The sequence below is a fragment of the Salvelinus namaycush genome, chromosome 2 (assembly GCF_016432855.1).
Source record: "Salvelinus namaycush isolate Seneca chromosome 2, SaNama_1.0, whole genome shotgun sequence".
In the NCBI taxonomy this organism is placed as follows: domain Eukaryota; kingdom Metazoa; phylum Chordata; class Actinopteri; order Salmoniformes; family Salmonidae; genus Salvelinus; species Salvelinus namaycush.
Window position 1 is genome coordinate 28,253,559 of NC_052308.1, and position 60,948 is coordinate 28,314,506.

At 43.8% G+C, this 60,948-nt stretch overlaps 1 protein-coding gene across 1 annotated transcript; it reads right to left on the bottom strand.

Moving 5' to 3' along the window:
- Positions 1–42,101: 42,101 nt before the first annotated feature.
- cldn19 (claudin 19) lies at positions 42,102–60,289 on the bottom strand. Its single transcript, XM_039010279.1, has 5 exons — positions 59,340–60,289; positions 47,489–47,653; positions 46,722–46,806; positions 46,451–46,597; positions 42,102–43,313 (listed from the first exon to the last, which is right to left on the bottom strand). The coding sequence occupies exons 1-5, from the start codon at positions 59,560–59,562 to the stop codon at positions 43,265–43,267; spliced, it is 669 nt and encodes a 222-aa protein (XP_038866207.1). The 5' UTR covers positions 59,563–60,289; the 3' UTR covers positions 42,102–43,264.
- Positions 60,290–60,948: the final 659 nt, after the last annotated feature.

Below are 60,948 nucleotides of genomic sequence, written 5' to 3' on the forward strand. Positions count from 1 at the left end.
TCACAACAAAATCTGCAGAGCTTCGATGATTTTATGCCCCAAATATTCAACATTTTGTTGGTGGCAAGAATTCTATATAATAATTTTAGCTGAAAAGCACGAAGTCTTGAATCTTGAGTTGTTTTATATATCATCTCATACACCCTGTACCATGGAATCGGTACATCAAAAATCTCTTCCCAACTATTTTGCAATCTGTATGGCACAGTTGTCACATCCTGGTCCTCAAATGAAACTGGTATACTTTCCTATTTATGCTATTTTTATTCCTCTGCCAGTTTTGATCCTTTATATTGGGCAGACAGACCAGTTCCCTACCTCCTCCCGCTGCCATCCTCCTCCTCCATTTTTGGGGCAATACTGTAATCAATTGGTTGTACTCTTAGATTGAGCAGACCTTCCCGTACAATTTTGATAACTCCATGATAACTCCATGAAGGACATAACTCTACCATTACAATTTACAATATCATTTAAGAACAAAATACCCTTTTCAAACATCTTTCCCATAAATACAGGTATTTTATCAACCAGCACATTTGAGTTCAGCCATAATATTTGTTGTAATATTTGTTCTATCTTTTCAGGGGGATGAAATTGAAATTGTAGCCAGCTCTGCAATGCTTGATTACAGTGTTGTGATAATTGCATTGTTTCCTCTATTACCTGTTAGTTCATCTGTCTTGCGACCGTGATATATAGGTCTAAAGGCCAAGACAATAAGAAGAGACACTGGCAGATTAAATTCATCAAAAAACCCGGAGCGCCACATCTGTCTGGTGGAGTCCACAAAGCATATTGCATGTAACAAACAGTGACATGACCTACAGCATGGTCAAGCAAGTTAATGTTTCTGACATTTTCGGACAACTAAACAACTATTGATTTAGAACCACGGAGATTCCGCAAGTCGCAAAGAAAACAGGCACTGCCTCCACTATTCCAGCACCATTTCAACTTCAACATCTAATCACCTATGCTTAGCCAAATACAGTGAAACTAAAAGATACCAAAAACTATTTAGACCAGTCAATGTAAGTTAAATATGATGTGGCTGTCCATGGTACGGATTTCTGTGTGTGTGTGTGGACATGTTTAACTATTGTTGCGAATAGTAAACAAACCAACATTTGGCCAACTAGGGACATTTTGTTAGTCCACACAAGGTCAGATGCTATTTCTAGGGGATTTAGGGTTAAGGTTAGAATTAGTGTTAAGGTTAGAATTAGTGTAAGGTTAGAGTTAAAGGTTAGGGTTAGGAGCCAGGGTAAGTTTTAGGTTTAGGTCCTAGGGGTTAGGGTTAAGGTTATGTTTTCATGTTCAGGGTTAAGGTTAGGGTATGGGTTAGGGGTTAGGGAAAATAGGATTTTGAATGGGACTGAATTGTGTGTCCCCACAAGGTTAGTTGCACAAGACTATGTGTGTGCGTGTGTGTGCGCATGCGCAAGTAGAAAAAAAACATTTTAACACCCTACTTTTAGAGAAACGCCAATGCCATCCGCCTCTTTCATGTTGCCTAAATGGTCTATGACTCTGTCACATAGTACACACTTTTAGTTTTTGTTGTCCTAGGCTACCTGGCTAAAATGCTTGCTTGCCTAACTTCCTTTCATGGGCAACAATGCGGCAGGCTAGCTAGTTAACATTAGCCTACTACATCTACTGTAGCTACATGTTGAACTTCCATCATCCCAGGCAAGGGGCACAATGTATGAATTTATGGTTGGATCAGAATTGCTGTTATAATACTTGGCCAGTACGGACAGTTAAGTAAAACCACAAGCCCAAATTTTGGACTCCTGAGTGGCGCAGCGGTCTAAGGCACAGCATCTCAGCACTAGAGGCGTCACTACAGACCCTGGCTCAATTCCAGGCTGAATTACAACCGGCCATGATTGGGAGTCCCATAGGGTGGTGCACAATTGGCCCAGTGTTGTCCAGGTTTGGCCGGGGTAGGCCGTCATTGTAAATAAGAGTTTGTTCTTAACTGACTTGCCTAGTTAAATAAAAGGTTAAAAATCCCTATCTCCATCCATGGTGAATTTAGGAAAGTGGTGATTTTAGGTAGCTAGCTAGCCACCGGAGGCCAACAACACAATGAGATGCAACAATTAAAGTTTTTTTCTGTCCATGACGTTTGGCTTCTGTTGTGATGTGATTGGTGTAAAGCCAAATGTTATGAATTTTATGAATAATGACTAAATGATGTATACATTTAACGTAGAATTATAACTAACTGAATTCTACCCTGTTTTTCTGCAATGATAAATAATGTTAGTTCATAAGAAAGAGGTTATGTAGCATGTACCTGGGAAGAGAGGAATGTATGTGTGTGCCTAAAGAAAACAAAGTGGATCATTAAGTTAAACTATGTTTGAACCGACCCGGCTGTAACTCTGGGGAGATAAGATAGGACAGGGAGAGCCCCTCCAGGTTTCCCGTATCTGGGGGGGACTGGAACTGTCAGTAGAGTGGTAATAAACTATGGTGAGACTTCAGGAGAAAATCCTAATGCTAGTGTGGATGTATGGGCGTAGGTTTAGAGAATATTATAAAAGGAACGTCTTTGTATATGCACAGGAGAGCTCTCGTAAATAAACATTCTGACTATTGTAGACTGGCCTCTGTCTGTTTCATTTCAATAAGAACCTTACAAATTCTTAGTAACAGACCGAGTAGTTTAATTGAAGTTCAGTTTATGAACATTGAGAACATAATTATCTTAACACCAAATCCATCAGGCTTCCCTTGGCACTTTTTTTTGGTGCGCCAGGACCATTCACAGCTGAGCTCACTCAGTTCAGCTCACTGCTGATTGGCTATTATGTTATATTTTTTTATCAAGGGAGACCATGCTCACTGGCTTCCCTTGCATTCTATGCTGCGGGCGACAACAGTGTCATCACTTTTTGACCAGACAGAATCAGATAGATGGGCTACACATACTGAGACAGAGGGGGCACTGTTTCGTTCACTCGGATGAGATACTTCCTGGAGTCGCCTCTTCACTGTTGACGTTGAGACTGGTGTTTTGCGGGTACTATTTAATGAAGCTGCCAGTTGAGGACCTGTGAGGTGTCTGTTTCTCAAACTAGACACTCTAATGTACTTGTCCTCTTGCTCAGTTGTGCACCGGGGCCTCCCACTCCTCGTTCTATTCTGGTTAGAGCCGGTTTGCGCTGTTCTGTGAAGGGAGTAGTACACAGCGTTGTACGAGATCCTCAGTTTCTTGGCAATTTCTTGCATGGAATAGCCTTCATTTCTCAGAACAAGAACAGACTGACGAGTTTCAGAAGAAAGTTCTTTGTTTCTGGCCATTTTGAGCCTGTAATCGAACCCACAAATGCTGATGCTCCAGATATTCAACTAGTTTAAAGAAGGACAGTTTTATTGCTTCTTTAATCAGTACAACAGTTTTCAGCTGTGCTAACATAATTGAAAAATGGTTATCTAATGATCAATTAGCCTTTTAAAATGCTAAACTTGGATTAGCTAACACAACGTGCCATTGGAACACAGGAGTGATGGTTGCTGATAATGGGCCTCTGTACGCCTATGTAGATATTCCATAAAAAATCTGCCGTTTCCAGCTACAATAGTAATTTACAACATAATATTAACATGTCTACACTGTATTTCTGTTCAATTTGATGTTATTTTAATGGACAAAAAATTTGAACAGTAGTGTATCTTGGAATTAATTGTGAATTTAAATGCAATGGTAAACGGTTTCTGCATATCATTCATATATTAAACAGAATACCACACAAATCTTGCAGTGATGTCGTTTTCTCACAGCTCAGAGCACAAGTATCCCCTCACACTAAATGCATATGTATGAAGAGCACAAGTATCCTCTCACACTAAATGCATATGTATGAAGAGCACAGAGCCCAGTAGACCAGTAGATCTGTCTGTTTTTCAAATGTTTTTTTCAGAGAAGATATGTAAATGAGGGACTAATCGTTCCAAAAATAAAATGACCAACATCAGCAGGATTCTCCTCTTCACTAAAAATGTTTTAAAAAAGGAAGAAAAAAAAGGATAAAAGAGACTTGGATGGCTCTGCCTCACACAGAAATAGATGAGAGGGAGAGAGCGACAGTAAGAGAGAGAGAAACGCAGAGAGAGAGAGACACAGAGAGAGAGTGAAAGAGAGAGAGAGACAGAAAGAAAGAGAGAGAGAGACAGAGAGACACAGAGACTCAGAGAGAGACACGCACAAAGATACAGAGAAAAAGAGAGATGGAGACAGAGATAGCGAGAGAGACAGAGAGAGACATAGACAGAGAGAGAGAGAGAATGCCCCACACCTCTAACTAGAGTGCCCTTTGGCTCCCCAAGGTCCTGGGTCTCATCTTAGTCTCTTCCTCTATGAGTGAGTCTGTCTGTCAGGTGGACTAGTACTATTGTGTGTGAGTATGTCTGAAAGCCAGGTGGGTTTGTTGGTCTGACAGACTCTCTGTCGAGCTGCTCAACTCTGGGAGTACTGAATGTCTGAGTTGGTGTACTTGATGAGTAGGTGTGTGTGTAGAATATGTGGGTCTGTCTGGAAGATACAGGCATACTTGCTGTCCCGTTATCCCTTTTCCTCTATCCCCTGTCGGTGTGCATCACGCTCCAGATGAAGGCACGGCCAATCTTGTTAAGTGAGACTAAGTGGCTCTAAATATGCTGAATGCTAAACAGAAACTTTTCAGGGGCTGAGAGGCTGTCGAAGGCTCAGTAGTATCAAACTACTATACAACTAAACTGACTATGTTGTGCTTCAGCCTTACAGAGTCACGAAACCACCATCCCAGCCACCACATTCAGCAATGTGGGTGTCTGAGTGTGTGTATGTGAATGCTTGCATGCGTGTGTGTGTGTGTAGCCTCACACGTCATGTTGGCCTGGGGAGTCTCTAGAGTTTTGGGTTAGAAAGAGCTGCACGCATACCCAGACCGAGCCTCACTGAACACTTTACCTGGCTGATACTACCACACAGACACAAAGAGCCAGCATCACACTCTTTTGGAACCCTACAAATCCTGTGACTCCTCCCCCTTCACTTCCCCCCTCCCTCTCCTCCTCCCTTTTTTCCTCTTCTAATTCCTCTTCCATCCTCCACTCTCTCATGTTGAAAATGTGACTATCTCGTTGATTAAAAAAATTAATGGATCCTTGTGCAGGTGGCAGTGTGTGTATGTGTTTGTGTGCATGTGAGCATGTGTGTGTGCACCGCGTGCGTGTGTGTTTGGGTTCTGGTCATGTCTGGCATGAGTGGCTGGTGTCTCCTTCCGTGACTGGGCCCTGCATCAGACCAGCAGAGAGCTAGGGGAGAGAGGGAGAGAGGGAAGAGAACAGGCGAGGAAGGGGGAGAGCACTCATGAATGAAACATATACGGTAACACCCAGACTCACACACACTATTAGTCTCACCCCAAACACACACACACACATATACACAGACAGAATTCTCACAGTAGAATCTAATGGACGATGTTACAATACTAGACATTTCAACAAAGCACACTGTTTTGTACGTATGATTCACTTGGATTGTCACCCCTCCTCCATTGGAATATAAAGTGCATAATGTCTGCCAATGACAACCATTAAAGAGTCAAGGAATGCATACTTTTGTAGGTCACAGTGCCATGGGCTGTGGTTGCAGAGGTGACATAGAAGTTCATAAGAGGTCATAGTAGGCTATGCTAATTGATTCAACTGTGAGTTGTGCAAGTAAGCAAACACTAATTGGCTGTCAGGGACACATTTCAAGGACATCTCAAACACTGGCATCCTCTCTTTCTCTCTCTCTCTCCACAATCAGTCACACACACACTGTGGACACCTGTGCTTCTCAGTGGTAGTCTTGGGATGAGCAGCATGCCTGTGTCTTTTCTCCAGGATGTCTCACATTGTTTCAAGGTAAGGATTCTGCTGTTACCTTGATGTTGGATTTCTAACAGAAATGAAGTGTCCACATTACTGGGAGTGTTATCATGATTTTAACACAACCGCATTTAGGTAAATGTCCCACCTGCCCTGCTGTATTGACATTACAAAGACAGTTATGTGTGTGCGCATGTGTGTGCACGCATGTGGCATGTTTGTCTATAAAGTTTAAAAAGATCAGTGTCACTCCTGCCATCCTCCCTACAACTGACTAGACGCTGACAGGGAGGGAAACTTGCACACAGACGTGTGAAGGGCAAACTCACCAAGCCCAGAGAAGCCCAGCAGGATAAAAGACACAATAGTCTTCGCTTTTCTCCCGGCTGCTAAGAGCAGGATTAGGCCTTCTTACTAGAGAACAATGGGCAGACTGTTGTGCTGATAACGAGGTGTTAATCAGTAATGCTTTTCTTCCTCTCTCCTTCTCCTTCCGGCACTGGAAGCTCAAATCTGCTCCGTGCTCCTCTTAAATAGGAGAATGGACAGTGGATTTTGTCCCCTTATTGAACGTCTTAACTGTTAAAACAAGCTGTAATATCGGTAGTCAGTTATTCAGCACCATTGAAGTGGACAGCAACATAATTCGGAAGTTCAGCACCTGGAAAGAGTGGACAGCAACTGTTTTACAAGAGCAGTAACGTCACTACTCAACACAGTGTAAATTGCAACTAAAATAGAACTCTCCATCGTTTCTTTGCATCTACAGCCAAACATGTTTGTATCATTATATAGATGACATGCATGTCAGTGTAATGTTTGTTTTGACCAGTATGTAGTGCATATCTGAATGTGTGTTTAACAGTAAGACTGGTTGCATGTGCACGTCTGTATTATGTCTGTTTTATGGCACCTAAGTAATGTCCGGTGTAACAGCAGACCAAGCTGCTCTCATCTCCTCCCTCTGTCTGCACGCCTCACTGGGCTAACACGATCTGGAGCTCCTCCAGTGTGTGGTTGTGTCTGTCTCTGTGTATGCGTGTGCGTGTGAAGGAACCTACCAGCCCCTGGGAGGTAGGATGGTGTGATAACACTCAGAAATGATAGTTTAGCCCTGGAGAGTACTTGACACGCAATATCTCTCCCCTCAGATCGACAGGCACACACACAGCTGCCATGATGAAGGGTAAACAACCACCGCCAAGGGCTTTGAGAGAGACGCTAGAGAGGGAGACAACTTCATCTGTATGTATAGTGTGTGCATGTGTGTGTGTGTGTGTGTGTGTGTGTGTGTGTGTGTGTGTGTGTGTGTGTGTGTGTGTGTGTGTGTGTGTGTGTGTGTGTGTGTGTGTGTGTGTGTGTGTGTGTGTGTGTGTGTGTGTGTGTGTGTGTGTGTGTGTGTGTGTGCATACGTGAAACACAGCTGTCTTACCAGAGCTTGGATAGAGTATAGGAGAATATAAAGAAGACAAACTCCAAATAGTTAATGAGGTGCAGACTAACTGCTCATAACTTTTTATAACACAAACACAGCGGGGGACAGTAGGATGTAAACTCAGCAATAGAGACAAGAACCAGATGAATGTACTTTACTGAAGACAATATGCTTTTACTTTGCCAGACCAGGTACACTCACTCTCTGGGAAATCAGTAACATCAATGACGACCAGGTACACTCACTCTCTGGGAAATCAGTAACATCAATGACGACCAGGTACACTCACTCTCTGGGAAATCAGTAACATCAATGACGACCAGGTACACTCACTCTCTGGGAAATCAGTAACATCAATGACGACCAGGTACACTCACTCTCTGGGAAATCAGTAACATCAATGACGTGACAGACAGAAACAGAAACCAGCAGGACTGCAGCTGTCCTGGGGTTGGGGTTGGTCTTTGGGACTTTTTCATTTTTTTGTTGTTGATATCTTAGGACTTAAAAGATGAAAACTCACTCTGTATGACCCTCATCCCCATGCCCAGTCGTTTGAGCATAGACGACAATGACTCATTTTAGAAGTCTATACCATAGAGACTCATTTTAAAAGGTCCCACCACTTCAGTGGAAAGACTTCTAAAATGAGTCTCCTCCCTCACAAGTAAGCCATTATTTTGAGAGGGGCCGACCCCAGCTGCCTTGGAGACGTCTCCAGGCAGCTTGTTAGCACTTAGTCAGGCTTTGAGTGTGTTTGAGTAACATTACAGATGATGAGAATTCTCTCCCTATCTCTGCTGCTCCTCTCCCTCCGGCTGAGTCGGAGGGTCAATTTCCACAACACTAAAATATGGAGCTCGACGATAAAATAGCAGAATCTATATTTCTTAGGACATGTAGGCCTACTTCAAACCTCTTATTCTGTGGTGTCAGGATATTGATCATTTATGCAGGTTTAGAATGTACAGTAACAGGGCCGGCTGTAGCCTTTTGGGGGCCCTAAGCAGGATTTTAATGGCCCCTCCTCTCGATGGCGGAGAGAAAAATTTACGTTTTAATGTACATTCCTGAGATTCTACCCATTTTGCCATGGAGTGGAGAGAAATGTTTGCAATTTTATAACTAATTTCCTGCAATTCTACACATTTTGCCATGACTTGTGCCATGTCAGTGATATCGGAGTGAAAGTGAATAACAAAATCAATGGGCCCTGCATGACCGGTCAGTATTCGGCCATGATTACTACAAGTTTAGATAGCTGGCTAGACTAATTAACCAATCAAAAAATTGTTAGCAGACAAGGCTAATTGAGTGACTGTCAATGACAGACATAACAGTAAAAGAAATTGCTGATGCACAACCAAATTTTTGAACTTGCACATTGTGTATTCTACTATTATAACTCTCAGGGCCTAGGGCCCTAGGCGACCTCTTATGTCGCGTATGCCTGGTGCCGGTTCTGTACAGTAACAGCATGTATATAAGGTAGAGTCACATAATGTTGCATCTTCCTATGTTACTTTAAGAAAATAGATGTAGCAGCAACTACACAGGACAGCGAGACAGAGACACACACATCCCCCCAGACCTCAGGGCTGCCTACAAATGATCCTGTCTGCCACCAAGCAGAGAATAATCCATTTCACTACATAAAGCATTTTGGCTGTGAAGGACTGGAGGGACTTAGTCCATCACTGGAGAGGCTCTGTATGGTGCAGCCTAGTGTGAGTGAATACTAGTCCTGTGACTGTATGTTATGAATGGGGAACATTATAAACTCATCATTAGCCATAAGATGAAAGGCCAATCTGCTGAGTCTACATCACAGAGAGGCACAGAAACGTCTTTGCTGTTGACACACACATAGAGCAGCCCCAGCAAGTGTCACCCAACGGTAAAACAAGGGAACCTTTTACTTTTTTACTGTGTCTGTTTTCTGTCAGACCACATCCTGAGGCACACACACACACACACACACACACACACACACACACACACACACACACACACACACACACACACACACACACACACACACACACACACACACACACACACACACACACACACACACACAATGGATACATATACAAGTACACACACACTGGTATTATCATTCAACCCCTAAAACTTTTGTAACGGGTGATCAGAATGAATATGCATACATATACTTTTTTAATGTAAGCACTAAACTTTTATAATTATAGGAAGCCTTGAGTGTGTGCATGTCTGTGTCTGTGTTAGTGTGCGTCTGTTTTAGTGTGTGTGAGAGGATGTTTTTAACGCTAGCTGAAGGGAAAGCGCCCTTGCCGAACGCAGCCCGTAGGCAGCTGTCTAACACAGATGTGGCAGTTTACACACACACACACACACACACACACACACACACACACACACACACACATACACACACACACACACACACACACACACACACACACACACACACACACACAGACACAAACACACACACATACACACACACACACACACACACACACACACACACACACACAGACACAAACACACACACACACACACACACACACACACACACACACACACACACACACACACACACACACACACAGACACACACACACACACACACACACACACACATACACACACACACACACACACACACACACACACACACACACACACACACACACACACACACACACACACACACACACACAGACACACAGCTACTACAGACCCATTGGGACAGTACCTTCCTTTTGGTATTTCCAGAACACAGGCAATCATAATTAAACAAATTTAATGTCTCCTCGTTAGCGTAAGGCAGACGCCCTAAGCCTCTGAAACAGGTTGCCACTCCATGGGTTTACAGGGAGTTCATCACATCCTCAGATACCGTCAGTGACAGAGGCTTCCTGGTGGTAGTCAATAGTTGATCATGCTGTTATGGTGTTAGGGTTTAGGTACGGGTTTGTGGATTGTGGATTGTGGTTGAAATCATGTGGTTACAAGGTGCTTCACTTCTCTTCTTTATAACATAGCCATATAATGAGGAGCAGGTGGCCTCAGATGAGAGGTGAGGTTTCAGAGAGGAGAGGACAGAAGGAGAGCTGCATGGTCACCTTGGGCCGAGCCTGCGATTAAAGGCACCACTAGTAATAATATATATCAATCTGTTCCATAACCCATCCTGCCCAGGCTCACAGCTGCCAAAGGCATGGATTACCACAGAAACCAATTTGGAGGGAACAGGTCGCGCAACGGCAATTTGAGACTGGAGGGAAATGAGACCGCAGGTCTTTGTTCTGCCTGACATTTATCTGGACTCGCTCAAACAGGAAGTGTGGATGGGAGATGCGGTGTCGCCCTATAAGAGGTCCCCAGGTTACTCCTGTGGTATTAAACTGATATACATAGGTATACATCTCAGGGAAATATCAGAGCATCACAGGCCTAGATTTAGCAACAAAGTCCAATCTAAATACAAAATTTGCCAAAATATGGTGCCCAGACAGTCCTGGATGACTGAAGGACAGTGCAGGCCTACCTCTTCGCAAACCAAAGAAGATTTATTTGTCACTTTGAGACATTTCAGGTCAAATGCGCTGGTAGTTCTTCTCTGTTTTGCAACACAGAACCAATGGGTTACCACTTTAACAATACTATGGCTTTTAACTAAAGCGTAAACATTAGTGATTGGCCCACAGCATTGTCACCGGACCCAAAAACATGAAACAAGGCTGTAGATCTGCATATCATCCCCAATCACCTGGTGAGTCTGTATGGAAATATGGGTTTGATCCTAAAGGCAGCCGCATCGATTTCCCTTAAAACACAACTTCAAAGAGACGCTTTTGTTTGCTAGTTTAAAGTATGTTGTACAGCAGCTTTAGCAAACCCTCTGATGTAGTGGTCACGCCTTCCCTGGCCCAGTAAGGAGGACCAACCTGCACCAAGGTGAAAAAGTAATAATTACATAAAAAGAGAATGCCTTATCAACCCTCCAATCCGCTCTCCACTGTTCTCTCGTTCTCTCCGTTCTCCTCTGGGTTAAAGCACAGAGATCAATCCTACGCTATGAAGTGGAGACCTTGAAAAAACGCTATTTATTTGTTTGAAACGTTGCCTCTCTTTCTTGTCCTCTCGCCGGCCACGGGGGATCCGGACATTGATTTTCACTTCAATGCTTTGGCCTTTGACCCCTGGGAGACGTGGCATCCCTCTCACGGCCGCTCCCAGCCAGGTGCAACTGGGGAAACCGCCAGCACTGTCACCAACACTCACACTCATTTACATATTTTAAAAGAGAAATATATATATATATTATCCAACTTGCGGGAAAAGCATGTTGGGCTGGATAGACTACAACACTCCAAGACCAGAATTGGTTGAACTCTTAAAATTGTATGTGTGCAAAAGTTCAGCGGTATTTTAACTTTAAGGGGGAGGTAGAGAAACTATCTGACTCTCAAATAAAATATCATGTTCTCTCCATTTCGTGTACAGGAATGTGTAGTGTGAGAGAGATAGACAGCACTGTACTGTTTGCGGATGGACTGCTTTGCTGTAATGAAGCTAGGGCCTCATGTGGTGACGCTGTCAACCAATGCAGTGTGTCAGCAGAACACCAGTCTCTCTGCATTAAAACGTGCCTCAGGACACATAACTCCAGATTACTGAGATACTGCCTCACATCAACCAATATTGACATTATATCCTATCGAAAAGGCATTAAGAAAAAACAATATATATATATATATACACAGCGCGTTCGGAAAGTATTCAGACCCATTGACTTTTTCCACATTTTTTTAGGTTACAGCCTTATTCTAAAATGTATTAAAATGTTTTTTTCCCCTCATCAATCTACACACAATACCCCATAATGACAAAGCAAAAACATGTTTTTAGAAATGTTTGCTAATTTATAACAAATACAAAACTGAAATATTACATTTACATAAGTATTCAGACCCTTTACTCAGTACTTTGTTGAAGCACCTTTGGCAGCAATTACAGCCTAGAGTCTTCTTGGGTATGACACTAGAAGCTTGGCACACCTATATTTGGGGAGTTTCTCCCATTCTTCTCTGCAGATCCTCTCAAGCTCTGTCAGGTTGGATGGGAGTGTTGCTGCACAGCTATTTTAAGGTCTCTCCAGAGACGTTCGATCGGGTTCAAGTTCGGAATCTGGCTGGGCCACTCAAGGACATTCAGAGACTTGTCCCGAAGCCACTCCTGCGTTGTCTTGGCTGTGTGGTTAGGGTCGTTGTCCTGTTGGAAGGTGAACCTTCGCCCCAGTCTGAGGTCCTGAGAGCTCTGGGGCAGATTTTCATCAAGGATCTCTCAAATCAAATCAAATTTTATTTGTCACATACACATGGTTAGCAGATGTTAATGTGAGTGTAGCGAAATGCTTGTGCTTCTAGTTCCGACAATGCAGTAATAACCAACGAGTAATCTAACATAACAATTTCACAACAACTACCTTATACACACAAGTGTAAAGGGATGAAGAATATGTACATAAAAATATATGAATGAGTGATGGTACAGAACGGCATAGGCAAGATGCAGTAGATGGTATCGAGTACAGTATATACATATGAGATGAGTAATGTAGGGTATGTAAACATTATATTAAGTGGCATTGTTTAAAGTGGCTAGTGATACATTTTTTACATCAATTTTTCCATTATTAAAGTGGCTGGAGTTGAGTCAGTATGTTGGCAGCAGCCATTCAATGTTAGTGGTGGCTGTTTAACAGTCTGATGACCTTGAGATAGAAGCTGTTTTTCAGTCTCTCGGTCCCTGCTTTGATGCACCTGTACTGACCTCGCCTTCTGGATGATAGCGGGGTGAACAGGCAGTGGCTCGGGTGGTTGTTGTCCTTGATGATCTTTTTGGCCTTCCTGTGACATCGGGTGGTGTAGGTGTCCTGGAGGGCAGGTAGTTTGCCCCCGGTGATGCGTTGTGCAGACCTCACTACCCTCTGGAGAGCCTTACGGTTGTGGGCGGAGCAGTTGCCGTACCAGGCGGTGATACAGCCCGACAGGATGCTCTCGATTGTGCATCTGTAAAAGTTTGTGAGTGCTTTTGGTGACAAGCCGAATTTCTTCAGCCTCCTGAGGTTGAAGAGGCGCTGCTGCGCCTTCTTCACCACGCTGTCTGTGTGGGTGGACCAATTCAGTTTGTCCGTGATGTGTACGCCGAGAAACTTAAAACTTACTACCCTCTCCACTACTGTCCCGTCGATGTGGATAGGGGAGTGCTCCCTCTGCTGTTTCCTGTAGTCCACGATCATCTCCTTTGTTTTGTTGTGGTGTCAGGTTATTTTCCTTACAACACACTACGAGGGCCCTCACCTCCTCCCTGTAGGAGGCGTGCATGGCCACGCAGTCGTGGGTGAACAGGGAGTACTTTGTTCCGTTGATCTTTGCCTCGATCCCTGAAGCTGAAAAACATCCCCATAGCATGATGCTGCCACCATCATTCTACACCCTAGAGAGAGTGCCAGATTTTCCCCATACGTGATGCTTGGCATTCAGGCCAAAGAGTTCAATATTGGTATCATCAGACCAGAGAATCTTGTTTGTCATGGTCTCAGAGTCTTTAGGTGCCTTTTGGCAAACTCCAAGCGAGCTCTAGAGGAACTAAAGCTTTTCCCCCGATTGCTCAGTTTGACCTGGCGCCCAGCTCTAGGAAGAGTTTTGGTGATTCCAAACTTCTTCCATTTAAGAATGATGGAGGCCACTGTGTTCTTGGAGACCTTCAATGCTGCAGAAATGTTTTGGTACCCTTCCCCTCGACACAATCCTGTCTCAATGCTCTACAGACAATTCCTTCATTCTCATGGCTTGGTTTTTGCTCTGACATGCACTGTCAACTGTGGGACCTTACATAGACAGGTGTGCCTTTTCAAATCATGACCAATCAATTGAATTTAGAACAGGTGGACTCCAATCAATTTGTAGAAACATCTCAAAGATATATATACAGGGCCTTTGGAAAGTATTCAGACACCTTGCCTTTTTCTACATTTGGGGAGAATATATATACGTTTGGACACACCTAGTCATTCCAGGGTTTTTCTTTACTTTTACTCTTTTCTACATTGTAGAAGAATAGTGAAGACATCAAAACTATGAAACAACACATATGGAATCATGTAGTAACCAATTCAAACAATTCAAAATATATTTTATATTTGAGATTCTTCAAAGTAGCCACCCTTCGCCTTGATGACAGCCTTTGACACTCTTGGCATTCTCTCAACCAGCTTCACCTGGCATGCTTTTCTAACAGTCTTGAAGGAGTTCCCACATATGCTGATCACTTGTAGGCTGCTTTTCCTTCACTCTGCAGTCCAACTCATCCCAAACCATCTCAATTGGGTTGAGGTTGGGTGATTGTGGAGGCCAGGTCATCTGATGCAGCACTCCATCACTCTCCTTATTGGTCAAACAGCCCTTACACAGCCTGGAGGTGTGAGGTCATTGTCCTGTTGAAAAACAAATGATAGTCCCACTAAGCGCAAACCTACTCTGCACCTCACCAAGACACGGTGGTTGGTACCAAAAATCTCAAATTTGGACTCATCAGACAAAAGGACAGATTTCCACTGGTCTCTGAGACTGGCAAGTCTCTTCTTCTTATTGGTGTCCTTCAGTAGTGATTTCTTTGCAGTAATTCAACCATGAAGACCTGATTCACGCAGTCTCTTCTGAACAATTGATGGTGATTCTTAATTTATTTGGGCTGCAATTTCTGAGGCTGGTAACTCTCATGAACTTATCCTCTGCAGCAGAGGTAACCGTGTCTTCCTTTCCTGTGGCGGTCCTCATGAGAGCCAGTTTCATCATAGCGCTTGATGGTTTTTGTGACTGCACTTGAAGAAACTTTCAAAGTTCTTGAAATTCTCCGGATTGACTGACTTTGTCATGTCTTGATGGTAATGATGGACTGTCATTTCTCTTTGCTTATTTGAGCTGTTCTTCCCATAATATGGACTTGGTCTTTTACCAAATAGGGCTATCTTCTGTATACCACCCCTACCATATCACAACACTACTGATTGGCTAAAATGCATTAAGAAGGAAAGAAAATACACAAAAAAACTTTTAACAAGGCACACCTGTTAATTGAAATGCATTCCAGGTGACTACCTCATGAAGCTGGTTGAGAGAATGCCAAGAGAGTGCAAAGCTGTCATCAAGGCAAGGGTGGCTACTTTGAAGAATCTCAAATATAAAATATATAAAATACTACATGATTCCATGTGTGTTATTTCATAGTTTTGATGTCTTCACTATTATTCTACAATGAAGAAAATAGTAAAAATAAAGAAAAACCTAGACTAGTTGGTGTGTCCAAACTTTTGACTGGTACTTTATATACTTAATTGTATTGTCCCATACATACTGTACAGAATAAATTGCTGAATAAAGGCATTTTAAGCAAGCATCATGTTATAATCTGGATAGCTGGAGCTAAATAAACAGACATATAAAATCTCACAGTAATTTAAATTCCTCCTTCTCTCTCCTTCTCTGCTCCGTCCTCTCTTCCTGTGAATGATGTAGACTCAGGCCAGAATGTGGCAGATGGGTGAAACGCAGGTGTCGTAGAAACCATCAGTAACTAGGCTACCCCCTCCCCTGACAGTCCTTAGCAACATCAGAGAGTACAAGTGAACCAAAACTTTCCATCTGCAAACAGTGGCATCTTAACCAGAGCACTAGTCTGTTTGACATTCAAGATTTTAATAGGAGTCATGTCGGTATCAGAACTTCCAAAACGTTGACATTCTAGTGACAATGCAAATTAGAGTGTTATTGTTGTGGTGGTTTTGTGCCAAAATGGAGGAGTCAAACTAATAAGGTTTCTGGCCAAATGTTGTTTATAATCAGATGGGCATAGTTATTACTTACTGTGTAGTTACATGTAATTACAGTATTCTATGTAACTACATAGACTTTAAATGACAGCCTACTTGTTTTAACCATTGTGGTGACGTGAACACATTGGCCTGTTTGGAAATTGGGTGAAATATAACTATGTTAAATAATATGAGCAGAATTCAAATGTCCATCTTTAACAATGCCATGGCCAGTTGATGCATCTGTTACGGCTTGGCTGACACCCTCATTCCCTCCTCTCTCCTTTCTGATTGTCTCCAGACAAAAGCGACCCAGTGTAATGGTTAGACATGGGTGTGTGTTATTTCAGACACCTGCTAGTGTCCTTCTGGAGAACCCACTGGCCTGGCTCAATCATAACCTGGATCTGACCCATCTGGCTGCTTTAGACAACATTTACAGAGGAGCAAAACCACCCTGGGCTGAAGCTACGGCCTGCCTTTCCCTGTGGAAAGTCAAATGTCTTAATTACACACAGCACCAGTCCACAAAAATAATCTACGGGCCAGCATCAACTCTGGAAATGTGCTATTAAACAGCAGGCTAGGAACACAGGAACTTAAGTCGTTTTCTGTCAGATTTATATGTTAATTTACATATATCCTAATTGAATACAAATTAGATAAGATTGTAGCTGATTGGAATTTATTAAAGATTAGTAGAGGTGAGTGATCTGTCCAGACATGGCCACCTACTGAGCAGCAGGAGATCTCAGCTCAGGTGGAAGGAACTGAAACTGCAGGTAGTTTAATCCCCCAAACACTTCCATCACTAACATACGGCCATGAGTGGCCTAATGGACTGAGTGACTGACCTCTCTCCCCAACCCCCCTCCCTCCCTCCCTCCCACCCCCTGTCTCTCCACTCAAAATCCATCTGCCTGTTTGAGTGAGTCAGGACATGGGCAGCTGAACAGCCAATTTAAGCACTTTAAATCACAACTCACACACACACCCAGGCCATGGAAGCACTAATCATCACAGCAGGGTGGCTGCTCTGAACCAGGCAGAGAGTGCAGTGTTCATCTGCCAGAGGGGACGAGAGGTTAGACAGTGTCAGTCTGGACACGAGAGGAAGTGACACGGTCATAACACATCCCGCCCCTTCCCATCAAAGCCCATTAAACCCAATCAGGACTGAAGTGTCAGGCACCTCTCACCCAATCACCTCTCACCCCGTCTGTCCTGAGGGACACCACTTCTTTCTCATGTGTTTTAACATCAAAGGTTTTACTTCTGTAAGGTCCAGGCTGCTGTTGGTTCAGACACAGAAGGGGGTTGTCTGGGCTGGGAATGGGCCTATGGAGCTCTGTGTGTGTGTGTGTGTGTGTGTGTGTGTGTGTGTGTGTGTGTGTGTGTGTGTGTGTGTGTGTGTGTGTGTGTGTGTGTGTGTGTGTGTGTGTGTGTGTGTGTGTGTGTGTGTGTGTGAGAGAGAGAAAGAAAGAGAGAGAGAGAGAGAGAGAGAGAGAGAGAGAGAGAGAGAGAGAGAGAGAGAGAGAGAGAGAGAGAGAGAGAGAGAGAGAGAGAGAGAGAGAGAGAGAGAGAGAGAGAGAGAGAGAGAGAGAGAGAGAGAGAGAGAGAGAGAGAGAGAGAGAGAGAGAGAGAGAGAGAGAGAGAGAGAGAGAGAAAGAGTTTGACTAGAGGCCGTGCTGCCCCAAGGGCTCAGACCTGATCTGTCAGTCTGTAGGAACACAAACACAACACTGCATCCTGACAACCCAACGTACAGCAATACACTATGACAGAGAGAGAGGAAGAGGGAACACAGAGCTAGAGACAAGTGACAGAAACAGAGAGAGAGACCATCTTTGACCAAGAATAGGGGTTATTTGGAGGACATAGGCCCATGTGGAGCACTCCACTTCCCCCTTAGAACAAAAGGAGAGTTTCTAGTCTGCATTTCAGAGTGGAAGGGCCAGTTAAGCAAAGCAGGTCAGTGTAAACATGAGACTAAGTCAGAGTAATGACACTGACCCAATCCATTGTGTGACCTGTCCCTGTTCCATTAAAACACATGCCCCAGCATCATCATTCTGAGTTAGGTCCCTGTGTGGAGGTGACCTGGGTGAGCTAGTTTCTAAAGGGATACTTCAGGACTTTGGCAATGAGGCCCTTTATCTAGCAGATAACCATAGACTTCCAGTCATTGCACTAAAGCTAGTTAGCATTGGCTTTTTAAACTACCTCTAACTACCTTCAAACTGGACACATAGATATAAAAATGGTGTCCACAAGTTAATCTGACTCTGGGGAAGTATTGCCAAAATCCCAAAATATCCCTTTAACTAATACTAATCACAGTCCTTGCTGTGTGACCACTTCCATCACCTACATTTCCTTTAAAATAATATCTATTGTGTGACCTGCCCCTATTCCATTAAAACACATGCCCCAGCATCATCACTCCGAGTTAGGCCATTGTGTGGAGGTGACCTGGGTGAGTTAGTTTGAACTAATCACAGTCCTCGCTGTGTGACCACTTCCCTCCTCCCAACATTTCCCCAGCAATCTACACACAATACCGCATAACAACAAAGCAAGATCAGGTCTTTAGACATTTTTTCAATTTTTTTAATAATTAAAACAAAAATACATTATTTACATGTATTCAGACCAAGCCATGAGGATGAAGGAATTGTCCATAGAGCGCCGAGACAGGATTGTGTCAAGGCACAGATCTGGGGGAGGCTACCAAAACATGTCTGCAGCATTGACGGTCCCCAAGAACACAGTGCCTCCATCATTCTTAAATGGAAGAAGTTTGGAACCACCAAGATTCTTCCTAGAGCTGGCCACCAGGCAAAACTGAGCAATCGGGGGAGAAGGGCCTTGGTCAGGGAGGTGACCAAGAACCTGATAGTCGTTCTCTGTAGAGATGGGAGAACCTTCCAGAAGGACAACCATCTTTGCAGCACTCCACCAATCAGGCCTTTATGGTAAAGTGGCCAGACGGATGCCATTCCTCAGTAAAAGGTACATGACAGCCCGCTTGGAGTTTGCCAAAAGGCACCTACAGACTGTCAGACCATGAGAAACAAGTATCTCTGGTCTGATGAAACCAAGATTGAACTATTTGGCCTGAATGCCAAGCGTCATGTCTGGAGGAACCTGGCACCATCCTTACTGTGAAGCATGGTGGTGGCAGCATCATGCTGTGGGGATGTTTTTCAGCGGCAGGGACTGGGAGACTAGTCAGGATCGAGGCAAAGATGAACGGAGCAAAGTACAGAGAGATCCTTGAGGACAACCTGCTCCAGAGCGCTCAGGACCTCAGACTGGGGGAAAAGGTTCACCTTCCAATAGGACAACGACCCTAAACACACAGCCAAGAAAACGCAGGAGTGGCTTCGGGATAAGTCTCTGAATGTCCGTGAGTGGCCCAGCCAGAGCCCGAAATCGAACATCTCTGGAGAGACCTGATAATAGCTATGCAGCAACGCTCCCCATCCAACCTGACAGAGCTTGAAAGGATCTGCAGAGAAGAATGGGAGAAACTCCCCAAATACAAGTGTGCCAAGCTTGTAGCATCATACCCAAGAAGACTCGATGCTGTAATCGCTGCCAAAGGTGTTTCAACAAAGTACTGAGTAAAGGGTCTGAATACTTATGTAAATGTGATATTTGAGGTTTTTTTTAAATAAATTAGTAAACATTTCTAAACCTGTTTTTGCTTTGTCATTATGGGGTGTTGTGTATAGATTGAGGGGGGGAAACTATTTAATCCGTTTTAGAATAAGGCTGTAACGTAACAAAATGTGGAAAAGTTCAAAAGGTCTGAATACATTCCGAAGATACTGTATAGTAGTACTTTTGGAATGCCAGCTTGAAACTGGCTTAAATTGGGCCTGAACATAAAATGTCCGCCAAGGGTTTATCCTTTTAGAGCCTACCTGTTACATAGTTGTGTTCCTCGACATCCATGCAGGAACAGTATAAGCAAAAAGGCCATTCAAACATTTTTTTGACTATTTTGCTTCCTACCAATACTGGATACTCTTACCCAAGTTGGAGAAAAAAATCCTAATACATTCTCACATAAGTTTTACTGGCAGTCAACTTCATCAAAGATCTAAAAGACCTCACAAGCGTCTCATTTCAATGTAATTTTTTACATGGTATGTCTTGAATGTCAGATGAAAAGTGGTCAGATGAAGCAGATGCTAAACTACAGGACTGTTTTGCTATCACAGACTGGAACATGTTCCCTGGATTTTTCCGGTGGCATTGAGGAGTACACCACATCAGTCACTGGCTTTATCAATAAGTGCATCGAGGACGTCGTCCCCACAGTGGCTGTACATACATACCCCAACCAGAAGCCATGGATTACAGGCAACATTCGCACTGAGCTAAAGCGTAGAGCTGCCACTGTCAAGGTGCGGGACTCTAACCCAGAAGCTTACAAGACATCCTGCTATGCCCTGCGATGAACCATCAAACAGGCAAAGCGTCAATACAGGACTAAGATTGAATCATACTACACCGGCTCCGACGCTCGTCTTATGTGGCAGGACTTGCAAACTATTACAGACTACAAAGGGAAGCACAGCCGCGAGCTGCCCAGTGACACGAGCCTACCAGACGAGCTAAATCACTTCTATGCTCGCTTTGAGGCAAGCAACACTGAGGCATGCATGAGAGCATCAGCTGTTCCGGACGACTGTGTGATCGCTCTCCGTAGCCGACGTGAGTAAGACCTTTAAACAGGTCAACATACACAAGGCTGCGGGGCCAGACGGATTACCAGGACATGTGCCGACCAACTGGCAGGTGTCTTCACTGACATTTTCAACATGTCCCTGATTGAGTCTGTAATACCAACATGTTTCAAGCAGACCACCATAGTCCCTGTGCCCAAGAACACAAAGGCAACCTGCCTAAATGACTACAGATCCGTAGCACTCACGTCCGTAGCCATGAAGTGCTTTGAAAGGTTGGTAATGGCTCACATCAACACCATTATCCCAGAAACCCTAGACCCACTCCAATTTGCATACCGCCCAAACAGATCCACAGATGATGCAATCTCGTTGCACTCCACACTGCCCTTTCCCATCTGGACAAAAGGAACAACTATGTGAGAATGCTATACATTGACTACAGCTCAGCGTTCAACACCATAGTACCCTCAAACTTCATCACTAAGCAAAGGAACCTGGGACTAAACACCTCCCTCTGCAACTGGATCCTGGACTTCCTGACGGGCCGCCCCCAGTTGGTAAGGGTAGGTAGCAACACATCTGCCACACTGATCCTCAACACTGGAGCTCCCCAGGGGTGCATGCTCAGCCCCCTCCTGTACTCCCTGTTCACCCACGACTGCATGGCCAGGCACGACTCCAACACCATCATTAAGTTTGCAGATGACACAACAGTGGTAGGCCTGATCACCGACAACGACGAGACAGCCTACAGGGAGGAGGTCAGAGACCTGGCCGGGTGGTGCCAGAATAACAACCTATCCCTCAACGTAACCAAGACTAAGGAGATGATTGTGGACTACAGGAAAAGGAGGACCGACCACGCCCCCATTCTCATCGACGGGGCTGTAGTGGAGCAGGTTGAGAGCTTCAAGTTCCTTGGTGTCCACATCAACAACAAACTAGAATGGTCCAAACACACCAAGACAGTCGTGAAGAGGGCACGACAAAGCCTATTCCCCCTCAGAAAACTAAAAAGATTTGGTATAGTTCCTGAGATCCGCAAAAGGTTCTACAGCTGCAACATCGAGAGCATCCTGACTGGTTGCATCACTGCCTGGTACGGCAATTGCTCAGCCTCTGACCGCAAGGCACTGCAGAGGGTAGTGCGTACGGCCCAGTACATCACTGGGGTTAAGCTGCCTGCCATCCAGAACCTCTACACCAGGCGGTGTCAGAGGAAGGCCCTAAAAATGGTAAAATACCCCAGCCACCCCAGTCATAGACTGTTCTCTCTACTACCGCATGGCAAGCGGTACCGGAGTGCCAAGTCTAGGACAAAGGCTTCTCAACAGTTTTTACCCCCAAGCCATAAGACTCCTGAACAGGTAACCAAATGGCTACCCGGACTATTTGCATTGTCTGCCCCCCCCAACCCCTCTTTTTACGCTGCTGCTACTCTCTGTTTATCATATATGAATAGTCACTTTAACTATACATTCATGTACATACTACCTCAATTGGGGCGACCAACCAGTGCTCACGCACATTGGCTAACCGGGCTATCTGCATTGTGTCCCGCCACCCACCACCTGCCAACCCCTCTTTTACGCTACTGCTACTCTCTGTTCATGATATATGCATAGTCACTTTAACCATATTTACATGTACATACTACCTCAATCAGCCTGACTAACCGGTGTCTGTATATAGCCTCACTACTGTTATAGCCTCGCTACTGTACAGTATATAGCCTGTCTTTTTACTGTTGTTTTATTTCTTTACTTACTTATTGTTCACCTAACACCTTTTTTGCACTATTGGTTAGAGCCTGTAAGTAAGCATTTCACTGTAAGGTCTACACCTGTTGTATTCGGTGCACGTGACAAATAAACTCTTGATTTGATTATGTCATGTGCTGAGACGTCTATGCATTTCTACTCAGAGACATATCTATGTAACGTTTGGTTCAGTCAAAGGGTTGAAGGGTTGAGCAGATGAAACAACACATTACGTATTCCTGACGTTTTTAAAAAGGCTATGTCCCTCTAAAAGTTTAGGAGCCAGAGGGAGAAGCATAAGCCACATCAATTGACTGGGAAAATGAGAAAGTTTGTCGCGTCGCTCCTGTCGGAATAAACGATTAAGATATCTAATATGATATTTAATGCTGTAGGGCAGGCAGGCTGATAGCAGGCTGATAGCAGGCTGATAAGCTTCTCTCCCCTGCGCTCATCCTCACACGTTAATTAGTTTCTGGGCTCGTTTTGTTTTATCCATTTAAGGCTTTGAAGGAAAGAAAGACACCTGCATCTATCATAATTATTTTACTGATGCTAAAATGAGCAGGAGAGAGGAAGAACACGGTCTCATTCACACAGAGAGAGTGGAGAGAAAGGGGAAGACAGAGGGAAAGAGAGAAGGGGTGGAAGAGAAGGGGGAGAAAGGGAGAGAGAGAGAAGAGGGAGGTGGATCGATAAATACCACTCCAGCTGATTGGACCTAATTAGAGACATAGCGAAGCATTCTGGGAGAAGCTGGGTGGAATTGAGTTGGCCAGGTTGTCAAAGCCAATTAGACGGCTGTATTATTGTAATAGAAAAAAAGACACAGATTAGATTAAGTGTGCTGTGCTTGTGCTTGTACCATGCTTATTGAGCGTGTGTGTATGTGTGTTCGCCATCATGTTAGAACTCCAACTAGGAAGATGAGGACACTGGATGGGTGGCGGTATGGAGGACAGGTATCTGTTCAGAGGGTCATTGTCATTGCCACTGAAACCTTGATACTATGTATTTCTGTCTCTAAGACTCTTACATGGAGATTGGACCAGGCCATGTGACACACACACACACACACACACACACACACACACACACACACACACACACACACACACACACACACACACACACACACACACACACACACACACACACACGCACACACACACACACACACTCCAACACCAGCATTTGCGCCAGCTGTCAGCTGCTGGACTTGGCTGCAGCTGCAGAAAGCTCTTCAACACACTTTCAACTGGGTGGTGTGTGTGTTCTTGAGAGAGATAAAGAAAGAACAGAGAGAAAGAGAAAGAACAGGGAGAGAGAGGGAGAAACTCTGATTACTTTCTCCAGATGGTACACACCCTAAAGCTCCCATCAGTTCTGCTACAGGGTGTCAGTTCCCTCAGGTCTCAGGGAAGGTTACACCTCTGCATGATGATCAACTATGACTAGCTACATGTGTGCACTTGTGTGCATGCCTGTGAATTTATGCATGCATCTGTGTGCTGTGTTGAAAGTGCCTGTGGAGATTCGTTTGTTCTGCATGTAACTCCTATATCAAAAGGAATCGATTCCTCTGACCTTGTTCTGAGTCTGAGATCAGCAGTCCAGATATCTACACCACCTCAATCCCACACTCAAATCAGCGCCTCATATACAGTAGCCACTGTAATGATCAATACCTCATTATAAGGCCTTAGCCATAATGTAAGCAGATTAAATGTAATACAGGCAGACGTTGGTAATGAAAAGCCCACACACTGTAGTTGCCATTGATTTAGGCAGATATCCCGCTTACTATTGCTGTTGCTCACACACAGTTTGTAAATAGCATCTGCTGCGTTCTGGAATGAGTTTGTCTTTGCTTTGAAACCAACTTTGAAGTGCTTATGTAGTCAATGCTCACACACGCATACTGTACACACACACACACTCATAGACAAACACAAATACACACACACCCAAATACACAGAAACGTAGGATAGCTTCTTATGCTGGAAATGGCTGATTACCCAGGTTATGAAAAGATCAACAACATGCTCTACTCCGCCTTATATATATGTAAATCGCATGCTGGATCCTCGTATATAATCCAAAGAACAGAAATAGGACAGCACTCTGGTAAATAAACGTACAATTACATATTTTTATTGCCACAAACATTTCAGGTATGAAATGCAAAAGGAAATGGCAATCAAACAGTGCAGCCAGAATAACAGCGTTTGAATCACCCCCGAGGTTTTGCTATAAGAGACCCTCAAATTTATGGGATTTTTTAGTAAGGTCAGATTTGTCGATCATTCCTGATGGCTATTTCCCTTTTCACAACTGTATTCACTGTTATGCCATGATCAGAGGGAACAGGCTTATTCATCCCCATTCCAGTGAGAGGATAAAGGTTTGAGGTAGAACAACATGTAATACAAAATATGTTGTATATCTCCTTAAGTGTTCTTGTAACTTGTATTATGTGGGTAAGACCAAACGTGAACTTCAGACAAGGATGTGTGAGCATAAGATCACCTGTTGCCAGGCATTTCAATAGCAATAATAATTAACTAAGTGCCTTTTGTTCTATGGGTAATGAATTGGTGAAGGAACCACGCATGGGAGGAGACAGGGGTAAATTACCTCCAAAGAGAGGCACATTGGACAGACAGCTTGGCCACTCTAGCCCCAGTAGGCCTCAATGAGTAATGTTGTTTTTCTTGTTTTTTTGTAGTATGTTTTTTGTACTAGGTTATAAATAGGCCAAACATTTAGGTAATGACATCATAATGTATTTTCACTGCGTGTCTATATATCTTAATTTGATGTTCATGTTTCCCCTACAGCTCCCTCTGCTGGGTTCTCTTGACTGGGCCAATACTGACTAGTTCTGCCCACCTGTGTGTGGTATTGCTGTTGTGACATTGCCTTGCACGCTGAAAAAGGGCTTATGCTCAAAATATTTGTGCGGCCAAAAAAACCTGTACATCTAAGTGTATTTACCAGAGTTCTGTCCTATTTCTGTTCTTTGGTTACCCAGGTTAACCAATTCAGACAGTCCCTTCTCTCTGTCACACACACACACACACACACACACACACACACACACACACACACACACACACACACACACACACACACACACACACACACACACACACACACACACACACACACACACATGGCTGGTTGCCCAGGATAACCAGTACAGGCAGTTCTCTCTTACTGTGAGCCAACTCTGAGTATCTGTAGTGTCACTTCCCAGCCACACAACTGAAGCGAATCATACATTGCACTGACTTTCAGACAGAGAATTTGTACTGGGGAGTGTAGAGCTGGGTTTTCTGACCAGGAATATGTAGAGTATAGACAAACACTGCCCTCTACAGGGCATCAGAAGAACTCCGCGTGCCACGTAGTGACAGAGATGGCATTTTAATTCAGTGGTAATCAATCGAAACATCTCTACACGGTTTGCCTGCGTCTATCTCTCTGATGTCTTAAAATGTACTATTTCCTGTTTTATCTTATCATCGCTTCAGCATAAAGATTATCTCAGAACCTTTGAACATTCTTAAATAGAAGAGAATGTCTTGAAGTGAAACAAATGTTCCTTCAGCAGCATTTCTTTATTTGAGGATAAAAAGTTGTAAAGGTGAAGTCATCACTGTTAGCAGTGGGGGGTAGAGGGAAAGGGGCTGAAGAGAGAGAACAGAACAGAGCGGAACGGACAGGGTGGAAATACAGTGGAGGTCACAGTGTTGTGAAGGGAATGTGTGGTTAACGCCTTTAGAATCTCAACTTTAACCTTTACATAACAGTACACCCTGGGACAACCATAAGCCTTTACCATTTCATATTTTGGAAACAAGGCTAAGATGAAATGTCATATTTATAAATGTTTATGACATTATTTGCAAGCTTCCATGCTACATTTTGTTGTAGTTGCTTAAAGTCACTTATGATAAATTGATTCACTAATCAGCGGCTACTTTCTCTTACGTAAGTCAAAGTCAAGGACAATGTTTATGCAACTGGCCCAAGATCTTTTGCTGAACTCACATGATTGTGTTGATTAGGGCAATCTATACAGTGCTTCCATTACATCTGTGTGAGGTTGATCTATTGCATGTACCTTTGTCCTTGCAGCTGAGATTCTGATCATGAGAGCTGTGTTAGTGTCGACCTGTGTGATGGCTCTTCTGTCCATCCTGGCCACTGTAATTGGGCTGAGATGCATAAAGTTATGTGACTCTACAGGCCAGAAGGACAGGCTGGTGCCCTCTTTGTGTGTGGAAGTGAATTTTGCAGGCCAACACACATGTGCATGCACACACAGCACAGAACTCCCTGGAAAACAGTGAACATTTTTACTGAGTGGACTATCCTGACCAAACAAATCAAATGAAATGAAACAAAGCATGCACACTCACTCAGATGACCTACATCAAGGTGTTTACTCTGCTTGTGGTTGTAGTAATTCTCATTTGCTGGCTGTCATTATACAGTCAAATCATACTATGGTTGAAACACATAGTGCTGGTTTGTTTCTTGCTGTTTATATGTTTATTTTCTGTTGGCCTTTTCTATGTAGTCTCCCTGTCATGCAAGATCACGTTGTTCTGGGGATGCTAAGGGGTTCAACTAAGGTGGACAGAAGAGCAACAAATTATCTTTGAAACTGGGTTAGAAGGAAAGCCGTTGGGCGTGATCTCACCTGGCAGCTTGTCAGAACAGACTATAAATACTGTGGACCATAGTATAATAGTCGAACCAGTGGAAGGTGTTCTTTTATGAACAGATATATATCTGATCTGTTATACTGTAGATTATTGGTATAGCTGAGTAGAGTAAAGTAAAGTAGATCTGAAAGTTCTACATCGCCCATGTCATTGGGAACTGACTGAGCCATGGGAATGAGTGAGGCTGTGACTGAGGTACTTGGGCTGCTTTTGGGGATCTTTGGTGTCACGCTGCTGGTATCTGCTGGTGTTACTGATTGCTGGATGGTAAGAGAACGGATTAACACCATTCTTTATTGTTTGAGATAAACTCCAGGGGCCGCTTCCCTGGGCACAGATTAAAAGGGCAATTTTGGATTAGTACATAAATTGTTGTACTTTTTAATGAATGATATATAGCCATTGATTCTTGAAAAATATAACATGAAGAATATGCTTCATGAGTTTACTGCATCTGTTTTACCCCATTAGAACCCAAAATATAACCTTGTTTAAAACAAACACTGTATAGCTTCAAAACATGAAAACCTAAAAACTATCATTTTCATCTCATGGATGGTCAGGCCTTGCATCCACAGCTCTGTCTATGACTGTCTATGAATTTGAGAGTGGTTACATTTCCTCCAGTCAAATCCCTCAGCTAATTACCAAACAAGTGTCAGGGTGACCACGTTATTGTTTGAATCTTAGATTGAAATGATTGAGAATGCTTTTCAGTCAGACTAGGTTTAATCTGTATTTGAAAAACCGACCCTCAAATATTTGTTTACTGAGTGGACTATCCTGACCAAACAAATCAAATTAAATGAAACAAAGCATGCACACTGTCACACCCTGGCCTTAGTTATCTTTGTTTTCATTATTATTTTAGTTAGGTCAGGGTGTGACATGGGGAAGTATGTGTTTTGGTTTGTCTAGGGGTTTGTAGGTTTAATGGGGTAATGTCTTGTCTAGGTGTTTGTATGTCTATGGCTGCCTAGATTGGTTCTCAATTAGAGACAGCTGTGGTTTATTGTCTCTAATTGGGAGCCATATTTAAGGCAGTCATGGGCATCATGTGTTTGTGGGTAATTGTCTATGTTGAACGTTTGTTGCTTGTCTGTGCACTTATGTTATTTAGCTTCACGGTCGTTTGTTAGTTTGTGTATAGTGTTCGTTTTTTTCGTGTTTTTTCTCTCTTCCAAAATAAAGAGATGTATTTTGCACACGCTGCGCCTTGGTCCAATCTCTCACAAGAAGACGATCGTGACAGAATTACCCACCAATCTAGGACCAAGCGGCGTGTCAAGCGGCAACAGGACCCACCTACACAGGATTCATGGACATGGGAGGAGATACTGGATGGTAAGGGACCTTGGGCACAACCGGGAGAATATCGCCTCCCTCGTGAAGAGCTGGAGGCAGCTAAAGCCGAGAGGAGGCGATATGAGGAGGCAGCACGGAAGCAAGGCTGGAAGCCCGTGAGTACAACCCAAAAATTTCTTGGGGGGGGCCTTAAAGGGAGTGTGGCAAAGTCAGGTAGGAGACCTGCGCCTACTCCCTGTACTTACCGTGGAGAGCGAGAGTACGGGCAGACACCGTGTTACGCAGTAGAGCGCATGGTGTGCATGGTGTCTCCTGTACACGTGCATAGCCCGGTTCGGTACATTCCAGCTCCACGTATCGGCCGGGCTAGATTGAGCGTTGAGCCGGATGTCATGAAGCCGGCCCAACCCATCTGGCCACCAGTGCGTCTCCTCGGGCCGGCTTACATGGCACCAGCCTTACGCATGGTGTCCCCGGTTCGCCTACATAGCCCGGTGCGGGTTATTCCACCTCCCCGCACTGGTCGGGCGACGGGGAGCATACAACCAGGTAAGGTTGGACAGGCTCAGTGCTCAAGGGAGCCAGTACGCCTGCACGGTCCGGTATTTCCGGCGCCACCTCCCCGCTCCAGCCCAGTACCACCAGTGCCTACACCACGCACCAGGCTTCCTGTGCGTCTTCAGAGCCCTGTGCCTCCTCCACGCACTAGCTCTATGGTGCGTGTCTCCAGCCCTTTACCACCAGTGCCTACACCACGCACCAAGCCTCCTGTGTGTCCCCAGAGTCCTGTGCGTCCTGTTGCTGCTCCCCGCACTAGCCCTGAGATGCGTGTCCTCAGCCCGGTACCACCAGTTCCGGCACCACGCACTAGGCCTAATGTGCGTCCCCAGGGTCCAGCATGCCCTGTTGCTGCTCCCCGCACTAGCCCTGAGATGCGTGTCCTCAGCCCGGTACCACCAGTTCCGGCACCACGCACCAGGCCTACAGTGCGTCTCAGCCGGCCAGAGTCTGCCGTCTGCCCAACGGCGCCTGAACTGCCCGTCTGCCCAACGGCGCCTGAACTGCCCGTCTGCCCAACGGCGCCTGAACTGCCCGTCTGCCCAACGGCGCCTGAACTGCCCGTCTGCCCAACGCCGTCTGAACTGTCCGTCTGTACTGAGTATTCAAAGCCGCCCGTCTGTACTGAGCCTGCAAAGCCGCCCGTCTGCCATGAGCCTTCAGAGCCGTCCGCCAGACAGGAGCCGCTAGAGCCGTCCGCCAGACAGGAGCCGCTAGAGCCTTCCGCCAGACAGGAGCCGCTAGAGCCTTCCGCCAGACAGGAGCCGCTAGAGCCTTCCGCCAGACAGGAGCCGCTAGAGCCTTCCGCCAGACAGGATCAGCCAGAGCCTTCCGCCAGACAGGATCAGCCAGAGCCTTCCGCCAGACAGGATCAGCCAGAGCCTTCCGCCAGCCATGAGCAGCCAGAGCCTTCCGCCAGCCATGAGCAGCCAGAGCCTTCCGCCAGCCATGAGCAGCCAGAGCCTTCCGCCAGCCATGAGCAGCCAGATCCGTCAGCCAGCCATGAGCAGCCAGATCCGTCAGCCAGCCATGAGCAGCCAGATCCGTCAGCCAGCCATGAGCAGCCAGATCCGTCAGCCAGCCATGAGCAGCCAGATCCGTCAGCCAGCCATGAGCAGCCAGATCCGTCAGCCAGCCATGAGCAGCCAGATCCGTCAGCCAGCCATGAGCCGTCCAGCCAGGATCCGCCAGAGCCGTCATCCAGCCAGGATCCGCCAGAGCCGTCATCCAGCCAGGATCCGCCAGAGCCAGCCAGCCAGGATCCGCCAGCCAGCCAGGATCCGCCAGAGCCAGCCAGCCAGGATCCGCCATCCAGCCAGGATCCGTCCCTCAGTCCGGAGCTGCCCCTTATCCTGGTGCTGCCCCTTATCCTGGTGCTGCCCCTTATCCTGGTGCTGCCCCTTATCCTGGTGCTGCCCCTTATCCTGGTGCTGCCCCTTATCCTGGTGCTGCCCCTTAGTCCGGTGTTGCCCCTTAGTCCGGTGCTGCCCCTTAGTCCGGTGCTGCCCCTTAATCCAGTGGGGTTAATGTGGAGGGTGGCCATTTGGAGGAGGCTACGAAAGCGGGTAGTGACTATGGTGGGGTGGGGACCACGACCAGTGCCAGAGCCGCCACCGTGGACAGACGCCCACCCAGACCCTCCCCTAGACTTTATGCTGGTGCGCCCGGAGTTCGCACCTTAAGGGGGGGGTTATGTCACACCCTGGCCTTAGTTATCTTTGTTTTCATTATTATTTTAGTTAGGTCAGGGTGTGACATGGGGAAGTATGTGTTTTGGTTTGTCTAGGGGTTTGTAGGTTTAATGGGGTAATGTCTTGTCTAGGTGTTTGTATGTCTATGGCTGCCTAGATTGGTTCTCAATTAGAGACAGCTGTGGTTTATTGTCTCTAATTGGGAGCCATATTTAAGGCAGTCATGGGCATCATGTGTTTGTGGGTAATTGTCTATGTTGAACGTTTGTTGCTTGTCAGTGCACTTACGTTATTTAGCTTCACGGTCGTTTGTTGTTTTGTTAGTTTGTGTATAGTGTTCGTTTTTTTTCGTGTTTTTTCTCTCTTCCAAAATAAAGATGTATTTTGCACACGCTGCGCCTTGGTCCAATCTCTCACAAGAAGACGATCGTGACACACACTCACTCGGATTACCTACATCGAGAGCCCAGTTGTCCTTAATCTGTTATAGGCTTTATGACCGCCAGGGTGCGCTCTACTTCACAGAGTCTTACAGAGAAATCTCTGTGCCATTGGCAATATGTGTGAATATAATATTATTTGTGTGTGTTGTGATAGCGGGATGCCAAGGACCAGTTCTCCTCAGTGGGCCCGAGCTCGCGGTGCAGGGGGCTGTGGGGTGAGTGTCTCCATGACAGCATAGCGAGACTGTGGACCTGTGATGTCACCATAACCTACCTGGAAGAGCTGCCAGGTGAGATCACGCCCACCGGCTTTCCTTCTGACCCAGTTTCAAATTAAAACAGCAAAAACAGCAGTGGGACTACCTTCAGTTTCTGTAATTATATTTCTATGGTTTCAACCATTCATATTTGTTTTAACCTTATTTATGTAACATACCTTAATAATGACACAATATTCAACAAATGACATGCATGTGCTTAGTTTGTCCATTTGTAACATTGGCAGCTAGCTAGCCAGATAGTCCAGGACTATGTTTATGCATCTGGCCCAATATCCTTTGTTGAGCTCTTGTAATTGTATTGATTAAGGCAATCTATACAGTGCTTCCATTACATCTGTGTGAAGTTGATCTATTGTATGTACCTTTGTCCTTGCAGCTGAGATTCTGATCATGAGAGCTGTGTTAGTGTCGACCTGTGTGATGGCTCTTCTGTCCATCCTGGCCACTGTAATTGGGCTGAGATGCTTAAAGTTATGTGACTCTACAGGCCAGAAGGACAGGCTGGTGCCCTCTTTGTGTGTGGAAGTGAATTTTGCAGGCCAACACACATGTGCATGCACACACAGCACAGAACTCCCTGGAAAACAGTGAACATTTTTACTGAGTGGACTATCCTGACCAAACAAATCAAATGAAATGAAACAAAGCATGCACACTCACTCAGATGACCTACATCAAGGTGTTTACTCTGCTTGTGGTTGTAGTAATTCTCATTTGCTGGCTGCCATTATACAGTCAAATCATACTATGGTGGGAACACAATTCAACACAATGCATGCTTGTATCTTGCTGTTTATATCTTTATTTTCTGTAGACCGTTTCTATGCAGTCTCCCTGTCATGCCATAAAGCATGTGACCTGTTCAGCCTATTGGTCTTATCAGTGTATCAATGTGTGACTGTATCCCACAGGTCTGCTTGGAATAGGAGGTCTGCTGTGGTGTGGAGACCTTCGCCAGATACAGAGAACAGATGTGTAAACTATCATTGATTATTAAGATACTGTTATAACTGTTTTTTCACAGTATCATTGAGAGGAATCACTGACTGATCTCTCTTTCTCTGTCTACTACAGATGGCTTATGGGATACCAGGGATAACATATGAGCTGGGCAACTCTTATTGGCTGACTGCTGGGGGTGTGGCCTGCACTCTGACCTCAGCAGTCACCCTGTTGACCACCAGACGTCTGTCCAACAGGAGTGAGGTCATAAGACGGCGCCGGATTAACACCAATGGTCAACATGTCGAGCAGATAACAATCGATAGGAGCTACACCTAGATGTGTCCATATTAATCATACACCTCAAATTGCGAGTCTGGCCCCTCGTGAGTCATATAAATAGATATACACTGAGTGCACAAAACATTGAGTACACTTGTTTTTTCCATGGCACAGACTGACCAGGTGAATACAGGTGAAAGCTATGATCCCTTATTGATGACACTTGTTAAATCCACTTCAATCAGTTTAGATGAAGGGGAATAGACAGGTTAAAGAAGGATTTTTAAGCCTTGAGACAATTGAGACACGGATTGTGTATGTGTGACAAAAGATTTAAGTACCTTTGAACAGGGTATAGTAGTAGGCCAGGTGCACCGGTTTGTGTCTAGACACACACACAGTCCTCATTTACTGAGACGCTCTTTTACTAAATCTTATGTCAAGTGTTATTGAAGTGTTGTGGTTGCAGGTTCACCTGGCACGTCTAACACTTTTTCTTTTGTGGTGTTGCTATAGGCCAACAGTCAATATCTAAATAATATGTGTGAAATGCTTCATAGTGTATGTGATGTAAACAGAGAGGTCTACTTTCTTGGGGACCTGAATATTGACTGGTTTTCCTCAAGCTGTCTGCTCAAGAGGAAGCTTCTCACTGTAACCAGTGCCTGTAATCTGGTTCAGGATATCAATCAACCTACCAGCATATTTTCAAACACTACAGGAACAAGATCATGCACATGTTGTATCACATTTTTACTAATACTGTAGAACTGTCATGTATACTCCCTCCCCGGTCTCTAGGTCATCAGGCTGCTGATTATCCTGCACACCTGTCACCATCGTCAAGCACACCAGCGCCTCATGACACTCACCTGGACTCCATCACCTCCTTGATTACCTGCCCTATATACAGTTGAAGTCGGAAATTTACATGCACTTAGGTTGGAGTCATTATAACTCATTATAACTCGTTTTTCAACCACTCCACAAATTTCTTGTTAACAAACTATAGTTCTGGCAAGTCGGTTAGGACATCTACTTTGTGCATGACACAAGTAATTTTTCAAACAATTGTTTACAGACAGATTATTTCAAATCAAATCAAAGTTTATTTGTCACGTGCGCCGAATACAACAGGTGTAGACCTTACAGTGAAATGCTTACTCACAGGCTCTAACCAATAGTGTGAAAAAGGTATATATGTGTGTGTGTGTGTGTGTGTGTGTGTGTGTGTGTGTGTGTGTGTGTGTGTGTGTGTGTGTGTAGGTAAGTAAAGAAATAAAACAACAGTAAAAAGACATTTGAAAATAAGAGTAGCAAGACACCGGTTAGTCAGGCTTGTTGAGGTAGTATGTACATGTAGGTATGGTTAAAGTGACTATGCATATATGATGAACAGAGAGTAGCAGTAGCGTTAAAGAGGGGTTGGTGGGTGGCGGGACACAATGCAGATAGCCCGGTTAGCCAATGTGTGGGAGCACTGGTTGGTCGGGCCAATTGAGGTAGTATGTACATGAATGTATAGTTAAAGTGACTATGCACATAAGATAAACAGAGAGTAGCAGCAGCATAAAAGAGGGGTTGGGGGGAGCACACAATGCAAATAGTCCGGGTAACCATTTGGTTACCTGTTCAGGAGTCTTATGGCTTGTGGGTAAAAACTGTTGAGAAGCCTTTGTCCTAGACTTGGCACTCCGGTACCGCTTGCCATGTGGTAGTAGAGAGAACAGTCTATGACTGGGGTGGCTGGGGTCCTTAACAATTTTTAGGGCCTTCCTGGATGGCAGGCCCCAGTGATGTACTGCGCCGTACGCACTACCCTCGGAAGTGCCTTGCAGTCAGAGGCCGAGCAATTGCCGTACCAGGCAGTGATGCAACCAGTCAGGATGCTCTCGATGTTGCAGCTGTAGAACCTTTTGAGGATCTCAGGACCCATGCCAAATCTTTTTAGTTTCCTGAGGGGGAATAGGCTTTGTCGTGCCCTCTTCACAACTGTCTTGGTGTGTTTGGACCATTCTAGTTTGTTGTTGATGTAGACACCAAGGAATTTGAAGCTCTCAACCTGCTCCACTACAGCCCCGTAGATGAGAATGGGGACGTGCTCGGTGCTCCTTTTCCTGTAGTCCACAATCATCTCCTTAGTCTTGGTTACGTTGAGGGATAGATTGTTATTCTGGCACCACTCGGCCAGGTCTCTGACCTCCTCGCTATAGGCTGTCTCGTCGTTGTCGGTGATCAGGCCTACCACTGTTGTGTCGTCTGCAAACTTAATGATGGTGTTGGAGTCGTGCCTGGCCATGCAGTCGTGGGTGAACAGGGAGTACAGGAGGGGGCTGAGCACGTAGCCCTGGGGAGCTCCAGTGTTGAGGATCAGCGTGGCAGATGTGTTGCTACCTACCCTTACCAACTGGGGGCGGCCCGTCAGGAAGTCCAGGATCCAGTTGCAGAGGGAGGTGTTTAGTCCCAGGTTCCTTTGCTTAGTGATGAAGTTTGAGGGTACTATGGTGTTGAACGCTGAGCTGTAGTCAATGTATAGCATTCTCACATAGTTGTTCCTTTTGTCCAGATGGGAAAGGGCAGTGTGGAGTGCAACGAGATTGCATCATCTGTGGATCTGTTTGGGCGGTATGCAAATTGGAGTGGGTCTAGGGTTTCTGGGATAATGGTGTTGATGTGAGCCATTACCAGCCTTTCAAAGCACTTCATGGCTACGGACGTGAGTGCTACAGGTCTGTAGTCATTTAGGCAGGTTGCCTTGGTGTTCTTGGGCACATCATTTATAATTCACGGGTATCACAATTCCAGGGTCAGAAGTTTACATACACTAAGTTGACTGTGCCTTAAAACAGTTTGGAAAATTCCTAGAAAATGATGTCATGGCTTTAGAAGCTTCTGATAGGCTAATTGACATCATTTGAGTGAATTGGAGGTGTACCTGTGGATGTAGTTCAAGGCCTATCTTCAAACACAGTACCTCTTTGATTGACATCATGGGGAAATCAAAAGAAATCAGCCAAGACCTCAGAAAAAGGTCTTGGCTGGTTCATTCTTGGGAGCAATTTCCAAACTTCTGAAGGTACCACGTTCATCTGTACAAACAATGGTACGCAAGTACAAACACCATGGGACCATGCAGCCGTCATACCGCTCAGGAAGGAGACGCGTTCTGTCTCCTAGAGATGAACGCACTTTGGTGCGGAAAGTGCAAATCAATCACAGAAGAACAGCTAAGAACCTTTTGAAGATGCTGGAGAAAACAGGTACAAACGTATCTATATCCACAGTAAAATGAGTCCTATATCGACATACCTTGAATGGCCGCTCAGCAAGGGAGAAGACACTGCTCCAAACCCGCAATAAAAAAGCCAGACTACGGTTTGCAACTGCACATGGGGACAAAGATTGTACTTTTTGGAGAAATGTCCTCTGGTCTGATGAAATAAAAATAGAACTGTTTGGCCCTAATGACCATCGTTATGTTTGGAGGAAAAAGGGGGACGCTTGCAAGCCGAAGAACACCCTCGCAACTGTGAAGCACGGGGGTGGCATATAACTGTATATATGGCAGCATCATGTCACAAAATAGATGGCATCGTGAGGAAGGAAAATGATGTAGATATATTGAAGCAACATCGCAAGACATCAGTCAGGAAGTTAAAGCTTGGTCGCAAATGGGTCTTCCAAATGGACAATGACCCCAGCATACTTCCAAAGTTATGGCTTAAGGACAACAAATTTGAGGTATTGGAGTGGACATCACAAAGCCCTGACATCAATCCCGTAGACAATTTGTGGGCAGAACTGAAAAAGTGTGTGCGAGCAAGGAGGCCTACAAACCTGACTCAGTTACACCAGCTCTGTCAGGAGGAATGGGCCAAAATTCACCCAACTTATTGTGGGAAGCGTGTGGAAGGCTACCCGAAACGTTTGACCTAAGTTAAACATTTTAAAGGCAATGCTACCAAATACTAATTGAGTGTATGTAAACTGCTGACCCACTGGGAATGTGATGAAAGAAAATAAAGCTGAAATAAATCATTCTTCTTTACTATTATTCTGATATTTCACATTCTTAAAATAAAGTGGTGATCCTAACTGACCTAAGACAGGGATTTTTTTTATAGGATTAAATGTCAGGAATTGTGAAAAACTGAGTTTAAATGTATTTGGCTAAGGTGTATGTAAACTTCCGACTTCCGCTGTATGTCACTCCCTTTGGTTTCTTCCCCAGTCGTCATTGTTCCTGTATCTGTTTCATGTCGGTGCGCTGTTCGTGTTTCTTGTTTAGTTAATTTTTTTATTAAATGTATTCATTCCCTGGACTTGCTTCCCGACTCTCAGCGTACATCGTTATAAGAACTTTGTTCTAAAGCTGTATCCCTTTGATCACAATATAGTGGCCATATCCAGGAAAGCCAAAGTTCCGAAAGCTGGAACTAAATAGTATATAAAAGATCATATATAAAAGATTTTGCTGTGACTCTTATGTGGATATTTGTTGTTCTGATGTGATTAATATGGAGCATCCAGATGCTGCACTTGATGCATTTATGTAATTGCTTCTTCCAATTATTGATAAACATGCTCCTGTTAATTAAGAACCTGGTAAGGCTCCATGGACTGATGAGGAATTGAAAAACTGTATGGCTGAAAGAGACGGGGCAAAAAGAGTGGCTAATATGTCTAGCTGCATATCTGACTGTCTGACTTACTATAAATTGAGAAATTATGTGACTAAACTCATCAAAAAGAAGAAACTGTATTATGAAGCCAATATCAATGATATAAAGAATGATGGAAAAAAAACTTTTGAGTACTTTAAATGAAATTGTCGGCAGAAACACAAATTCAACTCCATCTTTCATCGCATCAGATGGCTTATTAATCACAAAACCATTTGATGTTGCCAATTATTTCAATGATTATTTAATTGGCAAAGTGGGAAGACTTAAGCAAGAAATGCCAACAACGAACAGTGAGCTATTGTACTCATGTAAAAAAAATCTATACTGAAAGAAAAGCATAGCAATTTTGAATTTTGTAAAGTTTTGTGTGAGAGGTTCAAAACGTATTGTTATCGATCAATAATGACAAATGCCTTCTGGCATTGACAACTACTGAGAATGGTAGCTGACTCTATAGCCACTCCTATATGTCATATCTTTAATCTGAGTCTAGAGTAAAGTATTTGTCCTCAGGCCTGGAGGGAAGCCAAGGTCATTCCGCTACTCAAGAGTGGTAAAGCAGTCTTTACTGGTTCTAACAGTAGACCTATCAGCTTGCTGCCAGCTCTTAGCAAACTGTTTGACAAAATATAATGCTACTTCTCAGTAAGCAAATTTACAACAGACTTTCAGCATGCTTATAGAGAAGGGCACTCAACATGTACTGCACTGACACAAATGATTGATGATTGGTTGAAAGAAATTGACAATAAGAAGATTGTGGAAGCTGAACTGTTAGATTTCAGTGCAGCCTTTGATGTCAACCTGTTGTTGAGAAAACGTATGTGTTATGTCTTTTTTAACCTCTGCCGTATCTTGGATTCAGAGCTATCTATCTGATAGAACTCAGATGAGTTTCTTTAATGGAAGCTTCTCTAATGTCAAACATGTAAAGAGTGGTGTACTGTGCCTTCGGAAAGTATTCAGACCCTTTGACTTTTTTTATGTTTTGTTACGTTACAGCCTTATTCTAAAATGGATATTGTTTTTTTCCCTCATCAATTTACACACGATGCCCCACAATGACAAAGTAAAAATAGTTTTATAGAAATTGTTGCTAATATACTAAAAATAAAAAACAGAAATATCACAATTACATAAGTATTCAGACCCTTTACTTTGTTGAAGCACCTTTGGCAGCAATTACAGCAAGTCTTCTTGGGTATGATGCTACAAGCTTGGCACACTTGTATTTGGGGAGTTTCTCCCATTCTTCTCTGCAGATCCTCTCAAACTCTGTCAGGTTGGATGGGGAGCGTTGCTGCACAGCTTTTTTCAGGTCTCTCCAGAGATGTTTGATTGGGGTTATGACCGGGCTCTGGCTGGGCCACTCAAGGACATTCAGAGACTTGTCCCGAAGCCACTCCTGCATTGTCTTGGCTGTGTGCTTAGGGTCGTTGTCCTATTGGAAAGGTGAACCTTCGCCCCAGCCTGAGGTCCTGAGCGCTCTGGAGCAGGTTGTCCTCAAGGATCTCTCTGTACTTTGCTCCGTTCATCTTTGCCTCGATCCTGACTAGTCTCCCAGTCCCTGCCGCTGAAAAAGATCTCCACAGCATGGTGCTGCCACCACCATGCTTCACCTTAGGGATGGTGCCAGGTTTCCTCCAGACATGACGCTTGGCATTCAGGCCAAATAGTTCAATCTTGGTTTCATCAGACCAGAGATACTTGTTTCTCATGGTCTGAAAGACTTTAAGTGCCGTTTGTCAAACTCCAAGCGGGCTGTCATGTGCCTTTTACTGAGCAGTGGCTTCCATCTGGCCACTCTACCATAAAGGCCTGATTGGTGGAGTGCTGCAGAGATGGTTGTCCTTCTGGAAGTCTCTTGTTTCTCCACACCTGGTTTAAAAAAACAAATATAGAAACACTTCACGGCACAACGCCTCTCCCCCATGTGACCTACTTGTTGCGTGTATGTACTGACATGTATGTATAACTGATAGATGCACACATACATGACATGTTAATGTTTTTAAATGTATATAAATTGTAAATATTTTGTCTGTAATGTATTTTTCGTTACATGTCAGACCCCAGTAAGACTAGATGTAGCTATTGGCGTCGGCTAATGAGGATCCTAATAAATCAAATCAAATTAAATAATAAGAAGCTCATGATGCAACCCGATCAGTCATTCTGACTGGTTATAACTGACAAAAGGGGAGGGGACATTTCACTGTGGCACCCAAGATGTAATAGTACTCAATGTTTTGGTTTTTGTAACTGCGTACTGCTGCAGTCCTGCTTACTAGGGGGTTTTGGTCCACCATTTAAGAGTTGAGTACAAACAAGGAAAAACAGAATACAATAAAGGTACAAATATTATGTTAAATATTAATATGTTCAATGTCAATACCTGCTTGATAATGTCAATACCTGTTTGATAATCAAATCAAATCAAAGTTTATTGGTCGCATACACATATTTAGCAGATGTTATTGCGGGTGTCGGGAAATGCTTGTGTTCTTAGCTCCAACAGTGCAGTAATATCTAACAATACACAACAATACACACAAATCTAAAAGTAAAATAATGGAATTAAGAAATATAGAAATATTATGATGAGCAATGTCGGAGTGGCATTAACATCAATACAGTAGAAAATAATACAGTATATACCTATGAAATGAGTATGTAAAGCAGTATGTAAACATTATTAAAGTGACTAATGTTCCATGTCTATGTATATAGGGCTGCAGCCTCCAAGGTGCAGGGTTGAGTAACCGGGTGGTTGCCGGCTAGTGATGGCTATTTAACAGTCTGATGGCCTTGAGATAGAAGCTGTTTTTCAGTCTCTCGGTCCCAGCTTTGATGCACCTGTACTGACCTCGCCTTCTGGATGATAGTTGAGTGAACAGGCAGTGTCTCGGGTGGTTGTTGTCATGATCTTGTTGGTCTTCCTGTGACATCGGGTGCTGTAGGTGTCTGGGAGGGCAGGTAGTTTGCCCTCGGTGATGAGTTGGGCAGACCGCACCACCCTCTGGAGAGCCCTGTGGTTGTGGGCGGTGCAGTTGCCGTACCAGGCGATGATACAGCCCGACAGGATGCTCTCAATTGTGCATCTGTAAAAGTTTGTGAGGGTCTTAGGGGCCAAGCCAAAGTTCTTCAGCCTCCTTCTTTGTCAGTCTGTATGAGTGGACCATTTCAGATCGTCATCGTCAGTGATGTGTACACCGAGGAACTTGAAGCTTTCCATCTTCTCCACTGCGGTCCCATCAATGTGGATAGGGGTGTGCTCCCTCTGCTTTTTAGGGGTGTGCTCCCTCTGCTTTTTAGGGGTGTGCTCCCTCTGCTTTTTAGGGGTGTGCTCCCTCTGCTTTTTAGGGGTGTGCTCCCTCTGCTTTTTAGGGGTGTGCTCCCTCTGCTTTTTCCTGAAGTCCACAATCAGCTCCTTTATTTTGTTGACGTTGAGGGAGAGATCATTTTCACATACATAAAAGAACAAAACAGCCACTCCTAGAATACAGTGGAAGTTGATATAGAAAATCATTTTTATCATTTAAAGAAAATCATGTTTCAGTAATACTTTCTTTATCAGGCTGTTTAAATAATCTACAACTCAAAGTCTCTTAAAGGAGAGCCAGTCTCCAGCACATCTCAGGTGTGTGTGAGATTTCACATTCATACTCTGCCCCCACTAACCCCCACTGATCTCTGTGCTTACATATCTGGATTCAGTCTAGTGCTGTGGGTTGGTACAGGCTGTAACTCTGTCACTATATTTGGATGGTCTCTTATAGATTGTTTGTTGATCCATAATCCATCCAGAAACTGTCTGTTAGATGTAGTGTACAATATGACTCTGTTTACTACCGTACCCTCATCCTTCTTCCCTAATCCCAGAAAAGTCAATCATGTCCTTGAATGTCTTGATAAAGGGCGACTTGACTGAAAGATTGTTACAGAAATTCATTGCAGAGATAAATGTGTGTGGGAGTCATTTTTATCATTGATGATAACCGAGAGATGAATATATGTGGTGGTCGTGCATGTTAACTGAGAATGACTCTCAGAGCTACTGAGGCAGAACTGGAATTCCACCGTCTGCAATTACTGAACGACGGGGAGCAGGAGAGGTATTTGGGGTGGGAGAGAGAAAGTGGGAGAGGTGAAAGAGAGGGAGGTTGAAAAGGAGGGGTAAGGAGGTTTGAAATCATATCTGAACCCCAGGAGGAGGCCTTCGTCTGCCCGTACACTCCTGACTCGTACTACTCTCTGTGTGTGTGTGTGTGTGTGTGTGTGTGCGTGCGTGCGTGCGTGCGTGCGTGCGTGCGTGCGTGCGTGCGTGCGTGCGTGCGTGCGTGCGTGCGTGCGTGTTTGATGGTGGTGATGGTGTATGTGTGCGTGCGTGCGTGTTTGATGGTGGTGATGGTGTATGTGTGTGCGTGCGTGTTTGATGGTGGTGATGGTGTATGTGTGTGTGTGTGTGTGTGTGTGTTTGATGGTGGTGATGGTGTATGTGTGCCAAACAAAGCATGAACACAAAGTTTTTATGCGCTTACTTTATTCTAAAAGAAACATACATGAGTATACTTCAAAAGAAATGATACATCAAATAATAATAGTGAATATTAGATGAAGAAAATGCATGGTAAATAAATGTAGGCAACAGAAAAGCACGTTTGACCTGATTACATTCAGCAAACTGTCCGTTACTAAGTACAGTACCTGTACAGGAGACGGTGCTTTCAGCACCCGGAGTACAGAACAATTTGCCGTAGTCAATAACAAAACACATCTTCCATCCACACTAAATCATATTGGCACGTAACTAAATCGAATGCATGTATAATAATATCCTCAATCTGGGCTACTGTACATGTACTTCTTCCAAACAGTCTCACAACTTTTACAAAGCGTGCCATCGCTCTCATCAGTTAGGGACATTTAGGAATCTCTCTGTCTGTTGTTTTCTAAGTGGTATACTAGCTACAGTACAGTACATATTCATGTTCAGAGATACAACTACATGCAACAGTTTGTCTGAATGGTACATTTCATGCAAGAGAAAAGACATGTCCACGGATACGTTTTACAATATGTCCATATAGGATGTGACACTGTGGGATCCGTGTATAACAGTCAAAAACATACACACAAACACACATGTTATAAGGCACTGCAGTAGAGAATATGTAGTAGAAAGGCTGGAGGTGGTGGTGTATACATCTGGGCACTTCTGTATTCTATGTTCTATAAACACCCCCTAATGACTTCCTCTCCCAGAAACTAAAGACAGACTACAGACAGAAAGAATTACAGATTCAGGTTCACCATCTTTCAATTATCCAAATAGCAGTTATTTGTCATGTGTGAGCACAAATAATACCTGTGCAGAATACCATTTAATATTGCTTGTGTACAAAACTGATTCTAAAATACATTGACAAACATTTAACACATGGGCATCTTTAAGAATGATACAGTACTAGCTACCCATTAGGGTTGGTCTGCAGATGTATTCAGTGTATTCTGGATTTATTTTGTTTGCTTTCTGAAAGTGTCTTTTCTATTGAAAGTGTCTTGTCTGCTTATGTTTTCTATTGAGAGTGTCTTGTCTGCTTCTGTTTTCTTTGAGAGAGTGTCTTGTCTGTTTGTGTTAGACAGTGTCTTGCCTGTTGCCAAAAATCTAACACATCGTGGGGCCAAAGGAGTCACCCAAACTACAAGTATTCCTCCTTTTTCTCTGGTGGGGAATGTTTAACATTTGGTCTGCAATTTAAAAGAAAAAACATGTTTCAGTAAATGTACACTTGTATACTCAGAGAACAAAACCAAAATGCACATTTCTAACAACCCAGAAATCACAGGATATTAGTGAAGCAGAAATCAACGTAAAATAATGACACGACAAGTCTCACGTGTTCAGTTAAAGTCCAGTCAATAAAAGATAAAAGGATATCATGGACTTTCTAGTAAAGGGTTCACAGGTTGAAATACAGTGAAATACCGCCCCTCTAGTTGTAAAGGGGGGGGGGGGGTCTAACCACCTAACCACACTTCTCCTTTAAGAGTCTATATTTACAAACAGGCTCAGGGAGTGGGAGAAGGGAAGAAGCAATCTCTTAAAGGGGTGGCGGACATTGTGTCGACCCTTAATATCAGACACTGATAAGGAGCAGACATTTAGGAATGGGGTATGGGGTTGGAGGGAGGGAGAGAGGAAGAGGCGGAGGGGGAGAGACAAATACTATAGCGGAGAGACAAAGGTCCAAATTTTGAATCTAGGAAGGAACAGGGAAAGGGGAGACAGTGAGTGGAACTCGGACAGTCCTGGGGGACAGGCAGGGTTTGGTCAGTCAGGGAAACTAGTCTCACTCAACAACTCTGCCCTGAATTAGGGAAGAGAAGAAGACAGGCAGAGAAGAACAGCATTAGAGGAGAGGAGACGAGAGGGGAGAGAGAGATACACATCAAGACCGCACCGTTTCACCGTTACAGGAAGCTCTCTGGTATTAGTGAGTGAATGAGTGCTTGATATTACATGCTAGGTAAGGAAAAATGAGAAGAGATGCTAGCTATCCAGGCTGCACTAGATGTGAAGAGGTGCATGGTAGTTAGGCTGCGCTAGCTCTGTGGTTAGTTACTGAGTGAAGATGGTTGAAGTGTTTTTGAAAGAGAAAGGTTGTTGATCCTAAATAAAGGGTTAAGGATGGAGAAATTGGTGGATGCTGATGAGTCACAGCACACAGATCATTTGTAATGTCATTTGTTCTATGGCATGGAATTGATCAGATATTATGTCCAAATGTGTTGGGTTTATGATGGTTGATTTTGTTTTGTTTTTATGTTTTATGTTTTTATTCTTAATAAAAGCCAATAAAGGGCCATGTTTTATAAACCAAAAAGCAGGGTGTTAGACACATAACCTTTCCAGGTTTCCAACTAGTTGCCGAACCCTTCTCTTACATTGAATAAAGACACTGGTCGTGTTGAAACCAGAAACGTGTTAATCTGACAGCTAGCAACTCTTGGTTTACTGTTGACATACACCTATTCATTTGAGGTTTGGGAGTTGAGGTCTTTAATAAGAAACGTTTCTGGAGAATATTGTTGATGGTGGTTCAGCATTTAATTGTTCATTTTGAAAACACTTAAACATATTTAAAAGCAATGAAAATAAGAAAAAAGTCATGGCTAGTAAGTAAACTAGCTGTTTCAGATCAGTAAGACCTACTTTAGGTGCACACAAAGTTACAAAAAAACATAACAAATATTTATTTATTTTCTTTTAGCTAGTTCAGTCACATTTGTAAATTGGTAATGACTCTTAGAGGACATCTGTTGTTGACAGGCTTGTAATGGTCAACCCCCCCCTCTTTCATTTAGCAGAAGTGTAGGAGGTCCTTCAGGCCTATGTACCCTCATTCTGAGTACAATGGATCACTCCATACACAAGGACTTTACTAAGGAGAGGGGCCAGATGACCAGAAAACGGGGGGCATGGAACAGTTCTTATAAAAGTTGGAGGTTCTGTTATCGGAGGCACGATTAACCAACCCTTTTACCCAAAGGAATTATGATCAAGAGCGATGAAGAGTCAGAGTTGTGGGTGGTGGATTCAAGCAGAGAAATGCGTGGGTTAAGTTGGAGTTCAGGAGGTCTAGATGGCCTGAGCAGAGGCTCAGTGAGTGACTGAAAGTGCAGTATTTTAGCATAGAATAGAGTAGTATAAAATAGAATTTCAATGTCCATTGAAAATGTATGTTTTCTTTGAGAGTATTTGCCTATAGAGCACACAAGGAATAAAACCATGAGTTTAACTGAATCTGACGGGTTTTATAACAGTCGGTTTATATAAGAGGTCAGCCAGTAGTCCTTAGCTTATGCAGTCTCTGAGGTATAGAACATGTGGATGATGGATATTGGGTAGACTTGCACGGATGTGTTAACAAATGAAACGTGATGTTAAGGCATGCAATGACCGGTGTCTCTCTCTCGTTAAAACAACATTTATTTTAAATCACATATTTGACTCTTTTCTGTATATCTGATTCGAACTGATGACATCGTAAAATGCTGTTTATCCAAACCGTATCAAAATAGCTCAGAGAAGATTTTCTGTTCAATTCGGAATGTCAGCCCTGTATGATGTCATCAACTATATTCGATTGTAATGTTAAAATTTGTTAGAAGACACAAAGCAACACACACATAGACACAGCTCCAACCAGGAAGTATAGGACATGCTAACCAAAACCACAAAATTGTTTTATTTTTCTATGATCGTATTTGTCCCACAATTTACCGTCAGGCATTCTGCCATAAAAAAATTCCTATGTCTCCTCTGCACAGTAATTACTTTGGCAATACTTTATTGGTTCTGTTTTGCTTGATTCACTTATATAATAAAGTACAAAAATGTAATTATCTTAGGGTCAAATTCAGGAGACTTCCCATATCTGTTAAGTTACGTTTAATGACTTTTAAGCCACATGCCAGATTTGATGAACATAAAACGCTTTAAAAGGATAATTGAGCAAAATCACCATCCTCTCAATGACATGTATTGCAATAAAATATAAACGTTTCAGCTCAAGAATATGTTCCATAGAATAAATTGCAATATGTAATGTCATTATAAAAGCCTCTGAATTCCTAAAAGTTTCTAAAATCCAAAGGTGGAGACTGTGCTTGTGTGTGTGTGTGTGTGTGTGTGTGTGTGTGTGTGTGTGTGTGTGTGTGTCTGTGTGTGTGTGTGTGTGTGTGTGTGTGTGTGTGTGTGTGTGTGTGTGCGCGCAAGTGTTTGTGAGCTTTACACATCAGTTAAAGAGAAAAGGGGGAGGAGCAAAGTGTGGCCTCTACTCTCTGTTTGAGTGGCTGCTGGGAGGGGGCGGGTTTACACGTACTCCCTGGCTGTGGATGGTTGTGATTGGCGGTAGTACTGCTGCCCTCGCCTCTCCTCATTGGAGCAGGAGCAGCACAGGAAGGATCCACCCAAAACCGCCAAGCTGGCCGCCGCCCATCCCACAAACAGGGCTGACCCAAACTCATACCTGCAGTGTAAATGGTCAAATCTGTCTTTAATATCATTTTTTACAGTACTATTAGACATGTTATCTATTACTCAGAGATAAACTGAGTGGTAGATACAGTGTGTGACCAGTGTGATAGGGTTACCTGGCATTGACCGGCGTGTTTGGGTTGAAGAAATGATAGGACACCTGAGTGGCATACCAGGACACGGACACCAGCGTACACAGACCTGCAGAGAGAGGAAGAGAGAAAGAGAGAGAGGAGGGGGGCGCAACATCACATTATGAATCTAAACAAGAACATACACACACGTACTCACACACACACACACACACACACACACACACACACACACACACACACACACACACACACACACACACACACACACACACACACACACACACACACACAGTGCAGCAGTAAAAGCACTCTGTGTAATGACTCTAAGGTTGTTATTCTCTCTGTCAGGCTCATGGTTGTCTCTGAGGTCAGGGAGCTAATGTGTCCAAAATCACCACTTCCTGTTTACAGCTGGGACCCTTATTACCCAGAAGACCACTGGTGAGAGTTTCTGATCAGAGGAATGCAAGACATGAGCCCTGAAAGACTGGTTCCACTCAAACAGTAAATGTGAGAGTAAGATAGTGAAAACTTATAAATTATAGAGATAACAAGCTCTAACTTGGGGAGTGGTACTTCACCAGTATATATTTTCTAATAGCCGATTAAGTTGTGGGTGTTGAGGTGGTTAAAAAAACAGCAAGCTACACAGTATAGTGGTCACATGACTAGCATTACACAGTGGAAATCAGTGTTATCATGCAGGTGCCCACACCCTTGCTCCAGAGTTCTGTTTGTTTCCTTAATCACATGACAGTCACGTGATGGTCACCTGATAGTGGTCTCACCTGCGAGTAGAAAGAGGGCTCCTCCAGACACAGCGATGAGCCCCTTGGAGGCGGGGTTATTGTCGCCCACCTTAGTGCACTTCATCCCCACCACACTCACTATCATTCCTATGAAGCCCAGCAGCACGGACACCACCATAAGAGCACGACACGTCTGGATGTGAACTGTGGAGAGAGGGGGAGGGGTGAGAGAAGACAAAATAATAGATGAAGGCAGAGAGATGGGAGAAGAGGTGAGAGGAGAAAAGAAAATAGGGGAAACATGAGGGGGGTATGAGGAGAGCGAGAGAGCAGGCAGAAAATAGAAGGGTGGGGTGGTAGCAGGGAGAGAAACAAGTGTTGAGAGGGTCAAGGGAATGGCAGAAAGAGGGGAAGAGAGAGGACAACAGAATGGGTATGTTAGGGCAGTTGTACTCGGCTTCAGATGGCAAGGAGATCAGACAGTCTACAGGGTACAAACAGAATATCTACACAGCCTGGTATATTTATATAGAATATCTACATACAGCCTGGTATATATATATAGAATGTCTACACACAGCCTGGTATATTAATATAGAATATCTACACACAGCCTGGCATATATTCTATATATCTACACACAGCCTGGTATATATATACAGTTGAAGTCGGAAGTTTACATGCACTTAGGTTGGAGTCATTAAAACTCGTTTTTCAACCACTCCACAAATTTCTTGTTAACAAACTATAGTTTTGGCAAGTCGGTTAGGACATCTACTTTGTGCATGACACAAGTAATTTTTCCAACAATTGTTTACAGACAGATTATTTCACTTATAATTCACCGTATCACAATTCCAGTGGGTCAGAGGTTTACATACACTAAGTTGACTGTGCCTTTAAACAGCTTGGAAAATTCCAGAAAATGATGCATGGCTTTAGAAGCTTCTGATAGGCTAATTGACATCATTTGAGTGAATTAGAGGTGTACCTGTGGATGTATTTCAAGGCCTACCTTCAAACTCAGTGCCACTTTGCTTGACATAATGAGAAAATCAAAAGAAATCAGCCAGGACCTCAGAAAAAAATTGTAGACCTCCACAAGTCTGATTCATCCTTGGGAGAAATTTCCAAACAACTGAAGGTACCACGTTCATCTGTACAAACAATAGTATGCAAGTATAAACACCATGGGACCAATCAGCCGTCATACCGCTCAGGAAGGAGACACGTTCTGTCTCCTAGAGATGAACGTACTTTGGTGCGAAAAGTGCAAATCAATCCCAGAACAACAGCAAAGGACCTTGTGAAGATGCTGGAGGAAACAGGTACGCTGGCCACGTCCAGCGCCAGAGCCGCCACCGTGGAGAGACGCCCACCCAGACCCTCCCCTATAGGTTCAGGTTTTGGGGCCGGAGTCCGCATCTTGGGGGGGGGGGGGGGGGGTACTGTCACGTTCCTGACCTTATTTCCTTGGTTTAGTCTTTGTTTAGTTGGTCAGGACGTGAGCTGGGTGGGTGTAGTCTATGTTTTGTGTTTCTATGTTGGGTTTGTTGTTCCTTCATCCCAGGAAGAAAACCGTTACAGTACAAACGTATATATAGCCACAGTAAAACGAGTCCTATGTCGACATAACCTGAAAAGCCGCTCAGCAAGGAAGAAGCCACTGCTCCAAAACCGCCATTAAAAAGCCAGACTACGGTTTGCAACTGCACATGGGGACAAAGATCGAACTTTTTGGAGAAATGTCCTCTGGTCTGATGAAACAAAAATAAAACTGTTAGGCCCTAATGACCATCATTATGTTTGGAGGATAAAGGGGGATGTTTGCAAGCCGAAGAACACCATCCCAACCGTGAAGCACGGGGGTGGCAGCATCATGTTATGGGGTGCTTTGCTGCAGGAGGGACTGGTGCACTTCCCAAAATAGATGGCATCATGAGGCAGGAAAATGATGTGGATATATTGAAGCAACATCTCAAGACATCCGTCAGGGATTTAAAGTTATATATAAAATATCTACACAGCCTGGTATATATATATAAAATATCTACACTGCCTGGTATATATATAAATATCTACACAGCCTGGTATATATATATATATATAATATCTATACACGGCCTGGTATATATATATAATATCTACACATATTAAATGTCTAGATCTCTCATGGGTTAAATTGGGGCAGAACAGGAGTGTCACGCCCTGGCCTTAGTTATCTTTGTTTTCTTTATTATTTTAGGTCAGGGTGTGACATGGGGGATGTTTGTGTGTTTTTGTCTCGTATAGGGTGTTTGTATTGTATAGGGGATTTTTGTAGATTTCATGGGGTTGTGTTCAGTGTAGGTGTTTATGTATGTCTATGGTTGCCTGGATTGGTTCTCAATTAGAGACAGCTGTCATTAGTTGTCTCTGATTGAGAGCCATATTTAGGCAGCCATAGGCATTAGGTAGGTTGTGGGTAATTGTCTATGTTTGACGTTAGTAGCGTGTGTCTGCACTTTCGTTTGTAGCTTCACGGTCGTTTGTTGTTTTTGTTTAGTGTGTATTAGTGTTCGTGTTCATTTTCATCTTCTCAAATAAAAGAAGATGTATCTATATCACGCTGCGCCTTGGTCCTCTCTTTCACCCGAAGACGATCGTGACAAGGAGTGGAACAGAGATTTCTGTGCAAAACATCATTGGAAAAGCAACCAATCAAAACACAACCACCTTGTAAATCAATATGAAATCATAATTCAACTTCTTAATAACTTCTTGACTCACGGATCCCTTTAGCGGGATCATTTTCACCAACAACCGCTGAATTGCAGAGCGCCAAATACAAAAAGAATTTCTACAAATATTTATAACCATGAAATCACAAGTGCAATATAGCAAAACACAGCTTAGCTTGTTGTTAATCCACCTGTCGTGTCAGATTTTGAAAATATGCTTTACAGCGAAAGCAATCCAAGCGTTTGTGTGAGTTTATCGATCACTAGACAAAACATTAAGAACACCTAGCAGCCATGTAGATTGGTCACGAAAGCCAGAAAAGCAATAAAATTAATCGCTTACCTTTGATGATCTTCGGATGTTTGCACTCACGAGACTCCCAGTTACACAATAAATGTTCCTTTTGTTCGATAAAGATAATTTTTATATAAAAAAAACTCCATTTGTTTGGCGCGTTATGTTCAGTATTCCACAGCCTTAGGCAGGTCATCAAGGCTTGACGAATAGTATCCGTAAAGTTCGTAGAAACATGTCAAACGTTTTTAATAATCAATCCTCAGGTTGTTTTTAACATGAATAATCGATAATATTTCAACCGGACTGTAAACTATTCAATACTGGAGAGAAAGAAAATGTCGAGCAAAGAGTGTCGCGCGCATCAACTAATGGAGGGACATCCGTGTATCCACTGACGCGTTTTGATAAATCTCGCTAATTTTTCAAAATAAAAGCTTGAAACTATGTCAAAAGACTGTTCACACCCTGAGGAAGCCACAGGAAAAGGAATCTGGTTGATATCCTTTTAAATGGACGAAAGGCAGGCAATGGAACAGTGATTTTTCAAAATAAGAGTCACTTCCTGATTGGATTTCCTCAGGTTTTTGCCTGCAAAATCAGTTCTGTTATACTCACAGACAATATTTTGACAGTTTTAGAAACTTTAGAGTGTTTTCTATCCTACTATGTCAATGAATGCATATTCTAGCATCTGGACCTGAGAAATAGGCAGCTTACAATGGGAACATTGTTTTTCCAAACATAAAAATTCTGCCCCATAGCTTCAAGAGGTTTTAAGAAAATGTAACTTTTTATCACAAAACTGGAGACAACAAAAATACACATTATCCTCCTCTCTATTCGTTCTCCCTCTCTCATACTATCTGCCTCTTTCTTTCTCTCTTATCTCCTTATTGTTTTCTGTCTTTCTATCTTTCTATCTCGCTCTCTCTCCCTCTCTTCTCTTTAAGAACTCATTATGTTTCCCACTTCCATGGTACAAAATGGGATAATAACATCAGTCTTAGACTTAACTGTCCCACTCAGTCATTCAAAACCAAACCACAGGGGTTTCACCGCTCAGTTTTCCATGGATAACACACACATAACTCAGTGGGCGGGACATTTTACATATTTACTCACTCACACACCCACACACACAAATACATAAACATACAGACACATTCTGTAGGAGGAAACGACGTGCACACAGAAACATACATACTCATTTTCTGTCACACACACACTGTAGGAGGGCCCGTGTTACATGTTTCACACAGTGGGATTAGTGTGGCTTTGTCACAAAGCGGGATTGTTTTCACAGGGCTGTCGCCACGGTGATCAGACACTGCGGCCTGCAACACACACTCACACAGCAGCCCTGACAACAGAGACTACACTAACAGAATGTGAAAAAAACACCAGTACAACACTAATACTGCGTTAATGCACTCACCAAGAACTTACAAACTGCAGACACTACACCAGGTTCACAGCTCAATGTTAGATCAACACGTGCATTAACCATGAATACAGCAACACATATCTGCACCATAAATTACACATTTCTACAGTGTTGCCAACAAATGAAACTACAACAATATATAAAGACTACATTCATTTGCCACTAGTAGACCCCTTTCAATCCCTAAACATCACCCCTAACAACACACAAGACAACAGACTGTAAAATCACAGCTACTGCCAAGAACAGACAGCGCAAAACTACAATTATTTACATTTTAGTCATTCAGCAGATCAAATTACTATAGAATAGAATAGAATAGGAGAACTACATAGTAACATTGAATACTGACACTGACAGTGTGAGAAAATGTATGTAAAATACAACTGAGAACAATAGCCTTTCCAACAAACTTAAGTCATAATTTACATCGATGGGAAAACACACTCACACATTCATAGTTTAGCAATGAATCACATCTTAGAACCTGACTTGAAAGGGCTAGTGATGGGCAGATGGCCTTTGAACTTAGATTTATGTGTGGCAGGATCTGCTTGAAGGAGAATTTTAATGGTTTATGAGAGAAAGAGGTTTTATTTTCTCTTTCTCCATTCTCTCTTTCATCCAGTGTGTGGGGAGTTTGGGCTGGCCGTACAAGGCACCACTCTGATCAACAAACTAATAGAGGAGTCAAGGACGTGTGTGTGTTCCTCCCACTATACTCTACCCTGTGTCAAGGCTGGTAGGCACAAGCTGTATGTGTGTGTGTGTGTGTGTGTGTGTGTGTGTGTGTGTGTGTGTGTGTGTGTGTGTGTGTGTGTGTGTGTGTGTGTGTGTGTGTGTGTGTGTGTGTGTGTGTGTGTGTGTGTGTGTGTGTGTGTGTGTGTGTGTGTGTGTGGATGTGTGGATGTGTGTGTGTGGATGTGAATGTGAATGTGTGGATATGGACGATGGAAATTGTCCTTTGTGGGATGACTTGGGACTTCATACGTAACAATGGTTTGCCCATTCCATTAAAACAGAAAAACATTCAAACAACTACCTTCCTTCTATTAATGTCAATGTCAGTGTGACACAAGCTTTGTGGAATAGTGTAGAATAAGCTTAGGGGCACTGATATATGGATCATGATTGTCATGTGAGCCTTCAGCCTTAGAAGCATATTTGACATCTACAGCACAAAGGGCCATAGCAGCACTCCTGTCCAGTAGGAGGGGAACAAAACACAAATGAAATAGCTATAGACAGAGAGAGAGAGAGAGATACTGGAGAGAGAGACAGCGAACTACTGGAAAGAGAGAGAGAGAGAGAGATACTGGAGAGAGAGACAGTGAACTACTGGAAAGAGAGAGAGAGAGATATACTGGAGAGAGAGACAGCGAACTACTGGAGAGAGAGAGAGAGAGAGATACTGGAGAGAGAGAGACTACATTGCTGCCTGCCATAAGACGAGGGACAGTGTCTGACAGACCAATCAACCTGCACATGTCCTCTACTGTATGCTTATTGTTATTGTTCAATGTATGGTTATTTTGACCCTTGGTTATTGTTGTTACTGTTGTCCCGTTGACAATTTTGAGTCTTATTATTTTCATATTGTAAATATCAAAAGTAAGCTTTGGCAATATGTACATTGTTACGTCAACTACTAGAGAGAGAGAGAGAAAGAGAGAGAGGGATACTGGATAGAGAGACAGCGAACTACTGGAGAGAGAGAGAGAGAGAGAGAGAGAGAGAGAGAGAGAGAGAGAGAGAGAGAGAGAGAGAGAGAGAGAGAGAGAGAGAGAGAGAGAGAGAGAGAGAGAGAGAGAGAGAGAGAGAGAGAGAGAGAGAGAGAGAGAGAGAGAGAGAGAGAGAGAGAGAGAGAGAGAGAGTGAGAGATACTGGATAGAGAGACAGCTAACTACTGGAGAGAGAAAGAGAGAGAGAGAGACAGCAAACTACTGGAGAGAGATAGGTACTGGAGAGAGAGACAGACAGAGAGGGATACTGGATAGAGAGACAGCGAACTGCTGGAGAGAGAGAGAGAGAGACAGCGAACTACTGGAGAGAGAGAGAGAGAGAGAGAGAGCAAACTACTAGAGAGAGAGAGAGAGAGAGAGAGCGAGAGAGAGACAGTAAACTACTGGAGATAGAGAGAGAAAGAGAGAGAGAGAGAGAGAGAGAGAGAGAGAGAGAGAGAGAGAGAGAGAGAGAGAGAGAGAGAGAGAGAGAGAGAGAGAGAGAGAGAGAGAGAGAGAGAGAGAGAGAGAGAGATACAGAGACAGCAAACTACTGGAGAGAGAGAGAAAGAGAGAGAGAGAGAGAGAGATACAGAGAGATACAGAGACAGCAAACTACTGGAGAGAGAGAGAAAGAGAGAGGGAGAGAGAGGGAGAGGGAGAGGGAGAGGGAGAGGGAGAGGGAGAGAGGGAGAGGGAGAGAGAGAGAGAGAGAGAGAGAGAGGGAGATGAACAATGTGTGCACATACATAGCTGCTACTATCTCTACTGATGACCTCACAATAGCCAGCAGGATAACAGGGGATGAGAGCATGGTGCGATGGGAGGGGGGGCATCAGACCATCCACCATCTCATCAGCCTGTGTGGGCTGGTGGTCAGATATTCCACTGTAATATCCAGAGCTGTAGAGAGTTCAAACTATCCCTCCATGTTGCCACTAAACATTCTTTGACAGTGCAAATGTTTACCTAGAAAATACTGTAAGTATCGTTGATGTCAGTATTGATGTCATTGTGCCAATATGGAGTCTCCTGCCCAGGTTATTCTAAATCTCCGACCACACCATAGTTTGTGTATTCATTAGACTGTAGGAGAGAGTGCTCTACGACTTGGACAGTATTTAACACTAAGCTGTCAAGAAAAGAGAACCCTCTATGATGTTCACCTCAAAAGGATACCCTGGTCCTGAAACCTGGCAAAAACAGTTCCACTCATCTAACAGTAGTACAGTAACCTAGCTGTACAGTGCTTCATCTTCCCCAGAGCCAGATAGAGAGAGTTTGGCCATTATTCTGTCATCCAAAAAGCATGATGTCACAATGACATAACATGATTCCATGGCAGCCATTTTAGTATCTCCTGGAAAATGTTGACACATGAATGATTGAACAGAAGCAGCAATGTGGCATCCATCTCTGAAGTTGGCTAAAATGTACCTACAGTTGAAGTCGGGAGTTTACATACACCTTAGCCAAATACATTTAAACTCAGTTTTTCACAATTCCTGACATTTAATCAGAGTAAAAATTCCCTGTCTTAGGTCAGTTAGAATCACCGCTTTATTTTAAGAATGTGAAATGTCAGAATAATAGTAGAGAGAATGATTTATTTCAGCTTTAATTTCTTTCATCACATTCCCAGTTGGTCAGAAGTAAACATACACTCAATTAGTATTTGGTAGCATTGCCTTTACATTGTTTAACTTGGGTCCAACGTTTTGGGTAGCCTTCCACAAGCTTCCCACAATAAGTTGGGTGAATTTTGGCCCATTCCTCCTGACAGAGCTGGTGTAACTGAGTCAGGTTTGTAGGCCTCCTTGCTCGCACACAATTTTTCAGTTCTGCCCAAAAATGTTCTATTGGATTGAGGTCAGGGCTTTGTGATGGCCACTCCAATACCTTGACTTTGTTGTCCTTAAGCCATTTTTCCACAACTTTGGAAGTATGCTTGGGGTCATTGTCCATTTAGAAGACCCATTTGCGACCAAGCTTTAACTTCCTGACTGATGTCTTGAGATGTTGCTTCAATATATCCACATAATTTTCCTCCCTTATGATGCCATCTATTTTGGGAAGTGTCCAGTCCCTCCTGCAGCAAAGCACCCCCACAACATGATGCTGCCACCACCGTGCTTCACGGTTGGGATGGTGTTCTTCAGCCTGCAAGCGTCCCCCTTTTTCCTCCAAACATAACGATGGTCATTAGGGCCAAACAGTTTTATTTTTGTTTCATCAGACCAGAGGACATTTCTCCAAAAAGTACGATCTTTGTCCCCATGTGCAGTTGCAAACCGTAGTCTGGCTATTTAATGCCGGTTTTGGAGCAGTGGCTTCTTCCTTGCTGAGCAGCCTTTCAGGTTATGTTGATTTAGGACTCATTTTACTTTGGATATAGATGCTTTCGTACCTGTTTCCTCCAGCATCTTCACAATGTCCTTTACTGTTGTTCTGGGATTGATTTTCACTTTTCGCACCAAAGTATGTTCATTTCTAGGAGACAGAACGCGTCTCCTTCCTGAGCGGTATGACGGCTGCGTGGTCCCATGGTGTTTATACTTGCGTACTTTTGTTTGTACAGATGAACGTGGTACCTTCAGGCATTTGGAAATTGCTCCCAAGGATGAATCAGACTTGTGGAGGTCTTTTCTGAGGTCTTGGCTGATTTCTTCTGATTTTCCCATGATGTCAAGCGAAGAGGCACTGAGTTTGAAGGTAGGCCTTGAAATACATCCACAGGTACACCTCCAATTGACTCAAATTATGTCATTTAGCCTATCAAAAGCTTCTAAAGCCATGACATAATTTTCTGGAATTTTCCAAGCTGTTTAAAGGCACAGTCAACTTAGTGTATGTAAACTTCTGACCCACTGGAATTGTGATACAGTGAATTATAAGTTAAATAATCTGTCTGTAAACAATTGTTGGGAAAGTGACTTGTGTCATGCACAAAGTAGATGTCCTAACCAACTTGCCAAAACTATAGTTTGTTAACAAGAACTTTGTGGAGTGGTTGAAAAATGAGTTTTAATGACTCCAACCTAAGTGTATGTAAACTTTCGACTTCAACTGTATATTGTTTTATGACCCTGTTGTGTCCTGTATAGCACCAGTGCTTGTGTGGTATTGTACACTGCCTAGTGCAGTACAGAGGTTTCATTCACTGCAGAGCCCAGAGAACTGAGAGCTTCGGTGGGTTGTGACCAATACCAGGCAGTATCTGCCTCTGAGACTCTGAGACAGCAACAAGTAGAAGAACTGTTCCTTCAGCACCACTGTTCAGACTATAGTGAAACAAAGCAGGATAAGACAGTGTAGAAAACCTCAAGATACTTCAGGAACTGTTCTGTCTGTACAGGGAGTAGTATCCTTATTTTTATCCTTCTAGTGTCCAGATCTTGTCATAAGTCTCTCTGTACAGTTTCTCACAGCTTCGATATGTTTACATTGTCACAAGTTTTGAAAATGAATTGCCTTTTTAAGGGCAATTAATCAGAATCTAAAAAAAAGTCCATCAGTTTCCACTGCAGTGCTTTGGTGCACTCCAACAACACAGTCTGGTGAACAATTAGTCCTCATTACATGTTCCTCATGCTGTGTAGTGAAGGAGAAGGGTTCATTTAGCACAATATGAAAAGCACCTGCAGGAACTGCCACTGAAACCTTGATACTATGTATTTCTGTCTCTAAGACCCTTACATGGAGATTGGACCAGGCCATGTGACACACACACACACACACACACACACACACACACACACACACACACACACACACACACACACACACACACACACACACACACACACACACACACACACACACACACACACACACACACACACACACATGCTTGAGCACACATACGCACACTTTGCATCCAAGACCAGTACTGAGTCTGAACATACCATAACAGGAAGAGATGTTGGTAAGACCATGAGTTCACTCAACAGTGGAAAAGAGTGAGTACGTGCCAAATGGTAAAGTTCGGTGATTTAATCTCTTAGCCTGGCACAGCCAGAAGAGGACCCCTCATAGCCTGGCTCCTCTCTAGGTTTCTTCCTAGGTTCTGGCCTTTCTAAGGAGTTTTTCCTAGCCACTGTGCTTTTACACCTGCATTGCTTTCTGTTTGGGGTTTTATGCTGGGTTTCTGTACAGCACTTTGTGACAACAGCTGATGTAAGAAGGGCTTAAAACATTTATTTGATTGATTGAAATTTGATTGGTTACCTGACCTACACTCAACAACATGCCTTGCTTGACCAGACAGCAACAAGTATCTGAAGTCATGCTAGTATTACACGGGGTAAACTTTTCAAAAGTTGGTACCAAAGTGTGTTATGCTGTTTGCTCTCACTCGCTCGTTTTCCACTCACACAAACACACACACAGGGTGTGTTAGGGCCAGACAGAAACAATGTGTGTGTGTGGGGAAGACAGAGCACATTCTGAGAATATCTCTGATGTTTGGCTCAACACTGGGCTTTTCTTCTCCAAACAACCACTATTCATCACAGGGACAATACTCTGTTTTTATTACTCCGATGAGCAAAGGAGACCAAGCTCGAGCTCACCCCTCGCAGAAAATGTTTTGATATAATGAATTGCACAGCGGCCAAACGTTAGCCTGATTTGTTGTTTTGGGGCGGTGTGGGTCACAGGGATTAACCGTGTTTCTTAATAAAACTAAAACAAAAACAGAAAACTCCAAAGGGCGTAAACCATTCTGATTTACAGACAAATTATTTGACCAAGTCCTCCCCCTGTAGCTTTTCATTGCCCTAATCAGTGGAGAGAATAGACGGGTGAATTTATGTAATCTGCCTGCCATTAATTATGAGTCAGTAGGTCTATGCTAAACAGATTGGAGATGCCAGGAACCTCATATTCAGGGCTAATTTATGCCTGAACCCCACATTCCTCTCCCCCTCTCTCCCTCTCTCCCTCTCTCCCTCTCTCTCTCCCACTCTCTCTTTCTTTCTCGCTTCCTCTCCCTCTCTCTCTCTTTCTCTCCCTCTACCTCTTTCTCTCTTTCTCACCCCTCCCTCCCTCCCTCCCGCCCTCCCTCCCTACCTCCCTACCTCCCTACCTCCCTCCCTCCCTCCCTCCCTCTCCTAATTAAACCAACAGCAGCACTTTTTATCTAATAGATTTATGCCTGACTTTAATGTGTTCCAGACAGTTGGATTAGTTAGATTGTTTAATGAATTGTTTATGCATTCAGTTGCTGAATCATACAAATTGGCAAATTGATAATTTGATCATGATGTTTCTTCAAACACTTCCCTCTATAAATCAGCCCAGTTAATGGCCCGTGTTGGGAATTGGGTAAACAGATCTGTTATGAGAGAATAAGGCATCTCATAATGACCAACTCCAGATACACAACTGTCCATAAACAGGCATCTAAGACTGCATTCAAACTATGGCAGTGTGATATATATATATATATATATATATAGAGAGAGAGAGAGAGAGAGAGAGAGAGAGAGAGAGAGAGAGAGAGAGAGAGAGAGAGAGAGAGAGAGAGAGAGAGAGAGAGAGAGAGAGAGAGAGAGAGAGAGAGAGAGAGAGAGAGAGAGAGAGAGAGAGAGAGAGAGGATTTGTTCAATGATGCAATGCTGGGGCAGGGAAAGAGAGAGAAAAATATAGAAAGACAGATAATGACAGGTCACACGTGTAGGAGTGATCGTTACGATGTCCTACTCACCGTCCAGTGACAGCATGGAGTCAAACACCTTGCACTGCACCTGTCCTGTACTCTGGGAGGCACAGCTCATCCACAGGCCCTCATAGAGCCCGACGGCCGTGATGATGGCGTCGCCCGCGTACGAAGACTGCTTCCACTGGGGCAGAGCCGTGGTGGAGATGATGCCTATCCAACCACCCAGCGCCAGGAAGTAACCCAGTAACTGGAATCCTGAGTTTGCCATCCTGTATTTTTGTCTATCTGTTATTGTCTGTCTCTAGCTTTGTTTTTCTCTTGCTTACTCTCTGGTTCCTTCTTGTTCTTTCTTTCTAAATGTATAGCTTTCTTTCCTTTTTATTTATCTGTCCTCTTTCTGTCCTCCTTTTCTTTGGCTACTATTTTGTCCTCTTCAGAACACTTGAAGCAGTCTCGTAACACAGTGTTTCCACACACAGGTAATACTGTTGGCAGAGTGAAACACAGAACTCCCCCAAACTGTTTCTCAGAGCTCCCGTTGTCTCTCAGAGCCACAGAACCAAAAGTCAAGCACCCCTTTACAGACAATCCAGATTTCAGCACTACCACAGGCACTCTCTCAGTGGTCTCTTTCGTTTCTCTTTCTTCCTCTGGTCTCCTTTCTGGTCACTGTCCGCTCTCTCTGAGCATCTCCTTCTCTCTGCTCTCTCTCACACATCTGGCGTTCTCCTCTCTCTCTCTTTCGCGCTCTCTATCTCTGTCTCGCTCTCTCTCTCTCTCGCTCTTTCTCTCTGTTTATTTCTCTTTCTCCTGTTGGAGGTGTGTATGTCCGGGTCTTGAGGTTGACCAGACTGCTCTTTCCTTGTTGTCTGGGGTGATCAGGTCGTCAGGCTCGGTCACTACGCTCACTAGGCTTCCTCAGATACTGCATGGTTTCTCCTGACTCTCTATCTCTCTCTTTCTTTCACCAACACTCTTTCCATCTGCTCCGCACTTCGAGGGCTGAACAAGGGATTAGAGAAAAAAAAATGAAAAAGTTTATGTACACAAAAAGCCCCTAACAGGCTGGGCACAGAGGCGTCGAGAGCTGAGCTCTGATTGGCTCCTTCAGTGTTCTAGGAACGCCCAATGGGAAGGGGAGAGGAGAGGGGGCAGGATGGGGGTAAGGGGGGTCTAGGGAAAGCGAGCAAGCACGAGAGAGAGAGAGAGAGAGAGAGAGAGAGAGAGAGAGAGAGAGAGAGAGAGAGAGAGAGAGAGAGAGAGAGAGAGAGAGAGAGAGATTATACTGAGTGGAGTTCAGAGGTAAAGCAAAACCACACAAAACTCTCTTTCCAAGCCAGAAGACCTCCCATAGCAGTCAAACCCAAAGCATCACAACTTTATAGCAATGCCTGTAGACTTTCTCTGTTCTCAACCTCCATTACACAATATAATTTATATTAAGGAAAGTCTATAATGATATATAAAAATAAAAATAAATGTTTTACCTTTATTTAACTAGGCAAGTCAGTTAAGAACAAATTGTTATTTACAATGACGGCCTAGGAACAGTGGGTTAACTGCCTTGTTCAGGGGCAGAACGACAGATTTTTACTTTGTGAGCTCAGGGATTCAATCTTGCAACCTTTCGGTTACTAGTCCAACGCTCTAACTG

Coding starts and splice junctions, on each gene's coding strand:
- cldn19 (XM_039010279.1), bottom strand. CDS start 59,562: ATGGCAAACTCAGGATTCCAGTTACTGGGTTACTTCCTGGCGCTGGGT. Junction 46,598..46,721: donor AACACGCCGGTCAATGCCAG/GTAACCCTATCA, acceptor TTTACACTGCAG/GTATGAGTTTGGGTCAGCCC. Junction 43,314..46,450: donor CAACCATCCACAGCCAGGGA/GTACGTGTAAAC, acceptor TTTAAATTGCAG/ACCAAATGTTAAACATTCCC.